Here is a 72089-nt window from a genome sequence, read left to right on the forward strand (position 1 = left end):
TTCTTGTGTTTATTGTCTCAACGAACATCATCAAAAACCACACAGGGTCCATTATCATATAACACATTTTCCAGTCACTCTGCCAAACCCTATTATCGCCAACCATACTTTGTCATTAATCATTCGATTAACATAATGGACTCATTTTCATAGATTTCCCTCATACCCATAAGAAAATCATACTTCCCAACACATAATTTCCCATTCATACTTACCTAACATCGTTATATTCATGGAACACATCGTATACTTTATTACATACATACAGATACTTCATACTCAAGAAGATATACACAACTACATAGATATCAATCATACAAAGAATCATCATAAAATGGCGTGTAGGAGTCAGATCTAAAGGATCACAAGAGACCTACCTTTAACTCTACCCAGAGCTTTTGTTTTGGTCGTCCTTCCTGATCCAGTAGCAACAACTGCTTAAAAGATAATGAAATTTCCATTAAAATCCCCATTTACAGACAGTTTACTAAAGTTCCAACTATATGCGACCCCCATGTAAGGCTTACTTCTCACACCCTACTGTTCTTACATTTTTTAACATCCTTACTCTTCAATAACCATAGCATACAGAGCTATAAGACTTACCAGAAGGTTGAATCATCCACTGATTAAATGAAATCTTAGCTCTAGCTTAGCGAAGAAGAAGAGAATATTTAGGTTAGAAAGACGGACCAGAACGTCGAGTAGAAATAAAAACCATCTGGAATACCTCCTTAACCCTCTCTCTATACACTCTCAGTCTCTATTTTTGTAGATTTTGACAAGTGACGTTTCTTATTGAAATTTTCCCTTGATTTTTCCAACCAAATCTGGAGGAAGGTAAAAGAAATTCTGACGAAGATGTACATTACTCTTTCACCAATCATAAGAAAGGTCAAATCAATCTAATTAACTCCCAACTAATCTTATTACAAAAACCAACTTGATTAGTGCTTATGCAAACCGAGCGTACTATACCTTGGTGGTGACTCACGTATGGCATGGTCTTAAAGACAATTAAGTCTCCTATAGCTTTCTCATACACTTCGTAGGCTCTTTGTGCTCAGCCAAAACTTTGGAGTGTACTCTTCCTTAGGCGTACTCTTTCTTGAGCATATTCATTCTTCACTTGAAGATGCTCTGTAATTAAATCCTTAGATATTGTCAACGGGTGGATACTTTAACGTTAGTTTGCGCCAATATTTTAACTCACCAGCAAGCCAACAAGGTGGCAAATTATGCTACCATAGTGTGCCAAAAAAGTTAACATACATGCCTCACTCGTCTTTTTGGATCCGTCATTTATATAAAGGAGGAGCCGTATGAGGTGAAAATCTCATGTACGGTTTTGGAACAGAGAATTCTTTGTATATATTTATTCATTATGGTAACTTTGTTCAACTATATATATTTAATATACAATCTCATAATTTTAGCTTTCTTTTTCACAAATAACATTGACACACTCCAAGATGACACGCTCGATTGAATAAATCCCCTATCTAATACTTATTACAACCATGCTTTCAATTCTTTCCATTCTATTTATAGCATTCTGTGTGATGCAATCGAGATTGGAGCAGTTTTGGGTGTCGCTTAAAAAATTTTCAATTTTTCTCACTTTGGCGATAAACCTGACATTCCTTTAAGAAATACATCAATGCATTCGTTAATTGTCAAATCTTGTTCCATCTTTGTTCTTGGTATACTGGCATCTAAAATGTAGTCGAATACACTTTACAATCTTTTCTTATTAGTACCCAGGCTAATATTGCTGATATGATATTAAGAAAACAATCAAGTCTTTATGTCTCTACATTAATCAATTCACCATTTTGATGTCTCAACACAATTCATTTCTATCAGCTATAATGTCAGAGGTAGTAGCCTCTTCTCTAGCTCAAATAACATAAGCTACAACTGGTGCACGAGCTTCAAATCTCAACATCGTATCCCTAGCCCTACCTTGACTGGTTCCAACTTTATTAGTAGTTATCAAATTCCTAACTCTCCATGAAGTCAGCATTGGTTTAACAATCTGATCACTAATGACGCCTGATTTCTCGAGTAATCCTACATTAAATGCTTGGTAGGGTCACATCTGAAACAGGCTCCCCATTCTCACTTTCTATTTTCCCTTAAATTATTTTTGTCATAATGTTTACAAACCAATTTACTCATGTTCCGAAAACTACTTGTACTAGGCACTGATGTAGCTTGAGGTCTCGAATAGCTTTTTAATACATATCTTTTTTACCGGATTTCCTGTAGGATAAACGATTAACGCTTGAAATTTCTCGTATGCTTAGATGAGGAATTGGGAAAGATTTGGTCACACTGCGTGTTTTGGTGTCTCAGCTTTTTAACTTAACTCAATATTTTTCATTTCATATCCTTACCATCTCTGAGCTCACTCAGACAGTATAACAAATTCTTTTAGCTCTAATGCCCCCATAAGTATTCAGATGTCTTCGTTCAAGCCTCATTCAACACGACTACACATCTCGATTTCTCAGTGTCATTAATATTAGAGTTACCCACAATTGATATCTTCTTCTTTCCATAACAATATAACATATTTTGACTGTTTTCTAGAAAAACATATCAATTCATCAAGCACTTTTAAAGTGTCTTCTAACCAGTATTCAGTTCTTTCAGTATCATCATCTTTCTTACCTTGAAACTTTTTTGTCCCCCATTTACAAATTTTTCCAATCGAGGTCGATTAACATTAACCAGATTTGGGTTTTAAGCACAATAGGGTGCCATATGAGGCATAATTGGGGATATAGGTTACATTTGGGGTTATAAAACTGAAGGGATAACTCCCAAATGTTAGGTGAACCACAAGTTTAACAATTGGATGAATACATTTCTTACCTTATTCACAATCCCTTGCAGAACGGGCATACTAAGAATAGCTCATTAATTAAAAGTAGTAACATTACCATTAACTTCATTCAATATGACACAATTCAATTCGACCAACAAGATTTATCTATAAATGAAAAACAGAATCTATTCATATCTGAAAGCATCACGCCATCACAGGTTATTGTGGCATGTAATTTAGACTCAACATACACTACGTTTAGTCCTAGAATCGACTAAACATGTAGCTCTGATACCACTAAATGTAACACTCATTATCCAATCTGGTCGTTGGACCCGAGCTACGTAATGTTACAACCATAGTTGAAACAAAACGCATTCAATTTACATCGATTATTTTAAATAAACATGGAATACTTCATAAATACACAATTAAAACTCAAATTGAACAGAAATTATACAATAATAGTCAAATCCATTCATAATCACCAAATACAACATTTCCAAACTTTACATATAAATTATATCCTAAATAAATCCATCAAATAATCATTCGTGTCATAAGCACTCAAGTATTATGATATATAATTATATTTGAGTCTTAATTGAGCTTATGAAAGCTCTTTTGAAAAACCTGAGCATGAATAAGGATTAAATTGTAACATTTTCAAAATTTAAAGATAATCATGTAAAACAGGGGCCACACGGTCGTGTGCTTAGGCAATGTAAATCTCTGAAGTCGTATGGACCAAAATGTAATATTTCAACTGTAATAGCCTAAATTCAAGGTTATCGGAACAGTGGATTCGTAACCACAAATCTGATTAAAGAGAAATTTATTTTAATATTTTTGCATGAATATTGATATGATAAGAAAATCGTATGAAAATATCGATAGAAAAATTTTACCGATTTAGTGGTTAGTTAGAAAAAGAACTTATTGAATAAATTGGGTAAAAACAAGGTATCGAGACCTCGATCTCGTAAAAATAAGTCAAAATATTTTTATAAATATTTATGAAATGTTAGTAATATGTTATTAAAATTTCGTTAGAAAATTTTTACATTTGGGTAGTTAATTAAGTAAAAAGACTAAATTGAAAAGGGTGTAAAAGTTATTAAAAGGATTAAATAGCTCAATTGTTAAATGAGGAGAGACATAAATTGAAAATAAGCCCAAAAGGAGATATTTTGGGCGGCATAAGCTGAGAAAAATCAGGAGAATTGATGAAATAAGGGCAAAATGAGAAAATAACAAAATTTTCTAAAATAAAAATGGAACCAAATTGGAATATCTAGAATTCTCTTCATATTTCTTCATTATCATCAGCCAAAAACATCCTAAGGGTTTATTAAAGCTGGTATTTCATAATTTTTGCACCAAGTGAGTTAATCCTTGCCTTTTTCTTGTAATTTTTTGTGTTTTTAAGACTTTTACAACTAGGTCCTACTATTAAATTCATTAGTTTTTTATTTCATGGATGAAATTGAAAGTCACCATGGTTGAGTGCTGTAAGTTTATGATGAAATAACATGAAATTAAAGCTTTAATTTGTTTATGAGATGATTTTATTAGGTAATTTCAACAGAAATTGATTTTTAGGACCTAATTGTGAAAATGTTTGGAATTAAAGTCTAGTACTGAAATTCTGAGTCCCAAAGGTTATAAAGTAGTTTAAAGTGATAGAATAAAGTGTTAATTGAGAAAAATCAGCTCAATTGAGAGGCTAATTGAGTAAGCACGAAATTATCATTTATTAAAAGCTTAGGGGAAAATGGTAGTAAACATCTTGCACAAAAACAGTTTTGGACAGCAGCAGTAGAGTAACTTTGAAAAATCACCATAAATTGTGGAAATAGAATTAGAAGATGAAAAAAATATGGAAATCAATCTTATTGAGTCTAGTTTCTCATAGAAGAAACAGTGTAAGCAATGGAATTATAAATCATGAGATATAGTAAATTATGTGAGACAAGGTTAGAATGAATTTAGGTTCCCCTGTTCTGACTTTGGAAAATCATCAAAAATTGGATAAAAATAATTAGGGGTTAAAATTTACATGTTTAAATTAGTAATGAGTATATTTTCAATAGAAACAAACAGAAACATCATCCAAATTTTGTACTAAGAGATAATTAATTTTTAGTAAAGAAAGGTTGAAGCTGTCGGACAGTAGAATAGGGGTAAGTTTGAAGATTTTACTGTACTTATTGGCTGAACCAAAAATTCTTAAAAATTTATGGTAGAAATTTATTTGAGTCTAGTTTCAGAAACATTAAGAGGTTTTTAATTTGGAATTCTTTAGCTTGAGATATAAATAATTTAGTGACAACAACTCAAGTAGACAACTTTGAATGAACTATAAATAATAGTGGAATTATAGAGAATGTTACATATGAACATGAAATATATTAAATTGATGACTAAGTTTATTTATTTAGATCCAGAAAATTCAAATACGAAGCTAGATCGAGGAAAAGAAAAAGTTCAGGATTAGTAGATTTTTGTATACGAACAAATATCGAGGTAAGTTCGTGTAACATGAATTATATTCTTAAATGCTTGAAATGTATGTTATTGATGTGAATATGATTTGAATGTTCATTTTATGAAAATTGATAAAACATTGATATTTTTTATAAAAAAGGGAAGAAATCCTGGTTGAATGAAAGGAAAATTCGATGGATCTCTAAAAAGGAATTGAAGGTAAAAAGGATCTAGCCCGGATGGGTGATCCTATCCTGATATAGCCCTCTCGAAGAATTTGTGTAAAATGGATTTAGCCCGAATGGGTAATTTGAATTAGGGTCTAAATTTAGCTTGGACTAGTTATTCAGATCCAAACTCATTAGAGTAATTGTCGTTGCAGGGGATTTAGCCTGGACTGGTAATCCTGACAATACTCTATGAGTTTATATTATAGGGAATTTAGCCTGGACTGGTAATCCCGCTGTAAGGATGAGGGTTGTAGGAGTATGTTCTCTGAAATGGAAATGTGCGTACATAAATATGAATTGACGGATCTCGAATTGTACACAAAAAGTGTACCTCTAAAAATCTATCGAAATTCCGAGAAATTCAACGGGATAACTATGGAAAAATAACAAGGGAATGGAAATCATGGTATTGATGAGCTCATCAATCATGGTATATATTATTGATACATGAAAATTATTGGACTAACTTGAATGTTGAGTTTGTGCATGTTAGGGTAATAATGCATTGAATGGATATATGAATGTTTATTGCATTGTATTGAAAATATTAGGTAACTATAATTCTTGTTACATGAGCTTACTAAGCACAAAGTGCTTACCCTGTTTCCTTTTCCCCTGTTTTGTAGTGTTAAGAGCTCGGAGGTCAAATTCGGTCGAAGACACATCACACTATCAACCTCAAGATTTCGATATATAAAGAAACTTTATTTTGGAAATCAATGGCATGTATAAGCTAATAAAGTAAATGTGAAATGAATGTAAGGTCAGCCATTGGTATAGCTAACAAATCTTGTTTTTGGTATGTAATGAGGTTATCTTATAAATGTGCATGAATCTATCTTAAAAATATGTTGAATTGGATTGGTTGATGTGGATTGGTCTTGGTTTGAAATTGCAGGGAAGTTTAGATATCTATAAAGGGGTTATATTGAGTTAAAAAATTAATTCGTAAACTCTAGTAATGCCTCGTACCCTACTCCAGCAACGAATACGGGTAGAGGTGTTACATTTGTTGGTATCAGAGCTATGATTTAGCCAGTTCTTGGACCGACGTAGCAAATACGGGATTAGCTATACATGTCATTTAAATTATTATTAATAGTGTGATATCTCCTAAACATGTAAATGTGTTTTTCTTATAGTAAATGTCTGCCAACCGAGCTCAATTTGAGGAGGTAGGGAGTCATTCTTCGGCTCCAGAACGGGCATAGAGGGAAGCCAAAGTTACTAGTAGTATAAGGCCTGTATCTGAGGGCCAAGGTAAGGAGGCAAAATGAGCTTTCTTTCAACCATAGTCTTACACATTTCATTTCAGAAAGCACACTCCCACAAACCTCATCCTTACAGTGGGATTACTAGTCCAGGCTAAATCCACTGTAATATAAACTCATAGAGTATTGTCGGGATTACCAGTCCAGGCTAAATCCCCTGCAACAACAATTACTCTAATGAGTTTGGATCTGAATTACCAGTCCAGGCTAAATTCAGATCCTAATTCGGATTACCCGTCCAGGCTAAATCCATTTTCCACATATTCTTCGGGAGGGCTATATCAGAATAGGATCACCCGTCCGGGCTAGATCCTTTTTACCGTCAATTCCTTTTCAGAGATCCATCAAATTTTCCTTTTATTCAACCGGGAATTCTTCCCCTTTTTATCAAATATATCAAGGTTTCATCAATTTCTATACAATGAACATTCAAATCATATTCACCTCAATAACATACATTTCAAGCATTTAAGAATATAATTCAAGTTACACGAACTTACTTGGCAAAATTGCAGAAATATCAAGATTCAGGGGCATTTTGGTAAATTTTTCATTTTCCCCCGATTTTCTCCCAATCTTAATCCAAATTAATAATTTCATTCAATTTATTAATTTAATCAATAAAACAATTCATTTCCTTCATTTTGGTCATTTTTGACATTTTTACAAAATTTCCCCTACAGTTTTTCTTTTGTTCAATTTAGACCCTGAGTCTAAAACATACAAATTATCCATTTTGAATGTAAACCTGTTAAAGGTGGCAACAAACAGCAGTATGTATGTTACCTGGATGGAATGCTTCTCTCAATTTAAACAGCAGTATGTATGTTACCTGGATGGAATGCTTCTCTCAATTTTTCATCCCTTTTGCTTCTGTTCATTTGGGTGCAACTCTTAAGTTCTTGAATTTCAAACTTACTTCATACTTCATCCGGAATTATTACTTTGTTGCTGTAGCTTTAACAAAAGCTTCATATTTCATCCGGATAATTTGGTTCTGTTTTTCTTCCTGTGTAAAAAAAAAAACCCAACAAAACCCTTACTAGCTGAAAACTCATATTTATTTTTCCTTCTCCTCCTCTCCATTCCACATCCTTAATTTATATAACATGCTACAAGTAACATTATCAATAATTTCATTATTTACTTATATGTATATTCAAAACTGTCCATTTGCGTCATAGTCACTAAATTATTTATATCTTGAGCTACAGAACTCTAAATTAAGATCTGCTAATTTTCCATGAAACTAGACTCACATATCTTCTTACCATAAAATTTTTAGAATTTTTGATTTATCCAATAAGTACAGTTTATTCTTTAAAGTCACCCCTGTTCCGCTGTCTGACAGTTCCGACCCTTCTTCACTAAAAATTAATTATCTCCTCGTAAAGGATTCAAATGATGTTCATATTTATTTTTATTGAAAATAGACTCATTCATAATTCTAAGAATATAAATTTAATTCCCTAATTATTTTTATCCAATTTTTGATGATTTTCCAAAGTCAAAATAGGGGAACCCGAAATCATTCTGACCTTGTCTAGCTAAATTTGTTATATCTCACAATTTATAATTTCATTGCTTACACCGTTTCTTCCATGGAAAACTAGACTCAATATAAAATTTAATTTCATATTTTATTCAACTTCTAATTCTATTTCCACAATTTTTTGTGATTTTTCAAATTTAGACCACTGCTGCTGCCAAAAACTGTTTTAATGCAAGATATTAATTACCATGTTTATAACATTCTTATTTTCTTTCTCTACACCATTTCCCTTCACTTTCTCTTATATTCTCTTCACTAACATATCAAGAACGTAGGATCATATGTAAGGAAACTCTACATTAACATCAATCACATGCTTTTTCAATAATATCAAACTTAAAAATATATTGAAATGATGATGTTCTTACCTTATTCTATTGATTTCAATATTCATCTTGATTTTTTCTCTCCTTCAGCTTCCATTTCTTGAATCCAACTTGATATTCTAACTTCCCATTGTCTCCTTAACATTTTTCTCTCTTGATAGCTATGGAAATTCTTTTGATTTTTGGGTGAAAATGGTAAATTTTTGGTAGAATGACCAAATTGTAAAGAAATGAAAACTTCATTTCTTCTTCTTCCTTTTACGTTGGTTTTGCATGGGAAAGATAGATGAGAATTCCTCATCTTTCTTTCTTTTTATACTAATAAAATAATATTAAAATATCTTATTAAAATATTAATAAAATAATATTTATCTAATTAAATAATTATAAAATATCAAAATATCTCTAGCATCATTAGTGCCTTTTAGAATTCTCTCTCTTCTAATTGACCATTTTTCCCTTTTTGATCTTTTAAAATTTCATTCTTGAGTCATCACTTAAGTTGATAAAATTATAATTTAGTCCCTCATAATTCTTCACCTATTCAATATGGTCCTAATTCATCAATTTTCCTTGGTTTCTAGATCATTCCACCCTTAAAATATTTACACTATTAGTCCTTTTACTTTTTCATATTTACACTTTAATCCCTCAAATTTTGAGTATTTATTCGGGCCACAAAACTTTTCTCACTTTTACAATTTAGTCCTTTCTTGAATCAAGATATCATAATTTACTTCTCAATGTTGTCATAACTCAAAATTTCCTTTTGTCACTTTATTTCATTATTTTACTATATCAAAGATAATATCTTACGTAGAAATTTTGGGGTATTACAAATTTTACAATTACAAAAATATACAATATTTTCAAATCAATTCAATTTAGTCATCTATTTCAAGATCAAACATAATCATATCAATTTGATTCAATTCAACTAATAAACCTCATATTACAATTCATTATAGTCAATTTATCAAACAATTTTTATTTCTTTATGATTTAATCCATATATCACCTTTTGTACCAAATTGTAAACAATCAAATTAACATATTTACAATTATAATTTTAAAACATAAAAATCTAACACAAACATACCTATGGACTTACTTGGTCAAAACATAAAATGATCAATTCTTTAAGCATTAATCAACAAATTTGCCTTTTTCCCCCATTAATTTTGATTTGCACCAATTCTGATCTATACAGTTATTTAATTCAATTTATTTAATCCTCTTATTTCATCCAATTATAAACATGTATCAGCTCAATTTCATTATTCAGATGCCTCTAAATTTTTACATTCTATTCAATTTAGTCCCTAAAACTGAAATAGTTATAACTTGAGCCTCGATTTCAAAATCGATCTCAATTTCATCCTTCTACAGCCCACTACTACCCATAATTATATAAATTTCTTACCAATTTTAATATATTTACAATTTAATCCCTATGTTCAAAACTAACAACTTTCATTTTACAAACTAGTCATTTTTCATATTTAGGCTTTAAGGCTCTGTTTGTTTACTTGTATTTGATTTTTTGGAAAATGTTTTCCTCATTTTACGGTGTTTGGAAGCCTGAAAATAATTTACATTTGGAAAATATTTTCCAAGACATGGGTAAAATTAACACTGTTTTAGGGAAAATGTCTTACAGATTTTTTTTCCGTAAGACATTTTCCATTTCCTCTTCATCGGGGTAAAATTCTTCTCCCTTCCTTCCGTTTTTCATCTTTTTCATCTTCTTTCTCTCTTTCTCTCTTTCTGCAAATCTCATTCCTCTTTTTCTCTCTTTCTCAGCCAAAGGCAAATCTCATTTCTCAGGCAAAGGCAAATCTCTCTTTCTAAGGTACGGCATCTTCTTATTCTTTTTTTTCTGGGTTTGGGTAAATTTCGTTATTTTTAATGTGCTATCTTTGAAATTCTTGGGGCTACAGTGGAGAAAGACATGAATGGAGAAAAAGGAAATAAATTATTGTGGATGATAGGAGTCATCTTTTGGCTAAATTGGGAACATCCACCACTGTTGGTGTGCTTTAGAAATATTACTATCCTTAGGCATTAAGCATTTGACTTTTGATCTACACACGATAATATTACTATCATCCTTTTGTGATTCTTTCTGCAGGCTATGTTTTCTTAGTTGATAATGCTATATATATACCCAAGGAAATATCTTTTCTGAACTTTTGGGTCATTTTCATTCGTGATTTTCATGATGAAAAGCATTTAACTTTGTTTCTAATCTCGAAATACATCTCTTTGCCTTTATTTTTACTTTGATCGAGTTCGAAATGATTCGACATTAGCTTTGAATAGAAAGTGCATATCAAAGTAACAGAAATTGAAAATGCACAATTCGGTCTAGAAACACTAATCTAAGCATTTTTAGTCGAGCGAGGATTTCACCTTTTAGTGTATGAATTATGGACCAATGTTATTTATCCATTATTTTAACCCAATAGTTCTGCAGCGGTGAAATTTACTGTTAATTTTCTAGCTGCAGGTTTTTGTCATTGATATTAGCTGCAAAAAACCACATTCTAGATAGGCTTAAAGGTTTTAAATAGAAGATTTAAACAAATTTCTGGTTGTTTCAGGTTGCCAAATTGTTTAGCTTAGAATTTCACTGGTTGTTTAATTGGAAGTTATCGATTGCCTCAAATTTACTGGTTGGACTCTATCGCCATTGTTTTGTCTTGGTTGTAAATTTAAGAAGGTGAATTATTCTAGTGATATAAAAGTTTCTTTATTGCTATATTTGTTCCTGTCAATATTTTCAAGGTTTACAAGATGCTTAATGCGTGTGTAGATCATCTCTCAAGCATTTGGCAAAATGATGTTTTTGAGAAATTTTGAGATGCTTAATGCATAAATTTTGAGAAAGGTGAACATCCCAATTCTAGTGAGAAATAGTCGCTATATCGGTGTTAGGCACTGCAGAAATATTACTATCATTATCTAAGCAAAATGATGTAGAAGAAGATGGACCCAAATTAGCCAAAAGATGACTCTTATTATCTTGACAGACATTGACTTTTGATTAGAATTAGAACAGACGTGACAGTTGAATTATTTGTATAATCACAAAATGTATCCTCATAGTCGGTAATGGAGTGGTCAATTTTCATACAAATTGAGATGTGTTTAATAAATATTAATCTATGAAAGCCGTCTATTTTAGTTGGATGATATCAACATGTATGAAAGCTGTCTATTTTAATTGGATGATATCAACATGTTTGATCCATTTCCTTTTAGTAGGAAAAAGACTTAGCTGTCTATTTTAGTTGGATATCAGCATGTTTGATCCATGCTTTGTAATCTCGTTAAAACCCATGTTGAATAACTTATTTACTTGTTTATTTTCTTTTCAGTCTGTCTTTTCTTTGAAAAATACATTCAAATCTTTTACATTATAAGTCTACAGTTAACCTAAACTATAAGTTCCTTTCAACAGACTTTGCTTCATCTCTCACGTCTAGACTATATATCTAATATCTTCCATTTACATTTTCATGGGGCCGACGTTGAATGACTTTGATAAATTATGAAAATTGTATTTATGTAGGTTGTACACCGAGTGGAAACTGAAGGCACATATCAGATTAGGATTGACTTTTGCTTTTTGTGTAGTTGATTTGGGATTTGCTCCATTTTAATTTCAAGTATACTCGAAAGGTTTTGGAGTGTATGTATTTTCGTCTATCGTCACATTTTATGTGTATTTGTACCAAGTTAAAATCAGATTTATTTTATAATTCATGTAAATTTGATGATTTTGTTTTTCAAAATATGTTTTGTTAAGTGTACCTTGATCATTTGTCCACTATTTAAAATCTGACAATTCTACAGAGGACTCTTATCATGGTTTCTTAAAATATATGCGCTCAGGACTAAAAAGTTAAAATTAAAAAATTTTATCTTTCATTAGTGTTCTTTTTATCATTAAATAGTTTATATTACAATTTTAAAACCAACTTTAAAATGAATGAGTTAAAGTGGGATTGTTAATATTTGGGTGTGACTTTGAATCAACCTATGTTAATTTAATATATACTTTTTTTCCAATAGCATGACTTTTACATAATTTATTATTATTGATTTGTTGAAATTTGACGTAAATGGTTTACATGAATGGAAAAATTATATATTACAATCAGGATTTTAAGATATTAAAGTGCTTTTATACTTAAATAATTGAGATATTTTCGAGTAAAAATGTAAATAGAACATGAGAATTTAAAAAAGAAAAATAGTGAAAATAAGTGGCATGATGATCATTTAGCTGGAACATACGAGAATTTAAGAAATAGTTAACTGGCATGATGATGTTTGAGACCAACAGAACAGAAATGAAGATCAAACTTTTACCCTCTACATGTACCATTATCTATGCAAATGCAAATATTATTTATATGCTCATCTACAAAATATTTTTTAGCTATTCTTCTCACCCTATTATTTGAGTTAGAAGAACTTTTTATTATGTCATATCATCAGGGTAATGACCCATCAATCTATGTGGGTCTATTAATTTCAATGGTTAACTCAGCCAATAATCAGAAATATGTGTAGGATACAAAATTTGTTCTATTGGGTACTACAGTTTGTGATGAATATGTCTTGAATTATGCCCTTTTTTTTGTTATTATTTAAGTTGGGGTTGGTTAGTTAACTCCATTCCCTTTAGTCATGGTAACTTTAGTAATATTTGTGTGGCATTATTTTGTGTAGATGGATCGTAATCAAGATCAAAATGCAATTGTCGGAGTCGTGGCTTCAGTTTTAGCTTTTGGGGCTCTCTGGATTAAAAAATTAAAAACTAGGAAGGAAATTGCTTCTCACCCTCGTATGAATCGAGATTATGAAAGAGAAAATTATATTAATAGTATTTTATATAGTGGTGACCAGCATTGTATTGATATGATAAGGATGAGACCGATAGCCTTTTTTAATTTGTGTGATATTCTTAGTAGGAATAATTTGTTACATCAACTAAATCGACAAATATTAAGGAGCAAGTAGTTATATTTTTACATATAATTGGTCATAATGTAAGGTTTCGAGTGATTGAGTCTAGATATTATAGATCAATTGAGACAATTCACCGTTACTTTAGGGTTGTATTGAGAGCTATTTTGAAATTGTATAAGCTAGTTATTAGATTACCTGATGAGTCAACTCCTAGTGAAATAAAAAACAATCCAAGGTTTTATCCTTATTTTAAAGATTGTTTTGGAGCATTAGATGGAACTCATGTTCGTGTATCCGTTCTACTTAGCAATCAAGGAAGATTTCGTAGCCGTAAAGGGGGGACGACACAAAATGTATTGGCTGCCATTACATTTGATTTGAAATTTTCTTATGTTCTAGCTGGTTGGGAAGGTAGTGCACATGATTCTCGTATTTTAAGTGATGCACTTTCATGCCTAAGAGGATTAAGAGTTCCAGAAGGTAAGAATTATAAAACATTAAATACCAAATAGTTCTAGTAAGCTCATAATTTATTAGTAATAATTATGTTCTGTCTAATTGTAGGTAAATATTATCTTGCTGATGCTAGATATAGCATCCGGAATGGATATATTACCCCATATCGTGGTGTCCGATACCATTTAAAAGAGTTTAGTGATCAGGGGCCTAAAAATGCAAAGGAACTCTTTAATCTTCGTCATTCATCATTGCGAATCACTATTGAACGTGTTTTGGGGATTTTGAAGAAACGGTTTCGTGTATTAGATGCTGAACCATTTTGAATTTTCAAACTCAAGTAGATATAGTTTTGGCTTGTTGTATCATTCATAATCATATAATGGGAGTTGATCCTAGTGATTTACTTAAGCAAGGATTATACGAGGAGCCTGAGTCTGATTTGATAATACCAACTCTTACGGAGCGAGAAGAAAGATAAGAAACAAGAGAATGGTCTGCTAAGAGAGATGAAATTGCAAAAACTATGTGGACTGATTATATGGCTAGAAATATTATGTAGGTTTAGGGCTTAGGGTTATTGTTTTTATGTTAAGTATGTTTTAGTATTAAAATTGTTTTTTTTTTGTTAATGTTGGTTGGATAATGATATTGAAATTTTAGTTTGCTGGATTTTGAAAATATTATGTCTTGAATTTGTTAAATATTGAATTTATTATGTTTTAAGCTTGTTGGATATTGAAATGATTGACAATGACAATTATTAATGTAGGATGGGTAAGGGCAACAAATAAGAGACCTCTAAGCAATTCAGGTGGACAAAACCGATGGAACATCTTTTTCTTGAAATTCTAGTAGAGGAGGCCCAGAAAGAAAATAAGTTATAATGCCCCCGTACCCGAGACCATCGCCGGAGTCGAGTACGAGGTGTTACTAAACTTAATTCATTAATTAAACAGCTTAAACAATTTATTTTAGAATTTCCAGACAAGTTGGCTAACTGCGTCAAAGTCGCTTAAAAATTCATATCTCGAGTTCCAAAACTCAAAATTAAGATCCGTAAATTTTCCCTGAAACTAGACTCATATATCTATCTACTAATTGTTTTATAGAATTTTTGGTCAAGCTAATTAGTACAGTTTATTGATTAAAGTCTCCCCTATTTTAGGGTTCAACTACTCTGACCCCTGTGTATTACGAATTAGATATCTCCCTGTACAGAGTTTCAATGATTATTCTGTTTATTTCTAATAAAAATAGACTCAATAAGGAATCTATACATATAAAACATGACTTCTAATTATTTTTTTAAAATTTATGGTGAATTTTTAAATTAAGAACAGGGGATTCAGAGACCACTCTAACCCTATTCTACCAAAACTTAAATATCTCATAAAATATAACTCATTTACCTATTTTATTCCATCCATATGAAAATAGACTCATCAAGCTTCGATTTCATAACTTATTCATCCTTTAATTCCATTTCTACTATTTTTAGTGATTTTTCAAATTCATGTCACTGCTGCTGTTTGATTCTGTTTTGTGGCCAATTTTACGTTTCCAAGGATTTTCATGGTTTAGTTAAGACATAAAGCATACATGTTATCATATATAAACTTGATTAGCCATTCCAATAGCTAATCATTTACAAACCCTTTTCTTACCAAACCATAACCATATCATATGATCATTTACACAAAGTGAGTATATTGCTATACATGCCACACTCAAAATATACAAGCCATTTTACCAATTTAGGTCTTCGGATAGTGTGAACGAGCCTTCTGTCGAAACCATTTTTAAGTCGAGTTTTAGAAAATGGGAATCGATTTTAAAAAAAAACGAAAACGGGAGTCGCCACCAATCTTTTTAGGTGTGATTGGATCACCTTTAAAACATTTTGTTTTAAAAATCATTAGTTTTGGTCCACGAAATAAAAGAATGGGTTCGAGTTGATTACGTCACGAGGAAGGATTAGCACCCTCGTAACGCCCAAAAATTGGTACCTAATTGATTATCAAGTGTCTTTAATGTCAGAAATTAAAAAAATTTTAAGATGTAATCCTCTTTAAAATACTTTGATTTTGAAAATTTGGGTTCACTCGTATCAAAACATTGACACTAAGTTAACCTTTTGGAAATCCCTATCTCGAAACGACAAATCGCCACATCCAATAAGTTAGGACACAACGCTTTGAAATTCCAAGACAGTTGCTCGTATTTTGAAAATCTTAAAAACTTAGAAGGGTACTTGACTATTCGAACTCAACGAGAAAAGTTGTAACCCAATAAGTTAGGGCACTACTTTTCTCGAAGCTTTCAAATACTAAGCATTGCCTTTTATATTTTTTTGAAAACTTTTGGGGCCTTATTTTTAAAAAAAGATGCATGGGGACTTTTATTGTACTATAAATCATACATAGTAACATATTATTGTAGTAAATAAATAATACGTGCATTTTAACAAAATGATAGTAATAATATGAAGATCGCATTAGATGCATAAAAATTATATATACATGGCAAATATTAACACTATGCATACAAAAATATATATATATATAGCATGTATTGAGAATGAATAAATAAAATATACAAATATACGAGGTAATAATTAAATAATGCATGATATATAAGAAAGCCATGATTTAATAATAGATGACATACAAATAAAAGTATAATATCAATGTACATGTCTACAAAATATAACATATAATAATAATAACATTTAACACATACATGTTACATGCCATATAGAAATCTACCAAGGAACTAATAAAAGAAAATGATTGATTGCTAACAAAATATGCATATAATTAAAATAAGATATTTCATAATAATTTTAAAATAGAATTTAATATACAAGAATATTTATAAAAGAATAATAATTATATGGTAATATATTTGGCTTGAAAGTATGTATGAGAATTCATAATATAAATTTAAAATGAAATGATATATATAACAAATAATTAATTAACTAATAATGAAATTATAATATAAGTTAAAAATATGATTTAATAATAATAATTTACAAATTTTGAATAAAATATATATAATATAAACATAAATAATATAATTGGTAATATGTAATATACATAATATATATATATATAAAATAATATACAAGTAAAACATAATAAATATTATATAATAAAATATATGGGAAATAATATAATAAATATATCATATAATAATGAAAATTTATACGTAAAAATAATATGCGTAAATGAATATATAATATATGTAAAAATATGATAATATATATAAAAATAATAATTATGAGAGAATTAATATACAATAAACAATTATAGTACATATAAAAATAACACTTATAAAATAATTTTATGGAAGTAAAATTAAAATAAATCAAATAAAAAATATATAGAATAATAAAATAAATATAGGACTAAATTTAGAGTCTAGAAAATTGATGGGCGAATCTCGAAATAAATAAAACTGAATCGAGGCCCTAATTAAAATTCGCGCAAAATTAAAGGGACTCACTGGGAAAAATGCCCTATTCTTAAAACGGCGACGTTTTAATTCCGTTCATTCAGAAAGGGCAGTGATCAGATTGAAATCAAAGTAAAATTAACGGGCAACATTAAAAACGCAATAAACTTAATTTAAAAAAGATGAAAAGACAGAAGGACTAGAGGGATAAATATCCCATTTTCTCAAAACACGCGGACCTTCCGGGTCGGATCGGGTCGGATCATGGGCCCTATATAATTTAAAATTTAATTTTAAACATCATTTCTAACATCCCATTTAAAAAAACCCAAAGAAAAAATGCTCTGAAACTCTCTCCATCCTCTGGCCTGAACAACGGTGACGATTGCCGGCCACCACTGCACGCGCCTCACGCACCACCGTACGCGGTGGTCGGAGGTTCAAAATTCCTCTTCTTTTCAAGCGAATCACAGGTAAAATCTTCTACTTTTATTTTGCATATGAAATTCCTAATAAAAGTATACTGTTTTCTTTCGTTTTTTTTTCAGATCTATTTTAATATGTTTTTGCATGTATAAAAAGAAAGAAAATAAATAAAGAACATTTAAATGACAAAATAAATCACCTTGGTTTTAACTCGAAATGCTCTGTTTTTTATTGTTTCTACTGTTTTTGGGTTTCTGTTTTCGTGGTCCCCCTTTACAATATTTTTAATCTGATTTTATAGCTTGAATACATATATAGAAAGTACAACTTTTGATTTCTTTCTTGTTCTGCTTGGTCTTTATTTCCCTTTTTACAGATCTGTGGTGCAATCTCTGGTGACGGAACCGGCGTTGATTCAGGTTTCCTGGAATCACGGCGTAACTCGGGGCTGCTGGAACGGCGTGCGTTGAAAGGGCGAGACGCTTGGAATGGCTCGAAGCTTCCAGAACTCCATTGCGGCTCTAGGGTTTCTTAACCCTATCTGAAACTCATTTGGGCTCCTTGCTGTTTGGGCCTTAGGGTTTAAATGGGTCTATTTTGTAATTGTAATGGGTCAAGGGTGTAAATGGGTTAATGTTTGGGCTACTGCAATCGGGTTAGGGTAACGGGTTAGTTTAGGGTTTATTGGATTTGTGTATTTGGGCCTGGGCATTGTAATCTGGACTGTTAAATAAACATTTATTTATTTTTTAATTTTGGTTTTGATTTTAAAGGCCCGGTCAAATTTGGGCCGTTATACCTTTGATCTATCCCGATTCTCAAGCCGGCTTGTCAAAACTACAATGAATGAAAAGGAGAGAGTAAGCATAAATGCTTAGTAAGTTCACATGCAAATAACAAGTAACATGATCATGCAATCCAACATAAACATCATTAAGACACTCATATCATAAGAATACTTACTATCTTACCACTATTTTGTCTTACCAAGTTCTCAACCAAGGATTAAACTCATACATGTCCATTTTCACTTCTTCAACACATTCATCATCGAATCACTTTCGTTTTAAGTATTCTCCATATTCTCTTAGGATTCTTCTGTTGAACACATCGGAATATAATTTCAGATACGCGGATAGTGTGCACGTAAGTACTATACCCATAACCGAACAAGCTCAATAGCTTTTGAAATCTATGTAGCCAAGCTACCATGTAACCCGTCCATAAACGAACTCGGACTCAACTCAACGAGCTCGGGCGTTCGCATCCATAAGTGAACTCGGACTCAACTCAACGAGCTCAGATGCCTAGTTACATCTCACGAACTCGGACTCAACTCAACGAATTCGGAACTCAACCATCCTAGTGACATGTCACTTGTACCTTAATCTATTCCCAAGGTTCAAACGGGATTCTTTTCAATTACACATTTCGATCGCCTTTTTCGAAATATAGAAATCGATACTTGCTAACATCTCATACTTATCAAGTTGTTCACATAATTTGCATATCACCAAATAATAATTTACAAAACATCATATTTCATGATAATAAGTATCATATCATATAAATAACATTAAATCACTTAAAATAAAAATTATGTTACCTTATTTACACATGAACTTACCCCGATACAAAATATTAGCAATCGAGCCTATTCCTCGTAAACTTTGTTTTTCCCTCGATCACGACTTGAATCTTGTTTCTCTTGATCTATAATACCACATTAATTTATTTAATACATACATTCATCAAAACAGCCCCTAGTACAAACTTTGGCAAAATTACTTTTTTGCCTCTAAACTTTTGCATATTTACACTTTTGCCCCTAGGCTCGGGAATTAAACTTCATCCCTTATTCTTATGTTTTATGACATGCTGATCATTTTTCCCTTCTATAGCAACATCAAATTCACACTCTAACATGTACTTATAAATATTAGGTATTTTTACTAATTAAGCTATTTTACTCGTTTTCACTTAAAACCGAGTAGCACAAGTTGTCTAGCATAATTTAAAACCTCATTTTCTATCATAAAACACCAAAATACACAAATTTTACCTATGGGTATTTTTCCAAATATGAACCCTAGGTTGAATTATTGCTAGCATAAGCTAAATCGAGTTACCGGGATTTCAAAAACATAAAAATCATTAAAAACGAGCATAGAAATCACTTACAATCAAGGCTTAAAAGTGTTGAAACCCTAGCTATGGTGGAGAGCAAAATTTGGCAGCAACTTATGAAGAAGATGATCATTTTTGTGTTATTTTTCCCATTTTATTTTATTTAATATCCAAATGACCAAAATGCCCTTTCTTACTAAACTTTCGAAAATTCCATCCATTTTTAATTTTTGCCCATAAACTTAGAAATTGGTCAAATTTCTATTTAAGACCTCCTCATTAATATTCCAAAGCAATTTCATACTAAAAACTTCTAGAATGCAAGTTTTGCAAATTATTCGATTTAGTCCCTAATTTCAACTTAAACACTTTATGCATAGAATTTCATTACGAAATTTTCACACAATCATGCAATCATATCATAAACCTCAAAATAATTATAAAATAATTATTTCTATCTTGGATTTGTGGTCACGAAACCACTATTCTGATTAGGCCCTAATTCGGGATATTACATAAGTCTTCTAACTCTTTCAAAGCAGTTTTTATTAATCGAGTTGCCGAAGCTATTTCAGAAAGATTTCAAGTCCAATGCGATGCAAAGCATGTGAAAAATCATTTTAGGACTGTAAAAAATCAGTGGCAGATTATATGCACAATTCGAGGTGAAAGTGGCTTTGGATGGGATGATAACATGAAAATGATCACATGTGATAGAGCGACTTATGATGCAGCAGTGATGGTAATATATGTATATATATGTTAAGTATATTTCAATTGCTTTTTTACTTGTTATTCTAATTGTGTATAATATCCAACAGGCACACAAGAAGTATGAACCATTTTTGAATAAAAGCATTGATCATTATGATGAAATGGCTTTAGTTGTTGGCAAAGATATGGCAACAGGGAGTTTTGCCAGAACATTTGCTGACATAGATTTGGATGATGATAACCAAGATTCAGTGCCTATAGACTACGATAATGAATAGATTGAAGAGATAAGAACAAAAGTATGTTCATCTGGCACATCCAAGCGTAAAAGAAAAAATGCTCAAGAAAGTGTCGTTGATAAACAAATTAAATTTGTGGGTGAACAACTTGGAAAAATTGCTAATGCTTTGGAACAATTTACTGCGGATAAGACAGCACATCTTTACGAAGAAGTGATGTCGATGGAGGTAGAAGGATTTGATGATGACTTCCTGTGTTTTGTATTTGATTATTTAGTGAGTCATGAATCCGAGGCCAAAGTTTTTTTAGTTAAAAGTAAGAAGCATAGAAAAATTTGGCTTCAAAAATTTTCTCAAGGTTGAAGATATTGATACTTTTAATGTGGTGAAATATTAGTTATGCACTTGGACAATGTTGTTGTTATTATGTAGTGTACTACTAATTATATATTTGGATAATATTATTAATTTCTAGTATTAATTGTAGTTTGGAAGCTAATTTATAATTATTCAATCTTTGTTCTTTATTTTTTATAACACAATTACAAATAATTTATTTGACTTTGGTTGTTTTCAATTTATGACGGTTAATATTCTAGCTTAATAATTGAGTATTATTATATATTTAATTTGATTTATTTATTTATAAATAAATAATTGCAATATATATAAAAACAGTTTAAAATATAAATTTAGTAATATATATATAAATTTGTTAATATATGTAAAAGCAGATTTTCGAAAATATTTTCGAAAATCTGCCAAATAACAGAATATTTTACTCAGATTCATCCAAACACCAGAAAAGTAAATCATTTCTAAAAAATTAAATTATTTTCTAGAAAGGTAAATCATTTTTCAGAAATCATTTTCCAGAAAATATTTTACTAGCAAACAAACGGAGCCTAAATATAACCATTTAACATCAAAAGCTACAATATTCAACAATTTCAATATTTATAAACTTTAATAGTTTTAAAAATTAACACACGAGTTAACTAATTAAACTCCCAAAATTTAAAAAAAACATAAAAAAGCATAAAAAAAAACTAATTTAAAGCTTGAAAATAAAAAAACACTAATAGAATCCTCCTTTTTAAGTTTCGGCATCCAAGATGAAAAGAGAATTATATTTCTCTCCCTCTCCGCTACTTGTTTTATGTTATATATTATGCTTTATTTTATTTTATTTTAATTATCCACTTCTTTTATAACATATCTATACATATATACATTTCTTACCGTCCACTATTGGTTAAGAAGGCATAATTGCCTTTTTAATCTTCTCTCTTTGTTTCTAATTGAAGCTTCTCTTACAATTGAACTTTTTTAGTTTTAGGATTTAATCCCTGCCTGTTCCTTAATTAATCTTTAATTTGATAAAATTATCTAACCAAAATTCAATTTATCAATACAATAACTTTGTAAATATTTAATAAAAATATTTACAAGCTCGATTTATGAAAATGAGGTCTTGATACCTTATTTCTCAATACCATTGACTTTAGGATCAATATATTTGTACCTTAACTAACTATCTAATTAATAAATTCGTCAAACTAAAGTTTAATATAATATTATAATTGACTCATAAATATTAATTAATAACATTTATGAACTCAGTCATTGGAGAACAAAATTTTGAAACCACTGTTTCCGACACCATTGACCATTGATTTTTAGCTCGTTACATTTGGTCCCTACACCCTGGGTTGGGTACCCATGGTGTAAGTATCTATTCTTAGCTTAAATAGGGCTAGAAATTTGTCCTAGGTTTCCAAGGTCTGGTACATTGTCAAAGGTATCGCACCCAAGCTTGGCAAAATGCTAACCTAGATAGTACAATGACCTAGGTCCAGTACCTAAGGCCTTAGGTAGCGATACCTAAGCCCTTAAGCACTGTTTTGATGAAATTGAGTCCTTCAAGGCTCATATTGGTCCTGGATATATCTGAACACCTACAATTCAATTTTAAATGATTTTAACATGATTATAAATTTAAAAAATTGAGTTTTATTTACTTTTATGATTTTATAAAAAAAAATTTACCTAATTTCTTAAATAAATCCAAGATTATTATCTTGAAAATGTTCCAGTGACATTTCTCATTCATACTGGTCATTGGAATGAATGAAAGATACACTAACCACATTGCTTTGAAACAATAGGTATGTAGTTTAAACATTGTTCTCTTATTCGAATCGAAGACTAACATACCATGATCAGATTTAGTTATTGGCAAACTTATGAGATGAGCTTTTGGGTGTTCTTTTAACCAAGATGCATTGCGGAAACCCCAATTGAGTCTCTCTCAAATGATATTTGAGATGATGAATTATGATTTTCCAATGGTGCATAAAACTCAATGATAATCTCTTATATAAATTACAAAAAGTAATAGATGAGAAAATCATCTTAAGATTATGAGTTTATAACAATATATATTTATATCAGTTTTCCTTTCTAATTTTTGGGAAAACAAGCAACACTTTCTTCAGCTTTGCAGCTTCGATCATTATAACAATGAAGAACTATTTTTCTTTTGTCAAAAGTCAAACCCCATTAAGCAATATAATATGTATGAACTTTGAGATCCCTGGACTACCTAGGATATTCATATCCATCAAATACGCTGGAAGGAGGCTAATCAACCCAACCCTAAAATGCACATCTCCATTTCTAAATTGGGTTGCTATCTAATTTACTGCCTTATTTGCACAACGTTTAATTAAGCTGAATTTTCACTTGTGCTACCTCCTCTACCATTCTATCCAGCTTAAGTAGAATAGGCTTTTATATCCATCTTTGTCTTCCATCACTTTTACTTTTTCTTAGACTACTTGAAAATCCCTTTCCAATATAACTTTCTCAATATTTTTAGAATAGTATTTTTTGAATCTTCAGAGCATACCTAACTAGAAAAAAAATATCTATATAATTATATCAAATCAAGTCTAATTCTAATCAAATCTTCCTCATTTAGAGAAAATTTATGCAAATCCCAATTATTATGCTCAACATGCAAACTAAGGTACTAAACCGTCGGTTGTTGATTCTTAAGTAGCGTTTTGTATGATAGAAAGTATCATTTACTTGAAAAATTTTTAGGACCAATTTAAATAAATTAATTTCAACATTTAGCATGTCAAATTTTATTTACTTTCCTTATAATTTAACTTTTATTTCAGAGTTACTTCCCATGAATATGACAATGTGATTTCGATGATAAAAGATGGAAAATTTACTTTCCCATGTAGATTACAAAATTAAAAAAATATATATTAAGATTTAGAGAATTGGTCTATTAAAAAGGGAGAATTTATTGGCTTTTCCATCCTTCCTACTACTTAATTTTCTCTATTAGTTCAATGGATTTTTTGCAAATTTTTTTTCCTTGATTTTATTTTTTTAGCTACATATTTGATTTAATACTTATATTGTAGGAAATACTTATTATTGTTATTGTTGTTGTAGAATATGGGTAGAATTGTTCCATTTAAGCTGTGAAGGAATTGAGGGTTATGTCGAAATCATTTTTTTGAAAAAGGGGTCGGTCGACTTTGTTTGAAAATGAAAATTAAAACGGGAGTCGCCACCATTCTTTTTTTTGACGAGGTGTGATTGGATCACCTTGCAATTCGATCATTTTAATAAACAATTTAATTTATTAAAACAACAATTTTGGTCTACGAAATTCAGAAAACGAGTTCGGGAGTCGGTTACGTAGAAGGAAGGGTTAGCACCCTCGTAACACCCAAAATTGGTACCTAGTTGATTAGTTTATGTCTTAGTGTCGAAAGTTGAAAAGTTGAAAGGAATTTAAAGTACGATCCCACTTTGTATTAATGCTAATTTTACTTAAAAAAGTGATTGAGTAAACCGAACCATATGTTAAGGACCCTCTTATCTCGAGGTAACAAAATGTCACATCCAATAAGTTAGGACACGACACTTTGAATTCCTGAGAATAAGCTCGTCCTTTAATTTTCAAAACTCATGTATTTTGATTGTAAAAGGATATTCGATTGTTTAGGTAAAACGGGAAAAATCGAAACATAGTAAGTTAGGGCACAATTTTCTCGAATTCCCCAAATACAAAATATTACATTTATTTTCTAAAATTTTCTTATCTCGAGGTAATAAGACGTCACATCCAGTAAATTAGGACACAACACCTCGAATCCTCAAAAATAAGTTTTCCTTTTTATTTAAAACGCTTGTATTTTAAAATTAAAAGGGTATTCAATTATTTAGATCCAACGAGAAAAATCACAACCCAATAAGTTAGGGCACAATTTTCTCGAGTTTCCAAATATAGAATATTACTTTTATTTTTTAAAATATTTCCCCTTTTTACGAAGTTGGGTAGAAATTGATAAAATATTTAAAATAATAAATTTAATTTATTTAAGATCAAAACGGCTACAATGCAAAATGTCATGTTTTTTTTTTTAAATATTGATGCAACATAAATCTAACAATTCACTAAAATGCAAGACATGATAATATTACAATACGACATCGATATGCATGATACAATAAACAATAACAATATTAATAATGAAGGTAATAATAATGCAAATACCAATAACAAAACAAATAGTAATAATAATAATAAAGGTAGAGAAAATACACAATATATAATGTAACACCCCTGTACCCGAGACCGTCACCGGAGTCGAGCACGAGATGTTAACGGACTTAATTCATTAATTAAACAGCTCAAACAATTTATTTTAGAATTTCTAGACAAGCTGGCTAACTGCATCACAGTCGCTAAAAAATTCATATCTCGAGTTATGAAACTCAAAATTCAATTCCGTAAATTTTCCTCGAAACTAGACTCATATATCTACTTCTTAATATTTTTGTATAATTTTTGGTTGGGCCAATTAGTACAGTTTATTAGTTAAAATCTCCCCTATTTCAATGTTTAGCTACTCTGACCCCTGTGTATTATGAATTAGATATCTCCCTGTACAGAGTTTCAATAACTATGCCATTTGTTTCTCATAAAACTAGACTCAATAAGTATTTCATACATGTAATGTAAAACTCCTAATTGTTTTTTTACAATTTATGGTGAATTTTTAAAGTCAGAACAGGGGATTCATAGATCGCTCTGACCCTATTCCACCAAAACTTAAGTATCTCATAAAATATAACTCATTTACCTGTTTCGTTTCTTCCATATGAAAATAGACTCATCAAGCTTCGATTCCATAACTTATTCGTCATTTAATTCCATTTTTACTATTTTTAGTTATTTTTCAAATTCACGTCACTGCTGCTGTCTGATTCTGTTTTGTGGCAAATTTTACTTTTCCAAGGATTTTCATGGTTTAGTTAAGACATAAAGCATACATGTTATCACATATAAACTTGATTAGCCATTCTAATAGCTAATCATTCTCAAACATTTCCATTCCATCCATGGCCATATCGTAAGATTATACACACAAAATGATTGGAATGCTATACATGCCATATTTCCAAAAATTTCAAGTTATTATACCGCGATTGTCCAGTGATAGTGTGTGCGTGCCTCCGACCGTCCCGATCTCCAAATTGACTTGTCAAAACTAAAAAGAATAAAAATGAGAGAGTAAGCATAGATGCTTAGTAAGTCCACATGCAAATAACAAATAACTTAACAAAGCAATTATACCAACCAACATTAGCATAATATCACCAAAACATGTATCACATTTCTATTCATCATTCATCATTCATCATCTTACCATATTATTGTTGTCGTATGAAGTCTCAACCCGAGGGTTAAGTACATACCTGTCCAAAGTGCCCATTCCACAACACTTACCAATACGTCACTTGCATCTTGAGTATTCTTCCATTTCACTAGAATTTTACCCGTTGAACACATCGGAATATAACTCGGATACATGGAAAGTTTGCACATAAGTGCCACATATGTAGCCAAGCTACCATGTAACCCGCCCATAAGCGAACTTGGACTCAACTCAACGAGCTCGGGCATTCGCATCCATAAGTGAACTTGGACTCAACTCAACGAGTTCGGATGTTCGCATCCATAAGTGAACTCGGACTCAACTCAACAAGTTTGGATGCCCAAATATCCGAATCTATTCCTAAGGTTCAACGGGACTTTCCTCGTTCGTACTCCTTTACCATTCTCCTTGGAATACCAATGACGATACATTTTTCACATAATTCATAAAATTTTTGCATGTTGTCCAACAATGACCACAAAGTATAGAATTGCATGATAACAATCATAATATCGTATAAATAGCATTAAATGAGTTAAAATAACTGTTATATTACAATATTTACATATGAACTTACCTCGATACAAAATGAGAATAGTCGAGCCTATTCCTCGTAAACTTTATTTTTCCCCCGATCTCGACTCGAATCTCTTTTCTCTTGATCTATAATACCAAATTAATTTATTTAATACACACATTCATCAAAACATCCCCTAGTACGAACTTTGGAAAAATTACCATTTTGCCCTTAAACTTTCACATATTTACACTTTTGCCCCAAGGCTCGTAAATTAAACCTCATCCTATTTTCTTATGTTTTATGACATGCTGATCATTTTTCCCTTTATAGCAACATCAAATTCACACTCTAACTTGTACTTATGAATATTAGGTATTTTTACCGGTTATGTCATTTTACTCGTTTTTACAAAAAATCACTTAGCAAAAGTTGTTTAACACAATCTCAAACTTCATATTCTACCATAAAACATCAAAATTCATACATATCATCCATGGGTAAAATTTTAAATATAAACCCTAGCTTAAAATATTGGTAGAAATAGATAAACCGAGCTACGAGGATTTCAAAAATGTAAAGAACATTAAAAACGGGCATAGAAATCACTTACAATCAAGGCTTAAAAGTGTTGAAGCCCTAGCTATGGTGGAGAGCAAAATTCAGCAGCAACTTATGGAGAAGATGATAATTTTTGTGTTATTTTTCCCATTTTATTTCATTTAATATCCAAATGACCAAAATGCCCTTCCTTACTAAACTTTCAAAAATTCCATCCATATCAAATTTTTGTCCATAAACTTATAAATTGGTCAAATTTCTATTTAAGACCTCCTAATTAATATTTCAAAGCAATTTCATACTAGAAACTTCTAGAATGCAAGTTTTGCAACTTATTCAATTTAGTCCATAACTTCAAATTAAGCACTTTATGCATAAAATTTCTTCACGAAATTTTCACACAATCATGCAATCATATCATAGACCTCAAAATAATCATAAAATAATTATTTCTATCTCGAATTTTGTGGTCCCGAAACCACTATTCCGATTAGGCCCTAATTTGAGTTATCACATAATGAGAGCTATTTTTGAAATTCAAGAACATAAATAAATAAATAATTTTAAAAAGGATTAAAGAGATAATGAGAAAATATAGATGAGTTTTGTTTTAAAAAAAGATTGACTTTATTTGAATAGACCAAACAAAATATGCAAGACAATTTTAAAATAGATAAATAATAAATAATATGAAAAATTAATGTAAATAATGATGAAACATTTTAAATAAATAAATGGAGTTTAAAATAAGCTATATAAAAATTGATTTAAAATGAGGCAATATATAAATTTAAAATAGGTAATATGTACAAAATTTAAAATAAATGAAGAAAATATTTAAATGAATAATATGTAAAACAGACTAAAATAAATAACAAATAAAAAAAGTATGAAAAGGTTTAAAATGAATAGTGTAACAATTTAAAAAATAAATAATGTACGCAAAAGCTTTTAGGAAAACAGTATATAAAATTTATAATAGTCGACAATTCAAAATGTGTGTAAAAAAAAAATAATAATGATGATGATGATGATGATGATGATGAACTAAGTAGGTTAAGAACTAATTCGAAACCAACACAAAATTTAAGGTAAAAGAAAATAAATAATGAAAAGAGACTGCCAGGGACCGAAATGAAGCGCACCCAAAATAACAAGGACCAAATTGGACAAAACTCCTAGCCCTACCATGCGCTTCAGCCCTACAGATCAAAGGACCGATTTAAAAAACGAGCAATATTTGATGGCCAAATGAAGAGAAAAAGAGAAGATAAAATAGGGCTTGATCGAAGGATGCTAAAAGATGGAGGGACGTCATACACATATATCCCAATAATCGAGGATGCACGGATCCACACCCCACCAAACAGCGCTGTTTTTCATTTGTTTAAAGACAAGACCTTTTTTTTAACTTCACTTCAGCCATTTTTTTAAAAACAAAATCAAAAGCCCCCTTCTTTTTCTTTCTATTTCTCTATTAGGGTTTTAAAACCCTCCTACTACGCCGCCGCACCACCACCGTGTCCGGTGGCATATGAGCGCAAAGATGGGCTTTTAGCTTCCTATTCAAGCCATGCATGAAGGCCAAGCCCTCTTCCCCTCAATAAACCGAAAGAAGAATCCCTCCGTTTCCCTTTTATTTTGGTTCGACTTCGACAGTGGAGAAGAAATCTCCGATGACGAATCCACGGGCAGATTTCAGTGAGGTCTTTACTTTCTTTTTAGTTTTATGCCCCTTTCTTTATTGAAAAATAGATTTGTGATGAAAAAATAAAAAAAGAAAAGAAAAAAAGAAACTAAAAACGAAAAGAGAACGAAGGAAGAAAATCAAAATCCACCTTTTCCAATTTCTGTTCTGCATTTTTTTTATTACTCATTGTGTGTAAAAAAATAATAAAGGGGAGATTTCGGCTTTTAAAGCAGTTTACAAGACAAATCCATCCTATTTTTTTGTTGTTTTCTTCCTTGTCCTTGTTGTCTTTAATTCTTCTGCAGGTGTTAGAGGCATGGGTGAGTGGTGGTTGGCTCGCGAGGAGGCGAAGCGACGTGTGTGGTGACCCTGCTGGTGAGGAGCAGCTGCTGCAATAGGGACTAGCCCTAGGGTTAGTTTGTTGAAAAAGTTTAAGATAATGGGCTAGGATTTGGGTTAGGGTTTGATGTAATGGGTTATTTAGTTTTGGGTTTGGCCTTGCAGCTTGTTTTTGTAAAATGGACTTTATTTATTTTGGGATTTTTTATTTTGGAATTAATTTGGTTTGTTTGGGGTTCTTTTTTTGTTTTATTGGTCCAGGCCAAAATTGGCCATTACAAGTTAGACTGCCTATGATTTTCTGTTTCTATGATTTAATTATTTATAGTTTTGCTTAAAGCAATACTTGGAATCAACTATTTTTATTACATTCATATGAGTTAACCTTTAGTTAAAACAAAACATGATTTCAAATATTTTTTTTATCTATTCCAAAACAAGTTTTATTTATACATGATTTTATATATGCATTATTATATATAGAAAATAGATACAAGACAAGTTTGAAATAATTTTGCTTTGAATTAAAATCATAAATTAAAAATAATTTAAAATTATCAATTAAATTTTATTATTAAATATTTAATCCAAAGAATAAAATATATTATAAAAATTAAATACATGAATATTATCTTTTATTGAACAAAGTAAATTCATAAATTATTATTTCATTTTGTACCTAGTAAACCAAACGTGATAACGTAACTTTCTTAGGGTTTTAATCAATACCTTTCGATGTATATCAAACATTGTAAAGTAACTTTTTCAATAACCACATTATCAAAAATCATAATATTAAAATTTCAACATAACAAAACACCAGACGTATACATAATCTTGTCTAATGTGGATATTCAACAAAGTATCCATTAATTTCTGTTTATAATGCATCAATCAATCTCTACGTGTTTCCTTCTATCATGTTGAATTAGATTATGAATTATAGTGATGGCAGCTTGTGTGTTCCATTTGGTCGATTACAGTTGTTCCAATTGTGCCTCTTATGCTTATTGGTGTGAGGAATTTTGTATTGTATTCATTTTAGAGGTGAAGGTTATGTTTATGATTTTGTTATTTCAGAAAAGACATCTCCTTGCTGTGAGATTGTTTTCTTCTTCACAATTTAAATGGCGTGGATGATATTTTTCACAAAGGTTGATATGTTTCCAAAACGAATTTGTACATACATCACCATTCTTCACCAAATAAATTTCAAACAAGTCCGTTTTAGATGTAAGTGTAACAGGTCTAATGATGAAAAACAACTTCAATAATCAATTAATATTGAAACTAGTTTATTTGAATATCAACTTAACTCACAATAATATATAACATTTGTGGTTAAAGAGTAAAAGTATTTTGAAATTTCTTGTATTAAGAGTAAAAAAATAGGTAACTTTATTCTAAATCAAATAGCAAAATATCATTTTGTTAAAGAAAAACAACTTCAATAATCAATACATAGAATGAGTGGATTTTTTTTTTAAGAATTTGGATTATGTTTGAATATTATATTTATCAATATTGAATTTGAATATAAATTTAACTCGAATAATATATAACATTTCGGCTTAAAAAATCTTAATACGAGAAATGTGAATTTTAATTTATAAAAATTTGGTAAAAGTATTTTGAAGGCTTTATATTAGAGTCGATTGTATTTTTGTTTTCTACTAGAAAAATGGGTAAAATAGTTTTAAATCAAAAAGAAAATTGGTAATTTTGTTAACAATTTTATCCACTTCTATTATTAAAAATCGACCGTTATACATCAACATGAGTTATATGTGGCACACTTAGTGTTACTGTTCAGTTATTTTGTCTATCGTATCAATTTTTAACACTATAAAAAGATAAAAATTTTAGTAGAAAGGACCAAATTATACTTTTATCTAACATAGAAGAATTAATTTATTTATTTTTTAATAAAGAGGATAAAATGTATTTCGAATCGTTATAGTTTTAACTAAAAATTCAAGTTATGAATTTTTTTCCCAAATAAAACAAATTACTGAAAAATGAAAATGTGAATTATGATTCAAAATCATTAATTTATTTGTATACAAGTAACGATGATTAGGATTATCGACAGTGACAAGAGAAGACGTAGATATAGAAACAGGGAAGTGATTGAATTGGGAAATTGATGATATGAAGTCTGAAGCAAATGGGAAAATTTTCAGAGTGGTAAAGGAGCTGAGGTGATAAAACAAAAATATGATAAAAGTGGTAAGGAAGGATTCTGGAGTTGGAAATAGCCAATGGTTGAAGCTGTACTGCACCCAAAATATATAAAAATAATATGAACATTGAGGAAGCAAGTACCAAAGCAATACAACGTGGAAAAGTGCAGAGAGACAAATAAAAGGCATCGATTGCATCACGGAAAGGCAAAGACGTTGCTTGGGGGCAAGCGTGGTCGTTGCCAGACAGTTTGCAGAAATGCGCACCTTAAGCTCTTTTGATCATTCAAATCCATATATTTTCATACACACACTAGTCTCAGGGCTCAGCACGAACAGGACAACAACTCTCCCTGTGGACCATCCCCACAGTTTTTTAACTTTTCACCCCTACCAGCATGTTTAAAAGATCTTTCTTTTTTAACTTGTAATGGAGTGTTTATTAGTTTCTGGAAACCTGTTTTATTAAGAAAAGTTGAGGTTTCGGGGAAGGATTATGGAGGAAGCAAAGGTATGTCGCATCAAGGGGAGTCACTGTACTTTATCTATCTGTTTGCTCATTTGAGGGAGGTAGCTCAAGTGGGTAGATTTTGGAATCTTTTTTAACTCTAAAATTACACTAATCTGATTCCAACACCAGTTATTAGAAGTGGAGGAAAGTAGACCTTACCCCAAATATATTAATTAATTAATTTCTGTTCAATTTAAGTTTTTTTTTAATTCACAAATTATAACTACTTTAATACAACTAATTTTTATTTTTATTTAATTTATCATTTTTTCCACACAAGTTGAATTAGTAAATTTTTGGGTTTTTTAAGTGTAGCGACTATAATACAATTAAGGTCCCAATAATCATAAATATCAAATTATTACATGTAAAATCAATTCATTATATTAAAAATAAATTAAAATAGATAAAATTAAAACTAAAATCAACAAATTAATTAAAGTAAAACCCACCTATAAAAAACATATATACATATTTTAAAAAGAAAAATAGGGCATATACATTAGTCGTAGATTTTTGTTTTAAAACCGGAAGGGCAATAATGAAGAGTAAGTGGGACCCGAATGTGGCAGGGCGTGGGATAGGGATGAACATGACGTTGTCGGTTGTTTTGTACAGAGAAAGACTCCTTTAATCTCGTCAGAATCTCTCTCTTTCTGTTTTTGTTTTTAACACAAACCAAACTCCCTCTTTCTCTCTCTTGTCTCTAAACATTGACTCTTTTAATTTTTTCATTTTTTTTTTATCTTTCCCTCGGCTTCAACATAAGCAACCAAGCTGTCGCTTGTTGGATATGTAGTTGGCTTGTTGGGGGCACAGAAGCAAATCCAGATCTTTAACCCTAAAACTCATACCCCAGATCCATCTCTTTTCTTTCATGGTGTCTTAAAGCCTTAAAAGCTGCTGCCCACTTGCAGTTTCTGCCGTTTGCTGGTCATCTCTTTTTTAGGTCTGTGACTTTTGGTCCCATTTCAACTTTAATGTCTTTTGTTTGTTCTTTTTCAAGATATTGATTTCATCTCTCTCTCTCTCTCTTTCTCTCTCTCTTTCTTCTTTATCTCAGCTTACAGATGTTGTAACGGTTGAAATTAGAGGTATGGGTCGATGGATTTTGGCTGGATAATGCTAAATATCAGGAGGAATATAGGGGAAAAGGAAAACAATAAGATATCTAACCTAGATAAGCTTCTTGCATCATCATCATCATCACCGTCATCTCTTTTGATAACGTTTCAAAGTTTTCCGAGTTAGGTGAATAGTTGAATAGTGAGCTTCATTTTAGGCTCTTTATTTTGTGTTTAGTCGATAATTAGTTGTTAAACTATGGAAGTTAGAGGTGAAGAACATGATATTAAAACGCCAGTGCGAGATGGGAATCATAATGGTGCTGCGGTTCTCACTTGCACTCAAACCCTAGACCAAGTTCATCGTCCCCAAAGGCAACAGTCACTTGGCCATGTTGGAAGATCTCCGAACCCGGATCGAATCGCCGGCGCCAGTGTTGCACCCATTTCAGTCAGTTCTAACACGAAGCCATTGGCGGGTGTCGTTAGGTATCGAGAGTGTCTGAAGAACCACGCTGCCAGCATCGGCGGAAACGTTTACGATGGGTGCGGTGAGTTCATGCCTAGTGGAGAAGAAGGAACACTGGAAGCGTTGAAATGTGCAGCCTGTGACTGCCACCGCAACTTCCACCGCAAAGAGGTTGATGGAGAGACCCAACAATTCGGGGGTAGGAGAAGCTTGATGCTTAACCCTCTTCAGTTGCCTCCACCATTGCCCTCTCCAACCATGCTGCACCACCACCACCATCACCATCAAAAGTACACAAGTCCACCCAGTGCAATGGTTACACCAATGAATGTAGCGTTTGTTGGCGGTGGCACCGAGTCTTCAAGCGAGGATCTTAACATGTATCAGTCTAATCCGGAGGGAATGGCGGCAGCAGCACCCCCTTATGTTTTGTCAAAGAAGAGATTTAGAACGAAATTTACGCAGGAACAGAAGGATAAGATGTTGGAATTAGCGGAGAAATTGGGGTGGAGAATCAATAAACAAGATGAAGATGAAGTCGAAAAGTTTTGCGCTGAGTATGGGGTGAAACGGCAGGTTTTCAAGGTTTGGATGCACAACAACAAGAACGTGAAGAAGCCGCCTCAGGATCAGTAAGATTTCTTCTTCATAACCCCATATATAATATATATATAGAGAGAGAGAGAGAGACGGGGCAACGTACAAGATTAAACCAGACATTTTAGAGTTAAGAAAGGAGCTGGCCTTCATGTTCAAATTATATTTGTATAATTCTTCATTGTAAGCCATGGTTATGTCTTGGCAATTCAGCACCGTTCCAACACCCCCCCCTCCGCGCCTCCCAAAAACAAAGTAGTCTTGTATTAGTAATTAATTGTTCTTGTTTAAATTAATTATAATGGTAGTCTCTTTCTCATCATTTCAATCTATGCGCCCAATCCCATTGTTTCTGATAACACTGTCGAAAAAGGAAATATGACATGGCGCAAATGCTACCGAATGCGAATGCGTGTCATGTTTAATGCTGACTGAAAACTTGTGACTTCATTTCATGCACATTCATACAATCCGTGATTAAAAATGTTTTATTTATTCAAAAATAAATAAAAATTTTCTATAGGTTAAATGAAATAATAAATTGATTGTATTATTAAAATTTTATCCATTTTTGGTTAAAATTGATATTGTATGTAATCATGAGATACATGTAACACATTACATGTCACTATATAATTATTTCAATCAATCACGCCGGCTTTTAATAGAAAAGATTCATTTATTTTTTATCTAACATATACAAAATTAAATTATTTATTTTTAATAAATAAGACAAAATATAATTAGACTTTTAATATATATATTCATGATACATTTACCTACCCTCGGCTAATTTATAAGGTAAAATATATATTTTTCTAATGTTTTATAAGTTTTTCAACCCTTTTCTTAACGGGGGCCATTTAAGTTTTTGGCTTTTGATGTATGATGATTGATATGAACCTTGCAGATTAAACAACAATGTCTCGGCATTTTTATTCGGATTTTGAAACTCTCTCTTGAATCTTTACTCTCAACACAAATTGTATTCCAATATACCTTCTCTTGAATCTAACTTTCAACACAGATTGTATACATACCTCCCCCTTCAAAAGAAAAAGAAAAACTACGGAATTAATTGGACAATAAGCCTCAGTGAGATTGTGACCCAACACATTTGTCCTGCTTGAATTTTGGTGGCATCTTTACACAACAAATGAGCCAATACCCCTTTTAACCGTTTAATATCTCCACCTGGTTTAATTTTATAATCCTCACGTTCATTAGTAAAATTTTGGATTTGAATTTTATGAAGGGAGAAAATATTTTGATGAAAGTTATTCATACTAGGTAAGAGAAGAAGAAAATGGCCGTAGTTACAAGAAAGTTGGTTCACCTATGATAAGTGGAGGTCGAAGTAAGGAAGGAGGAGAATAGGAGGAAAGGAAGTTGTGTTAAGGCTTATTGCTAGGGTTGTTGAAAATGAGGAAGGAGTTTCCTCATTCATCCATCATGCCTTGCAATATTTGTAGGGGAAGAGTCTCTTGTCCAATTATGCGATGTCATCGACAAGCTCAAAGTATGGTAAATGTGTGATTAAACCAAATGAAAGGCCGTTATACATTGGTTGTCATCAAGTGTAACATATTTGACATTCTCTTTACTGATATAGTATGAGGTTATTAGATTTCAATAGTCTTATAGGTCTTCTCTTGATGAGTGCTCACCTAATAATGAATGGTCTAATAGGGGTCTCTTATTAGTGAGTCACTAATAACGGGTGATCTTATGAGTGGTGTGAAGCATGTAAGTGGTTGGTCATTATGACAGTCGAGTGGTAGGAGCTGAAGGGCTATCCGTGGGTGTTTCTCATGTTGTTACGAAGCCACACAATGTTACTAAAAATAGACCAAACTAGTCTGTCTGATTGAGAACCGATTGGTATACTAGTCTAAAGTAAAGAGAAGAACTAGTTAGCCTGCAAATCGATATAAACCGCGATTGAACTGTGAATCGATAAACTGGTTCAACTGGTTTTTTTTATTTTGTTTTATATTTTTTGGACAAATCCAAGTAAAAAAGAAGAAGAAGAAAACGTTTCGGAAGACCAGATCCTTCAAGTAACGTAAATCTGCACGGCCTCTATTTTTTTGTTGCTTTCTTCTTCATAGCTTAATGTTTGGGAATCCTCAATCCTTTGCACATGAAATAGTTTTCTCAAGGTTTGAGTGAAAAGGGAAAAGAAGACATGACAATTGACAAAAGAGAAAGAATGAAAGATGAAAAAGGAAGGTGGCGGCAAAGGGAAATGAGAAGATGAAGTAGCAGAAAATAGTAAAAGCTATTTACGGTTTCTTTTCTGTGGATTATGGGCTTTATCTTATTAGTTGGGCTGATCTCTAAATTTAAAAGGCCCACTCATTTAAAGTTTTTGAAAGTATTTTTTTAATAATTATTGTTTTAAATTATTGAATTGGTTTTGGTTGGATAGGGATTGAAACAACCGAACTAATTAAATTAAGAATTGATAGCCTGATCAATTAGGATGTACAATGGGGCAGAGAATACACAAAGTATAAAATATAAAATAAAGAAAAAGAAGATACAAGATTTTAATTTATCAAATATATTTTATATAATTTTAATTATAAAATATATTTAAATCACAAATATAGTTTGTTAATATTTAAAAAAAGAAAGACTTTTTAATGTAAATTTATTTTGCTATCTAAATTTGGCTTTATCTGTCCATAAAGAATTTTAGTATGAAAATATTAAAAAAATAGTTAGGCCAATTTTCTCATAATGAAATAAAATTTTGAAATTTTAAACATTATTAGTAAAAATTAAAGTTTTGTTGTTAAAAAAATCCATAGTATTAAATAAAATAAAATTATTTTATATTGCAAAATAAAAACATAAAGTTACATATAATGAAAAACATTATTAATTCAAATGTAATAGAAATATTAAGTTAATAAAGTAATGTGATGTAACCTTCAACTTTGGAAGGTCAAGCATAAGTCATTGTGGTTTATAAGGATTAAAATAAATTTGTTCATAGGGCAATAGAGCAATTTGACAGAATTTAGGGAAGGTGAGGGCCGTCAGTCCCCTATAGATTTGCTACTGGACTCAGCTCTACAGTCAAATAATAAAATTTGGATGTCCCTTCCCACCATTCCCATGCATGCAAAGGTCAATTTCAACTTTCATCTCCAAATTTTGTATATATCCTTGGGTTTTTTAAGAGAGCAAGTTCACCAATGAAATGAAAAGATAATAATATTTGCATTCTTATTATTATAACATTTTATTAACAATGGGTTCAAACCACATGAAAGGTTTGATCCAAAAAAAAAAAAAAGTAGTGATAGTGATAGTGATAGTGCTTTTCCCATCAATCTCTATATTATAGGATGAGAACCATGCTTTGATATCCCATATTAAACCAAGCTTGTGGCTACAGGTGCAGCTCAAACCTTGACTTCGGGTGTTTCCGCTGATGAGCTTGCTGGTGTTGGTGCTGGTTCCGATGCTGGTGAGGATGATGGTGAAGAAGCGAACATGCCCCCAATACCGCTGCACATCACAAATAAATTTCAACATAAAAGGCTTATGTAGGTAATTACTAAAATTTAAAATAATGTTGGTTTTCATGGTTTCCTTTTTCACCTGATCTTGTCCTTGGCCCAGTCGGTCCATGATTCATTGGAACTATCGTGTCCCTCATGACCTGGTGCCTCAGCTTTTGCAGCGTTTGATTCTGTTGATGCTGTAGGTGACGTTGCGGCGGTGTCACCAACGACGGAATGGATTGAAACAACCACGATCATTGAGATCAAAACAATAACCAAAGCAATCTTTGCCATTTTTGTTTTTTGAGTTTATGTAAAAAAAATAAAATGAAAGTAAAAGAGAAAGGAATGAATTTATTTGTGAATATGAAAATATTTAGTAAAATGTGATGGATGAATTTGAGATTGAAATCATGAAACATTTATAGGGTTTAAGAGGAGATATGTACGACGAATCCATAGGCATAGGTGATTGGTTGAGTGCCTAATGACCCAACACGAGTTTAACTGTGAGATAATTTCGGAAAAATCAATTCAAACTTGCATTTATATCGGTCTGGTTTGCTTATGAATTTGGTATAAATATCATAAAAAATTCGATTTTTCATATCAAATCATTTTACTAACATGCTACTTCCGCTCCCATAAAATGTAAGTTATTTTAATGTTCGCTCATGTATCAAAATTACCAAAATTAAATTTAATAAAAACTATCAATTAAACTAGAAATTATGTGTCTAAAATATATCTGGGTGTTTCAATAAATAATAAAACATAAGCTTAAAACTAATAATAATTACATATATACAATATATAAAATATTAAAATAAAAATTAGTTTAAATTGTGAGTAAAAAATTTAAATAGATAAATACATCATTTTAAAAATATTAAATTCACTCCAATTATTTATCATGATATTGTCATTTTTTAATTTGTATTCAGTTGATTTGGAATACCAATTCAGTCAACCACATTATCAATATATACAAACAATGTGTGTGAAACAATTTGTAATAAAATTGAAATGTATAAAAATATCAAATTTTGATAGAAGTGGTAAAAAAGGTAAAAGTATAGCAAAACCCCCTGTACTATACCGTACATTGGATTTTAGCCCATCTAATGAAAAAAATGAACAAATTAGCCTATGTACATTAGATGAGTGAGCAAAATAGCTCCTCCGTTAAAATTGCAACGTTAAACGTTTGTTTTGATATTTATATATAAGGAATAATAACAAATTTAGCCCCCAATATTTATACATTTATTCAATTTGATCCATACTTTTTATTGGAAGAAAATTAGAAAATTTTCAAACTAATAAGGCTAAAGGGTTAAAAGGCCTTAGTAACAAATTAACATTAAAACCAATTAAACCCTTTTAAATTTTTAAAATTATTTAAAAAATCATAAAAATTATAGACTAAATTTATAAAAGAAAGTTATAAAATTTTATTAGAATATAACAACACTGACCAAATAAAATATTAGAGTCAAAAATTTTAAATCTTATAACCATTACATTTTAATGGGTCGGTATTGATATTTTTAATAAGAATTTTATAATTTTAATAATTTTAAATTTTAAAAGGACTTAATTTATTTTTTAATTTGTTAGTAAGGTCTTTTGACCCTTTAGCCTTATTATTTTCAGAATTTTCTAATTTATTTCTAATAAAAGAGTAGGGTCAAATTGAATAAATGTGTAAATGTTAAGGCTAAATTTATTATTATACTTTATATATAAATACCAAATTTTAACAGAGGGACTGTTTTGCTCACTCATCTAACATACAATGACCAATTTGCCCATTTTTCAATAGAGGAGTTAAAATGCAATCCAAGGTATAGTATAGGGGTTTTATGGTACTTTTATCAATAAAAAATATTTATAAATGCTGGTAGCATGGTTCTGAATCTCAACATTTACAATTTTTATTGGTTTATTAATATAACTTAAAATATGTAAAATTATTTTATTGATTTCTTTAAATGAGATGGTGTTGAGTTTACTTTTACCACTAACTCAATCACACTTAAATAATAGTATAAATGTTATATATAAGTATTATATCAAAAATAATATATATTATCTATTAAACATAAGGGTAAATTATATTGTTAATTATCTAATTATTAGTAATTTTTGTTTTGATCATCTAATTCTAAAAAAAAAATACAAAATAGGCACTAGCATTATTGTTTTATAATGTTTTGACTCAATGATGGATTGATGACATGAAATATTTGTTAAAACCAAAAAACTCTAGTATAACTTAGAATCGTAAATCAGGATATGTTATGTCAGATCACTAAGAACAAAATTAGATGCAGAAGCATACTTAAATCAATCAACATCTTAAAATTTTCAAGTATTATGGTTTTGATCTTCCAAATTGACACACAAATGTCTTAGAGAATGTGACTTTTTTTTTTATGAAGATGGGGTGTCTAAAAAATTGTGTATGTGTAATTTAAAGATTATGTATATAACTTTTGCACATTAACCTTAATTTCTGATTAGCCTATCATCAATTAGAAATTAGTTATTAGAGTATCTACACATATTTGACTCATACTTTATTTAATAACTGAAGCCCAATAAGTCTTAGCTAAATTAGATCACTTTTAATTTAGGCTAACCTTTTACAATAGTAAATAATAACATGCAATTATTCTTATTATATATTTGATGTCCATATGATCCAACGATCTCTCACTTGGACCACATACATATACTAATTACATTATACTTACATGTTATGAGCTCAAAACCTTACTATCATATCAAAAGGCATTCTGAGCAATCTTGTCAATTAATTATGTTAATATAGAACCAAAATGACTTTTTTTTTACATATATCTTAACTAAATCCATCACTAATCACATATATTAACATAACCGAATGACATAGATGAAGTATGGATATGTAGCATGGAAATTACATACAATGTGATCTAAACATGTCTATTTCCAACTAGTCCTCCTTAAACCTTAGTAAGATTAAGCTTTACCAAAATCAAATTGTGAATAAACCAATTAAACCTTATTTTTACAGAAAATAACCTTAAAATACATATAAATTGAAATAAATGAAAATGTGCCTATAACATAAAAACATTTAAAATTACAAACTTCCAACTAAAATTGAATATACTGAAATGATGTTACATCCATATGAGCAATGTGCCCATAAAAACCTTGGTTGGTAGTCTCTTAGTAAATGAATCCACAATTATTAAGTTTGTCTCAATATTCTTTATAAGCAGTTGACCACTTTGGACGCTTACTTTAATAACTAGGAATTTAAAGTCTATGTGCATTGGCTTTGATGTCCTCCTATTGTAATTGGAATAAAGAATTGTCATTTATTGTCACAATTTGCAGCTTAATGATAAAATTTTGCATCCATGTCCATCCAAGTCGAAGTTTGATACATGAGCATGTAATATTTTGTTTTCTAAATATAATATATGAATCGTTTCACTACTTTCCAATGATCCATACACCAATGATCCATACCTGAATTGCTCAAATATTTGCACAATATCCCAACAATGTATGCAATATATGAACGCATACAAACCTAAACATACATTAGACTCCCCCCAATACTACAATGTAGGGATTTTGTTTGCATTTTTGTAAACTTAAAATCATTCTTGGGGCATTGATTAAGAGTACGCTTACTCCTATTGAACTTGTGATATATACAATCATTAACCAAAGTCATTTTGAAATCAAATGTGATAATCACTTTGTGAATGTTGTAATACCACAAACAAGAATCATGCTTAAGCCCATAAATGAACTTCTTAATTTTCAAACCATCAACTTTGCATCACCAGATGCAAAAGCTTTCTTGTTATTGTACCAAATAAATCATCTTAACAATGTTACCATTGAGAACCCATTGACTTAACATCCATCTGATGCAACTCAAGGTCAATATATTCCGCTAAAGCCGTTATAATCCTTTCTCTACTGAACCTTCTTAATGACATTAGTTCTTGAGGTCATAGAGTTTTAATTAGAAAATAACTTTAGGACTTAAATTGCAATTAACCAAAGGTTCAAATTAGCAGTTAGACAATATTTAACTGAGACTTAGTGGACATTATGATGTTATAAAATTAAATAAGTGAAATTAAGATTAATTATAAGTAAAACATAATTAACTTAATTAATCAAACATTAAACCAAGTATAAAAGTGTAAATTCGGTGGAAAGAAAGAGAAAATCAATCACCTTTCTTCTTCCCCTAAACTAAACACCATTTTTGAACCAAAGGAACCTTTCAATTTTGAAGCATTCAACCATAAATTGAAGCTCATTTAGGTCCCTTTCTTGTAATTTTTGTAGATTTGAGGTCATGGGCGCTAGATTTAGCTGGCCCATGTACTAATTTGTAAATATGTTAAAGTTTTGAAAGATTCCATTGTTGATAATTGAATATTTACGTGTGGTGTTGATAGAAATTAAACTTAGATTAAGAAAATGATTAAATTGTAAAGCTTAATTATTAGTTTCGTACACTATAGACCAAATTGAATAAAATATAAAATTGACATGAGATTTATGTAGGAATAAGAAATAGGAGGTCCCTAATGAGTAATTATGCAATTGGATTTCAATCCGAAGCTTTGGATTGAAAGTTATGTTTGTTTCAGGTTTAGGGTCTAAATTGAATACATTGTAAAGTATGCATGATTTTGTGACTGGTTTTGATTTGAATTGAATTTTAAAATATTATATGTTTTATGATTTTGTTTACCTAACGTTGACACAAAACCATCGAGAGAGAAAGGAAAATCGAAAGTCGACGATGAATAGCTCAAAATTTTGATTTGCAATTCTTTGATTCGGGAACCATTTATTTTCTGCATGTTCATGTCATTTTTCCTTATATGGATATTGAGATGAGTTATTGATGATTATTTGAGCTGAATTGATGTGATTAAGATTGATAATAGAGACAGTGACTAATTTGAATAGAATAAAAGTTTCACGATTTGATTGATAATTGAAAATTGGTATATGCCTATGAATATCCTTTGTGCATTTAGAGAGATTGAATGCTTATCTAACCACATCACATCAATAGACAAGAGGACATTCCCTATAAATATAATAAGGAACGATGAAGAATGGATCAATCTTTTTGCACCCTAAAGTTATTCTGAGCAACTTTCTTCTTGGTCACCTGTCCTCGTATCCTTATTTTGGCTCTCAACCTCTTTAAATGAACTAGCCTCCACTGCACCACCTTGACCTCCTCTTTATCTTCCTTCATTGTTGTATGTTGTATCAATAAACTTTTATATAGAAGTTTAAGTTATTAAAATTATATTGGTAAATACATAAATTTTTAGCCAAATATCCAAAATGGATAATAACAAATAGGGCATGTTTGGATGGGAGATTTAAAATTTGAATATAACACATTGACAATTTGGATATGACATGTTAAAAAAACATGCAATTTGGATACTAATAAATTTAACTGTCAACATTTACATGTTTATTGAATTTGACCTTAGTTACAAATTTAAAAATCAACTAAGCCCTCTTAAAATTTAAAATTATTAAAAAATCATAAAAGAACTATAATTTTTTTTAAAAGAAGTTATAATTTTTATTAGAAAATAATAATTTCGATCCAATAAAAGAGTAGGGTCAAATTTTTAATAATCTTATAGCATTAGATTTTAATGGGTCGGTATAGTTAATTTTTAATAAAAATTTATATTTTTAAAATTTTATAAATTTTTTTATAAATTTTGTTTATGATTTTTAATATTTTTAAATTTTAAAATGCTTAATTAATTTTTTTAAAATTTATTACTAAGAGATTTTTGACTCTTTAGTCTTATTAGTTAAAATATTTCTAATTTACTTCCAATAAACAGTAGGGGTCAAATTGAATAAATGTATAAATATTGATGACTAAATTTGTTATTATACCTTATATATGATACCAAATTTTAACAAAGTGTTGTTTTGCTCGCTCATCTAACATATAGAAACTAATTTGCCCTTTTTCAATAGAAAACTAAAATACAATTCATAATATAATTCATAGTGTTCTGTGATAGTTTTACGTTATATATATCCATTCAAATTCTAATATTACAAGAAATTTTCCATTCTAAACCAACACATCCAAAAATATAATAAAATCATGTTAGACATTTTAAATTTTAAATTTTAAAACATTTCAATTAAGTTCTTAAAGTATTAGTATCATATTAATTAGATCCTTTTGTCAAATTAGTTATTAGCTAGAGCTTTAAATGTTAACTTTATAAATTTTATTACCTTTGTTTTTTTTAAACATATTATCCCCAAATTGTCTATGTGTAAATATATACATATTTATAATTTGATTAATATGTTTTAAATATTTATAGACTAAATTTGACATGTCATTTTTAAGTCTAAATTGATGGTTAGACTAACTAAAAAATGCTTTAAAAGCTCAATTAAAACATTTTAAAATTTAGAGGTGAATTTAGAATAAGGTTACAGACATTTGATGCAATTACATGCATAATATTATATATGATATGAAAAAGAATCCTAAGGTAAAGGGGACGTAGCTCAGATGGTAGAGCGCTGGTTTAGCATGCGAGAGGTACGGGGATCGATGCCCAGCATCTCCATCTCTGTTCATCTGGAATGAAAACAAAAGTTTCTCTCGCCGTCCCACGTTTCCCTTTCTCTTAAACGCCAATTAGCTTCCATATACCATTCCTTTTACCTCTTGTAGTCAATTCCAAACCCGGATTTTCAATTAAATTGCTTCACTTGATTGTCTGCTGCTTTTCTACTACGATAAAAAAAATTGAGTTTTTATTCTTTAAATCTCGTGCAATCGCGATTAGGATATAAGAAACGAAATCAAATTTATAATTCAATCAACATTTTTTATTTTCTCTTAATGTTGAAAACGAAAATTAATATTGTTACGTTAATATATATATATTTTAATCGACATGATTTATTGTTGAAACAATGTTATCTAAATCAGTTACGTTTCAATTTTCTATCTTGATTATTACTTTTATTTTTGTGGGTAATCATTCTGATTTTGTGCTCATCGTATTATTCTTAACTCCATAATCTTTAGCCAGTAATTTAAGTATTATTTCTAGTTTTTTTAAAGAAAATTTCTCTTCATTAATTGTATTTCTATGGAAACAAACAAGGTAAATAGAATATTGATTCAATAGATAAAACACAATATTTAGTATCACACTAATTTTTATTTAAAATTGGAACTTACAAGTTTGATACACTTGTTTATTATTCAACTAAATGGAACATACACTCTTAAGAGACAGAGAGCCAAATTTTTTATGGAGAATCGAGATCTCGATTCTCCATTTCTTTACAATTATGTTTCTTTTTAGTTTGTACAGGTTCTCTAAACAGTGTAGCTTAAACTTTTGTTTCATTGGAGCTTTATATTCTTCATAAATCTGTGGAGGATTTAAAATAAAAACACAAGAGTAATGTTAGAATAATTAAAATATTTAATTATTTTACATTTTAGAAGAGAAGCATATGCAAATGGTTATCTATGTTAGTTTATCTGGATAATTATTTATTTTTAAGACTAAGAGTAATTCTAGGGAATATTAATGAAGGGTTTCAGAGGAATATGAAAATTTTGGTTACAAACTGGCATAGGTCAGACGTATGAAAAAGACAAGCACCGACGAACTTATTTATTTTATGATATTGGGTTCCAAGCTCTTTGAATTTCTAGGACCATCTGCATATGATCTAAAACAAAAGAGGATTAGATTTCATGTGGTCTTTCTATGGTATGTTGAAATATAGTATTATAGAAAACAACATCAACCAAAAAAAGAAAAAAATGTGGGGAGATGGGGATTTAGTGTTTGATGTGAGCTCGAGCTACCAGAAAAGGAAAGGTGGTGCGTCCATCATGCATGGCATGTTAGAGAAAACATGGATGATTACAACTGCTTTAAAAGAGTTTTTCTTTTTATATTATAATGTGATTTTTGAACATCAAACCAAGAATCCTAGCTTGGGAAAGAACACCGGACAACATTCTTAAATGATTTCGGTTTAGCCGAAAGGGAAGAGAGAGTGGCATGCTAAGTTAGTTTCCTATCATATGCTGTGATTTGGAGCTTGAGGGCACGTCCATGTTTCATATGTTAGGGTTGGCCTCTAGAAACTATGGTTTTTTTCCTGCCCATAAATACAATATCCGTAATCTTAATTTCTTTAGTATTTGAATAAATGATCAGGTTTTTCAATTCTTGTTGGCATTATGAAGACATTGGTTTCATGCCTTTCCTCTGTCATAAGTTGACAGCATTTTACATTGCACAGGTCAAGTAGAAAAGACTCAAAGGAGGTAAGAATAAGTAATAAAAGTTTGGAAATGGGATATAATAGTAATCTCCTACCTTAGCTCACCAGCAATTCATCTTCTGTAACTCCCAGCAGTGCTTTTGTAATTGGGTATAGGTATTTTACCAGATTCAATATACATGAGATCTTCCACTAGGACCTCATAGTGCTTTCTTACTTCCTCGGCCGATTTCTCGCCCACAGCAGCCGCCACTTTTTGCCACCGGTCAGGGGTGTCCTTGTCATATACTGCTAGTGCCTTCTCAAATAGCTTGTTTTGGTGAGGCGTCCAGTAGGAGTTGGATGCACGTGAAGAAGTGAAAAAGTTCGATGCCATTAACTATATGACTTTGGGGATGAATGAAAATAAGGACGGATATGATAAAGGTATTGGATGAGTTGTTTTAGCCGAAACAAAAGTTTGGTGAAAGAGGATTGTATGTATTTTAAGATGAGACCTTGCAGGGAGAGTTAATTAACCAAAGGAAGGGAAAGAACAGATTGTGTTGGCTTAGTCAAGAGAGAAGAAGACTGAAGTCAAGGGAGGGTGTGGGTAAGAAATTGCAAGGCCAGCTACTTATAAAGAGCAAAGATGGTGTGGTTAGGAGTAATGGCAGCTCGGTGTTGTTTAAAAAATTGTCACTTGTTTTTGTTTTTTAAATATTTTATTATATTTTTATAGTACACTTGTGAAAGTTTTATTTTATTTATAAAATTTAAAAATTTAAATATTTAAATATTTAGATTATAATAATGTCTGTAATTTAGAAAAAATCAGGTAATGATACAAGTAAAGCTATTAAAATCTAATTCAATAAATTCGGATTATCATTTGAATGAATTTTTAGTTTTGTTAATTAAGGTATAGGTGAAGTTTTGGTATTTGGCGAATATATATATTTATCCCTGGGGGCTACAACGGGATATGATTGGGTGGCTTAAGCAAGAGCTTTGATGTAAAAGAACTGACCCTATAATTTTCTTGTCTTTTATAATATCATCAACACCAAGTTGATTTTGCTTGAGAATTTCTCAGATGCTGGAGATTAGATCCTAAAACAGAGTCTTCCCATTAGCATTGATGCTCCAATAATTTGATCCTCGAAACCCCACCAAATATACAGTAAGATATTCCAATTATATATAAATAAATATATAAATAAAGAGAAGAGATTTACTTACCTCGGTGTTAACTTTAAGTGATTTTATATTTTCTTAGATTTTTATATGTAGATCATGTATGTCAAGTTTAACATAAATTAAAATTTTTAACTATTTATTTTATGTAAAAAATATTTCAATTGTAAATATATAGACTATATTTTTATCAATATGATATATATTAGATCAATTTAAAATTTACATGCATAACAAGTGTAAATAGATTAATAAATTCAACGGTTAGATTATTAAAATATTAGTAGTATAAAAATTACAAAATAATATAAAACCACTTAAATTTTAGACTATTGAACCAATAAATAAATATTTATATAAGAAGTATATTTTTAGGATTTGTTTTTGATAGATTAATCGCGTTTAAATTTATGCATAGTTAATAAATTTAATAATTATAGATGGAGATGGTTTTTTCAGAAGAAGTCTTCAAAATATCGCTTGTTGGGAGTTACAAACTCCTCAACGTGTCGGTATTGTTTCCAGTGGGGGCTCTGTCTATCAACTTTGTGAAAGCTTGAGTGCTTGAAGAAGTGGTGGATTCAATAGAGTGGAAGTGCCTATTTGAATGTCAGAGATGAAATACCATGTGTCTACGCATGGTTACCAATTAAGGAAATCTCAACATTTGCTTTTAGTGAGGTTGGAACCCATGTCTTATAGCATATAAGCTATGTAAGGCATATCAATAAATCATGCAGACGAGGAGCCTTGTGGAATGACAAGTGGCTCAGGAAAACTGACATAACTCATGAATCCCAACACACTTATAAGTAAACCCACCCACATGACTCGACTTTTAAGTGTTGGCAGAAGGGCACATGGCCAAGAACACACACATGCACACACTCACACACGCACACACACACACACACACACACACACACACACACACACACATAGACACACATACAAACTATATTTAAATGTTTGGCTGAGTAAGTGTTTGTTAGGAAATGTGCTCATATTGTAGTAAACATGTAACTGTTTTCTATGTATTTGAATGATAGATAAATAAATAAAGTTATTTCACATTTCACTATTATATCTTTTATGTTTTGTATACATAGTGAAATTGTAACAAGCAAATATTAGCTCATAGATTGTCTAAACTCAAACTGATGATAAGTGACACTGTAAGAACGTTTACATTGTGAGAAAGATAACTTACTTTAGTAGATAATCTAAACGAGTCTGTAATCCTATAAAAGAATTAGGGTGAGCATTTGATTCAAATGCATAGAAGGATTATTTTGTTGCCTACAATTCCAATTAGGGAGATGACTAGTCTTAGCTATCAGAGCAGTTGACTCCATGGGTAGAAACATAAATGTACTCATTGAAAGAATGATGCATTGGACTGGACCCAAGTTGAATGAATTTTAAATCCATTTTGTGAATTAATTCACTTGTGACATTCATGGTGTGACTTACCTATATCCTTAGTTAGTCACTGACCATGCATATGTAACTCATGTGCCTTGATATAAGTGGAGGCTTATGCTCTAAAGATGATCGAGTTGATAGCTAGTATGTTGGGTACATGACTTGTGCATGACATGGCTTTACTAGAAACAATGGAATTCATAGCTCGATTAAAGAGTTACCAATATATTGTGTGGATTGATAAATATGAAACATGGCCACGGGTTGCTTATTCTTGAACGAACAAGTTATCATAGTCATTAGTTGACAGTGATCATATTTATCATTAAGAAGACAAAATGATGACAATGAGATAAAATAGGATTGTATTGAATGAGTAGATTTAACTCAAAGGAATCAAGGATATCATATGAGGGTAACACACACATGGTGAGGTCATTGGACAAAGCAATTAGAAATTGCTTTCGTAAAGTGTTTACAATATGGAGTTTTCAATCATGATAATTTTTGTGGATTGACTCCATGATTAAGTAAATTGTGAATTATTGGAAAAATCTTTTGGACTTAATTGAAATTACTCGAGCCAAATTGTATATGTTAGATTGGTCCCTCCACTAACTTAACAAAAGCTTGATCAGACTGCATTGAATCAAAAGAAAATTTTGTGACTTTGAAAATAATTTAATTGAGTTGATTTATTCGATGTGAAATTAAATTAGGCGATTGTAAGAATTCATTCAACTAAAGAATTTGATTAAAGAATTTGAAAAATATTAGTGTTTTGTGGGAAAATTAATTTTGATAAAGTAAAATTAAATTATTCAAATTAATTAAAATAAATATGATATTTTTGGAAATTAATTTTCAAGTCAGACAATTGGCCCAGTGGGTAATTGAACTTAAAAATTTGACCCAAGAACCAAAAACTGAGATCGAGACCAAAAGTTGGTTAAATCGAGCCCAATGTATGAAATGGACTGATCGGTTGGGCCGTCACTGGCCCAGATTGAACCGGAAGCAATCGAGCTGGCCAAACTCATTTGGGAAAAATGACGATGGTTTGGGGTGTAGGGGAAGTTACACCAGCGATAACACAGTTGGGCATTATGGCTACAACGACGGCGATTTGGCGGTTGGCAAGTGGTCGACGCTGGTGGGTGTAGAGCAATGGAAAAATTAGACTTTTATTGGGACTCTACTGACCTGCTGTCAATTGTAGTGGTAGTTTAAGTACATTTCGACACTTAATGAACTTATTTTCTAGGCATTTTAATATTAATTATTGTATTTTTAGTATAGTAGGTTAGGAACTAAATATTAATAAAATAAGCGCTTTTACACGTTTTCTAATGTGTCAATGACCCGTTAGGTTGATTCGGGCCTCGGGAAGTTCTAATAGGTTAATTAAATGTGCAGAAAGTCATTTCAGGCCCAAGATTGGAAGGAACGAAGGTTGTGTAGTGACACAAGTATCTAATGGCACAACACGATGTCAAGAAGCATCTTAGGCTAAACTAACACGCGACATCTCGACGTGAGGACCTTCCAAGTCCCAACGAGGCAGCGTCTCAATGAGCTCTTCCTTAGTGTGTTGATGATGGCTTGAGCGTGGAAAGCAAGTTGGCAGCCTTATTTTATAAGCAGTTAAAGATACAATTTGATATTGAGCATTTATTAGTATCGGGGGCATATCGGATATAAAGTGCACATATTTTAGCCTATAAATAAGAGCTTCTTGTACATATTTAGACACGAAAGTGCAGTTTATCTTATTCAATTTTTCTTTGTATTTTCTTTTCATATTCTTATAGTCGAAACTTTTCTATTTCGATGTAAAGACAATTGGAAGATGAGATTGCTTTGACACTATGCTTTAATATATTCATGAGCTTTCTCCTTTCTCTTATTCTTTTATTTAAATTTCTGATTCTCTAATCAATTAGAATTCGTATGAATAATTGAATAAATTATTGTGCTTATTTTATATCTCGTATGACTCGATTAATAAACTAATTTATTTGTTAAGTGATTATTTATCTGAAATTGGTTGTTTATTCAAGGGTACTTAGTATATTAGGGAGTGATGCCCTAGGAGAGAGGAAGACAACTTACCAAGCTTGAAAAGGTATGAAATCAAGTCCCGTTTTTAATGATTTTTATATTTTTGAAACCGAGATAGTCTAATATCTCTATTTAGGGGATTAATTTGAAAAGTTATCAAGGTATGAAATTTGGGTCATGGATGAATATGCTAAAAATTAGAAATTTATGGTAGAAAATGAAAGTTTGTTCATAGATAAAAAACTTGTAACACCCTGAACCTGTATTTGTCACCGAAACAGGGTTTTGGAGTATTACCAGAACATTCAGAACATTTTTTAATTAATTTACGAAAATTACTATTCATTTACTGAGATCATCCATAACGTCCCTTGATCAGGCCCTTGAGGCCCAATACAAGCATTAGAATCAAATCAGGCCTTAATCAGGATCTCTAAGAATTTTTCGCGGAATTACAAAATTTTTCCAAGGTACAAGGTTCACATGCCAGTGTGGTCCAAGGGACACGCTCGTGTGACCCTGGGATACACCCATGTTGGAGGCCGTGTTCGACCCCGTGTAACTCTCTGACTTGCACACACGGCCATGCCACATGCTCGTGTGCTAGGCCGTGTGGTTAATTAATTCAATTTGAATTAGGTGTAGGTTTCACATAGCCAAGACACACGCCCGTGTAGCACACACGGCTGAGACACACGCCCTTGTCTCTGCTCGTGTGCCCAATTCTAAGCATTTTATTTCTTAAAATTAAGGTGCATGAGACACACGGCCTAATCACATGCCTATGTTACCAGGTCGTGTGTCACACACGGTCTAGACACACGCTTGTGTGGGAAAAATGAAGCCATTTCTAGCTTCATTTCTCACCCAAAATCTCCCAAAAACCTGCACATGAAACACTCAATCGATTCTAACCATTTCAAGCATTGAATTTGGCAATTTCATCATTCATCAAGGCATACCATTTCATGCATACATGGTTACAAACTCACCTTAGCTTAACTTAGGTATTAACAACATTTGATCACATGTACTCAACTTAACACATGCGTATATATATATATATATATATATATATATATATATATATCATAATAGCATACTTAGAAATATCAAAATGAACCATTACTAGCCATTACAATGGCTAAGTTACAAAATAACAATCTAAGCCTCTATTGGCCAAGTTGACCTATACGTGCCATTATACCAAAATGATTTTACTAAGTATACCCAAAATGCTAGTTGATAGTGTGACGATGCTCCAACGATCTTCCAACCTTTACAAGCTTTCGAACACTATAAGACAAGGGAAAAAATAAAAGAAGTAAGCATTACAGCTTACTAAGTTCGTATAATGAAAATTAAACTTACCAATCTTGATTATTAAATCTAAACATAAAATATCAAGTTTCCATCCTTTTGGCTAAATTTGCCTAAGCACCTACATTCAATCAAACATGTTAGTCACCAAAATCTTCATATAAATCAAGTAACATAGATGAGCTCATCAAGTAATATTTTATCAAATAGTGATGACAAGATTAGTCAGTGAAATAATGTTTGAATTGTATTGATAGCTGAGTGCAGCGATTATAGTTGAAATAAATTGCGATGATTTCTTCTGGGTATTCTACGTGTTTATCTATCCTCAGAGGTATGTGAAGCTGTATATTTTCAGATGAAATTCTTATCATATGAGAATGTTATCTGAATATATTGATATATGAAAGCGTTGTTGGGCTGTTCGGGTTATGATTGACATTATTTTATCTTTCTCTGGTATTCTATTACATTGTGTCGATAGAAGGTCGACGGAAAAATTTGTATGATGATAGTATTCTGTTTCTACTAGTTATTGTTCTATTGAATATACATAACGATTATATTGCTTCTGTTACCATTGATTCCAGTGCATATGAGTAATGCTTTACTTTTTGGATTTCCTCTGAGGCATCATTGAGATATCTATCATCTGATATGGGTGCTTTCTCAAAAAAGTTCAGTATAGTAATATATTTGGGATTACAGTATCTCGGCTTTCTTATGATTCTATATGGTTATCTGTGAAATATATTTATTGAATGGATATAATTAAATTTACTTCGATTATAATTTCTGGTTTGATCATAGTAGCATTTTTATACAAATCCCGAATTCATAGAGGTTGTGATTCTGCACTGGTTTTTGTTGGAACTATATTTGATTTTCACTTTTGTTTCAAACTGCATTATTGACAGTAGAGATCTACTCATTTTTTTTTAATTTGATTGAGTTATTCACTTGAAAGGTAATTGAATTTTGTGTATTTGAGTTTATCTGTAGGTTCGGAAAATAAATCTTGTACGCTCACGGTTGAACAAACGGGTAGTCTGAATGAAGAATTCATATTCTAGAAGACATGATACAGAATTATAACTATCAAATCAAATCTAATTCAAAAATGAAATTGTAAATTAAAGTTATTCTGATGGAGAAAGTTATTACATTTGTGAATTTTGAATGGTTTGATACTTGTTAATAAAGTTATTAACTGTGGAAGGATTATGGATTAGGAATTTTTTTATCATCTAGGGAAAGTGATTGTAGTCATAGATACCAGGAGTAGAAAATATTTGTTTGCTTTACGGGTATTGAGTATGCAGTTACTTTATCGGAAGGTGGTTTAATATTAGCTAAGTTAAAAACCTAAATCGATGTTTATTCATCAAGTCTGTGGGACTTGGAAATAAGGCAGTGAATTGCAATCTAAGAGTACAATGGGAAACGTCTTCTGATTTAGAGTTTCAAATTAGAACCGATGATTACTTGTTGTTCCGAGACAGAGTTTGAGTACGGAGAAATCCAAAGATTTTACAACAATTGTTACACATTAGGTAATCCATCTAGTTTATCAGATTCAACACGAAGTAATTCACCATTTTGACATTTCAATACAATATATTTTTGCTTACAATTCACCACTGCATCATATCGGGTTAACCAATCCATTCCCAAAATCACATCAAATTCATCAAATGGCAATAACATCAAGTCAGCCGAAAAATAATAACCTTTTACCATCACGAACAGTTCTTACAAACTTTATCACCATAACAAACTGGCCTAGGGGGTTTGAAACTTTAACCACAAATTCAGTGAATTCAACAGGTAAATTTTTAACAGACACTAGGTTCGTGCATATATATGAATGTGTGGAACCAGGATCAATCAATGTAGTAATATCAGTGTCAAGTAGAGAAAATATACTAGTAATGACGTCTGGTGCAGAAGCATCTTATCTAGCACGAATAGCATATGTCCTCGCAGGTGCTCATGCCTTAGATCTAACTGCCGTATTTGTGACAGCCCAAAATTGACCCTAGTCGGAAAGTGGTTTCGGGACCGCTAAACCGAGTCACCGAAATGTTGGAACATAATATTTATTGTCTAGAATATGTGAATATGAATGTGTGAAAATTTCATGTTTGGATTTTTCTTAATTGTAGATGAATTTTTGTGATTAGGACTTATGTGAGAAAACTTAGAAATGTGCTAGGCAAATGTAAGTGGCCTATTAGTGCATGTAATCAAAGGGGTGGACTTGCATGTCAAATTCCCCTTTGATATTAGCTAATGGCCGGCCATGACAAGAGTGATGGGCAAGGGAAACATGTTTCCAACATGTTACGCTAGTGATGTATGTAGGAAACAATAAAATAGAAAGCTAGTAGTAAAGAAATAAAACAAAAAAAAAGAAGAGAATGGTGAATGTCCCTCCATTGCCGTGAGTTGAGGAAGAAGAAAGAAAAATCCTTGTTGTTCATCCATTCTCATTTTTGTTACAATTACCATGACTTGAGAAGAAGAAGGAGTGTTCATGTTTTCTTTCTTTTGCAATTGTTGTAACTAGAAGAAGAAGAGGAAGCAATAATAGAGAAATACAATGGAGCAAATCAAATAGGTGATTTCCATCTTGGAGGAATTTTCGTCGAGTTCTTTGCAAATATTTTATATTTCTTCCTAAGCTGTTTGGTTTTAAGTGTTGCGATGCTTGAGATTGTTGTTGCATGCGACATGCATGTAAGATTTTGATAGTTTTGTTTGGTGAGTGTGGATTAATTTGCTCCTAGAAACCGTGGCTAAATGGTGAAGTAAATGGTGTGGTATGGCTGCTCAAATATGTGTTGACGTGTGCAATTGTGACTATCTTATTATGCTGCCTTAATTTGCTTTTACATGCTGTCCAATATTGTAAATTTTATGACAAATTCGGTTAAGTTTAATGCATGTCTCATTTGAAAATTCAATGCTGTCCAAAGCTGGACATTTTCATGTTGTTCGGTGAGTCTTTCAAAGGTAACTTTGCTAAATTCTCACATTTAATTTATGGGTACATATACAAGTAATGTTCGCTATATGGAATGTAAGTATAGGTGTGATCGGTCATGGAAATTTGATATGAAGTTTTGTTAGGTGAGTGGTGAATGGCGAATGAATTATATACATTGTGAGGATGAAATTTGTGTATGTGTGCATTCGGACTTTAAGGGTAATGAGATGAAGTTAAGGTGCGAATTTTAGTTCGGGTGATAGAGATAATTCGTTGAGTTGATTCATGATGTTGTACATTAGAATAAAAAATTTACTACTAAATGTATTTATTCTAGATCAAGACATCAAAGGGGGAAAATCAAACAAAGGCAAAGCAAAGATAATCGAGTAGCCGATTGGAAATCGTTTCATCCAATATAAGGTAAGTCATTAAGCATATATTTGGTGTTGATTTAAATGATCATAATATATATATGCAAATGTGTTTAAATGAGTTGATGTGTAAATGGAAATGTATGTGTATGGAATGATGCCATTGTTGAATGTATAAAGGCAGCAAAATGCATAAGGTATTGGTCTCGGCACTAAGTGTGCGGGTATAAATGGACACGGTGACAAGATTGGCACTAAGTGTGCGGGTTTAAAATTGTACAGCACTAAGTGTAAGAGTTTGATTATATAGCACTAAGTGTGCGAGCTGAATGTATATAGCACTAAGTGTGCGGATTCACTATATGCTCTTGTATTACAATTGGAACTGAGTGTGTGACATTATCGAGTTAATCCCGGACAGCGGATCGGGTAAGTACCTTGAGCTCATGACGAATAGGCAATATGTTCATGCTCGGGGTTGAGCTTGGTAAGCTTTAAATCTATGTGATGATTGCAATTGTATGATTGTGGTGAAAATGAGTTGGTGTGTGAAAATGCCTCAAATATCTTATTGTATAGAATTTGAAATGTGGATGTATGACTTGGTATGAGATTGAACCGAAAGGTCCGAGGAATTATGGTATAGTTTCGATATGGATGGGGTACCTAGCTTCGTTTATTGTTTCATGTTGTGATAACTTTATTAATGGGTGGTTGTCGAATGCTTATGACTTACTGAGTTATAAACTCACTCGGTGTTTTCTTGTCACCCATTTTAGGTCTCTTGGACTCGTATCGTTTGCGTGCTCGGAACCGTCGTTGAAGTCATCACACCGGCTGGAAATCTTTGGTATTGTCGTCGTAGTTGAACTAGGAGAATGTTTGGCATGTATAGGCTATTTTGTTTTGTTGAATTGTGGGTTGTAAACTTTAAGCCATGCGAAAATGGCCTATGTGGTCGGTTGAGTGTGATTCTAAAACCTATAGTCACGAGCCTTAGAAACCTTAATTTTGATAAGGTGGCCATAGTTTGTATTATGTATGATGTAATAGTTGGCCATGGAAGAATTATGAAATAGTCATTGTTTGCTTTAGTAACAGATGCTGCCAGCAGCAGTGAGGTGAGATGGAAAAATCACTAAAAATAGTAGAAGTAGAATTAAATAGTGAATAAACTATGAAATTGAACCTTGATGAATCTATTTTCATATGGATGAAACGAAATGACCATATGAGCAGTATACAGAGGATATTAAAGTTCTCGTGAGACAGGGCCAGAATGGTTTCTGGATCCCCTGTCTCGAATTTGAAAATTTACCATAAATTATCCAAAAGGAATTAGAAGTCTTGCCTTATATTTTCAGATTCCCTTTTGAGTCTAGTTTCATTAGAAACAAACGCCATGAGCATTGAAGCTCTGTACGAGAAGATATCCAGGTTGTAATGCGCGAAGGTCAGTGTAGTCGACCCCTGTAACATGGGTGACTTTAACTAATAAACTGTACTAATTGGCTTGACAAAAAATTCTAGAATTAAATGTGTAGATGGAATTATGAGTCTAGTTTCAGGGAAAATTTACGGAACTGGTTTTCGAGTTCTGGAACTCGAGATATGATTTTTAAGGTGACAGGGATGCAGTTTGCCAGCTAGGCTGGAAATGTGAAAAATAGTCCATGTGACACATGAGAGTTGGTCTTAGAACCCCTCGTGTCCGACTCCCATGACGGTATCGGGATGGGGTGTTACATTTTATTGGTATCGAGCTATGGTTTAGTCGGTTCTAGGACTACCATAGCGCGTGTGAGTCTAGCTATACATGCCAAATTGTTAGTGCTTGAATAATGTGATGACTTGACGGTTGAAATTTTTGTTTTGATTAGCAATGGAACCCGGATAGAGACCCTTGGCGGATGACGTTGAAAGTGTAGCGGCTGCTCCCGCGCAAGGGACACCGCCTGTTGAGCCTCAGTCATCCGCGAATAATCAAAATGAAGGGGCGAAACAAGCCTTCTTCACCATGATGAATGAGTGGGTCGCGCAATATGCCCGAACCAACCCGGCTGTCCAACCATTCCCGAATTTAAATACTCCACCCCAAGAGCCCGTAATGCCTTCAGTTACTGATTCTGTGAGGCTGAGTAAACCACCTGTAGACCTGATTAGGAAGCGCGGGGCTGAGGAGTTCAAGGCCATAGTTACTGATGATGCCGAAAAGGCCGAGTTCTGGCTCGATAACACCATTCGAGTGTTAGATGAACTGTCATGCACACCCGATGAATGTCTTAAGTGTGCTATATCCTTGTTGCGAGACTCAGCTTACTATTGGTGGAGGACTTTAATTTCCATAGTCCCAAACGAACGAGTTACTTGGGATTTCTTTCAATCAGAATTTCGAAAGAAATACATTAGTCAACGGTTCATCGATCAGAAGCGTAAGGAATTCTTGGAACTCAAGCAAGGCCGTATGACAGTATCTAAATATGAACATGAGTTCGTAAGACTCAGTCAGTATGCCCGGGAGTGTGTGGCTGATGAGGTTGCTATGTGCAAAAGATTTGAAGAAGGATTGAATGAAGAGTTAAAGTTACTAGTGGGAATTTTGGAGATAAAGGAGTTCGTGACACTAGTCGAACGAGCCTGCAAGGCGGAAGAACTTGGAAAGGAAAAGAAGAAGGCTGAATTTGGAGCAAGAGATTACCGTAAAAGATCAACGAGTAAAGCTCCGTTCTCGTCTGTAAAGAGGTTCAGGGAGGACACCAGTAAGTCGAGGGCGACTGCGGGAATTTCCATTAGAGCCCGACCATCGACGGACTCCCGAGCTACTTCGGTAGCTAGTGTGGGCAATAATCGTCAAGAGAGACCTGAATGCCCCCAATGTGGAAGATGACACCTAGGTGAATGTTGGGGTAAGTCTGTTACCGGGCCTGTTACGGATGTGGTTCGAAGGACCACTTCATTAGAGATTGCACGGAGCTAGATGAGAAGAATAAGATGCAAGGTGCAAGATCTAGTGGGGCGACGGCTAGAGGTAGACCCCCGAGGATTTCAGGAGGTAGGGGTGGTAATCAGAGAGGAGCCACTGATACGGCTGTTCGGTCCGAGACCCGTGCTCCTTGTAACACCCCGAACCCGAGACCATCGCCGGTGTCGGACACGAGGGGTTAACAAGCCAAATCCACATATTTCACCCACCAATTTGACATTTCCAGACAGGCTGGAAATCTGCGTCACTGTCACCTTAAAAATCATATCTCGAGTTTCAAAATTGGGAAACTGATTCTGTAAATTTTCCCTGAATTTATACTCATATATCCATCCATGGATTTAATTCTAAAATTTTTGGTCAGGCCAATTGGTACAGTTTATTAGTTAAAGTCACCCATGTTACAGGGATCGACTGCTCTGACCTACGCGCGTTACAACTTGAATATCTCTCTGTACAGGGCTTTAATACTGGTGCCGTTTGTTTCTAATGAAACTAGACTCAAAATGGAATCTGTACATATAAGGAATGACTCCTAATTATTTCTGGATAATTTATAATAAATTTTTAAAGTTGCGACAGGGGACCCAGAAACCGTTCTGGCCCTATCTCACAATAGCTTTAATATCTCTTAACATGTAACTCCTATGACCGTTTCGTTTATTCCACATGAAATTAGACTCATTAAGGTTCATTTAAATAATTTATTCATTATTTAATACCATTCCTACAAATTTTGGTGATTTTTCAAAACCATACCACTGCTGCTGCCAGCATCTGTTTTCAAAGTAACCATTACCTATTTCATGATTTCCACGATTCAAATGGCCCTTTTGCACCATAGCACAAAGTGTGATTATGATTAACCATTCCAATGGCTAATCCTTTCAGACAATTTCATACCCCATAATGATTATCATACAAACTATTATAGAATCATACTAAAACGATATAAGCCATTTTCGCATGGCTATCCAAGCTTACACAAAACCGAAAGGTACATGACCTTCAACATTAGGGTAGTCCTATACATGCCATTTCAAAGTTCAACCAAAATTATACCAAAATGGAGGCTTTGATAGTGTAGATGAGTTCGACTTTAATGATCCCGAATCCGATCGCTAACGAGCAAAATCTATAAAACAGAGAGCCAAAACAACGGGGTAAGCATTTTTATGCTTAGTAAGTCTCAAGCAATAAAATCAGCTTTAACTAAGGCATTACATTCACATAGCCAAATGAATCATTTCATTAATACACATTCACATAATCATACTTGCTTCACACTTCATCATTGTATACTTTCACAAGATATCAACCAATTCAATAGCTGAAAATTCGTTAGTCGATTGAACGAATGTTACTCAAACATATCGACTTTTCCAATGCACATATAAACATACCTTTTCCTTTGGGCTTTTCGAGCGTACTAATTAAATTTATTACAGCAACCAACGCTCACCTTCAGCCCAAGCTTCTTCGGAATACAACCGGATATAACCACATGCACGAATGCCCTCGGTCTTAGCCCGGATAGAACGACTTGCACGAATGCCTTCGGTCTTAGCCGGATGTAGTCACTAGCACAATTGCCTTCGGTCTTAACCGGATATAATTTCCAGCATAAATGTCTTCGGGACTTAGCCCGGATATCATTCAATTGCTCATGCACACATATACATCAATAATCATTTCACATTCATATTTCATTTTCGTTACTAAGGCTCAAACACAAACATATCACTAGCATAATCGCCTTGGGACTTAGCCCGGTATCATTCAAATACTCATACACACATAAATCAATAATCATTACACATCCATATTTCATTTCACATAATTCAAGTAGGGTCATTTCTTGAGGACTTACCTCGGATGTTTGTCGAACGGCTTCAACGGCTATTCGATCACTTTTTCCTTCCCTTTATCGGATTTAGCTCCCTTTGCTCTTGAGCTTAACGAATGCAAGTAGAAGTATTCAATATTTTTCTCAATAATGTTTACTTGTTAATCACATTCAGCATCTCATATCAACTCATTTTATTATAAACTATCAATCGACTTTTAAACCAAAACGCCATTATAAGGCCGATTGTTCTTGGTCATACATACGAAATCAAAAATAAATTCCAAGGTTTTCACATTATAAGGTACTAAGTCGAATACACTTGCTAGGTTCACATACATTCTTGATCAATTTCTTCTTTAAACAAACACATTTAAGCATTCCTTTCGTATTATCAACTCCAACCACATTCATTACTCAAGTATAGTAATTTCACATTCGGCAATAGTATTACATACAATAGCCGATTCTTCTTACTTTGTATTTGTGCATCTATTTGATCATTAGTTTAGTTCAAACACCCATACACCAAGATTCATCAAGTTTAGCATGAAACACAAACCTTAATCCTCAATGACCACTATGGCTGAAAATCCTAGTCAACCCAAAATCACAATTTCTAGCATGGGTTACCTAGAGAACTTGGTAACTAGCTCAATTTCATCTAACGTTTCAAGAATTCACATGAATTTCTCACTTTATTTATAGCTTAGAAACAGAATGGTTGCTCCCTTAGAATCGGCCAAGAAGAAACAAGAAACAAAAACTTGTTTCTTTCACCCATCCACCATTTCTCCTTAAAACACAAGACAACAATCATTTTCCTCCATTTCTTCCATGGCCGATTACCCACTATCACCACACAATCAAGATCTTGACAAGGCTAAGTAGAAAACTTAGTAACTAGCTTGATGTATGCTAATATTTCAAGAACTAACATGAAATCACTTACCTTGTTCCAAGCTTAAGGGTGACCGATTGGCTATCTCCCCTTCTTCCTTTGAGGTTCGGCCAAGCTAAGGAGGATGAACACTTTTCTTCCTTTCTTTTTTTTTTCTTTCTTCGTTTTGTTTCTCTCATGTACGGCAAAGGGGGGGGGGGAAGCATCCACACTCATTTTTTTTTTCATTCCTTTACCCATGCTCTTATTTTATTATTTCTAACATCCACCACTAGCAAAACATGTTTAAGACATGTTTTCTTTTGCCCATCTTCATTACCATGGCCGGGCACTTCCTTTTCTTTGGGTAAATTGACATGCAAAACCATTCTTTTGCATGCATATACTATTAGACCATTGAAAGATTAGCCTATCACCTTTCAACAATGTTTCATATAAGTTCATTTTAATAAATTCACATAGAAATGATCAAATTAATGCATGAAACTTTCACACATGCATTTACTAACATCATAAACATAGAATATATCTTTTAATTACTTATAAGACTCGTTTAGTGGTCCCAACACCACTTTCCGACTAAGGTCAAATTAGGGATGTCACAACTCTCCCCCACTTAAGAAATTTTCGTCCCTGAAAATCTTACCGGTAAATAGGCTCGGGTATCGCTCTTTCATAGAGTCCTTAAGCTCCCAAGTGGCTTCTTCAATTCCGTGTTTATGCCACAACACCTTCACTAACGGGATTTTCTTATTGCGCAACTCTTTTGCTTCACGCATCATAATGCGAACTGGTTCCTCTTCATAGCTCAAATTAGGTGAATCTCAATCTCGGACGGAGCGATCACGTGCGATGGATCGCACCTATATCGTCAAGCATCGAGACATGAAAACGTTGTGGATCCTTTCAAGCTCGGGGTAAAATTAATCGATATGCGATCGCCCAACTCGTTCGGATACTTCATATGGCCCGATGAACCTCGGACTCAATTTGCCTTTACGACCAAATCTAAGCACCTTCTTCCAAGGTGAAACTTTGAGAAAGACCTTGTCTCCAACCCGATATTCGATATCTTTTCTTTTCAAATCTGATAGGACTTTTGGCGATCCGGCGACTTTCAAACTATCACGAATTACTCGAACTTTTGCTCGGCATCCTTAACCAAATCAACCTCAAGATTTTTCCTTCACTAAGTTCACCCGAATAATGGGGTACGGCATTTACGATCGTATAAAGCCTCGTAGGGTGCCATCTTAATACTTGATTGATAGTCTGTTGTTGTAAGCGAATTCAATCAACGGCAAATACCGCTCCCATGAACCACTTGAACTCGAGGATGCAACATCTCAACATATCCTCAAGTATCTCAGTATTATCCGCTCGGATTGACCATCGGTTTGGGGGTGAAAGGCGGTCTTGAAATGCAACTTGGTACCCAAAGCTTCTTGCAACTTTTTCCAAATCGCGAGGTAAATCCGGATCTCTATCCGACACGATGGAAATAGGCACCCGTGCAATCTCACAATATGAGAAGCGTCATTCGGCTAGTTTGTCCATTGGAAAGTCCGTACGTCGGGGACAAAGTGAGCCGACTTAGTCAATCTATCTACAACGACCCAAATCGCGTCCTTCTTACTCACATCGACAATGGCGGTCCGGATACAAAGTCCAATGTGACTCGATCCCATTTCCACTCGGGTATCGTGATCGGTCAAGCAACTCAAGGCACTTGATGTTCCGCTTTCACTTGTTGACATATTAAACATCTCAAACAAAGTCGAGATGTCTCGTTTCATACCACGCCACCAAAACCGACGTTTCAAATCGTTGTACATCTTCGTACTCCGGGTGGATTGCCATTCGGCTACAATGGGCTTCGTTCAGAATTATCGAGATAAGTTCAATTCTTTGGAACACACAGACGATTTTGAACCTCAAACAATCGTCATCGCCGATTTGAAACTCCGAGTCCTTGTTCGAACACACTCACCCGTTTTGCGTAACAACTCGTCGTCGACTTTCTCGAGCTTCACGAATTTGATGTATCAATAATGGTTTGGCTTTCAATTCAGCTACTAACTCACCGTCGGATCGAATGCATAAGTGCACATTCATTGCTCGTAAAGCGAATAATGATTTACGACTTAAGGCATCCGCAACCACATTTGCCTTTCCCGGGTGATAGTCAATGACCAAATTCATAATCTTTTAACAAATCGAGCCAACGTCTTTGTCGCAGATTTAAGTCTCTTTGGGTCATCAAATATTTGAGACTTTTGTGATCCGAGTACACATGGCACCTCTCACCAAATAAGTAATGTCGCCAAATCTTTAAGGCGAATACGATGGCGACCAATTCGAGATCATGGGTCGGATAATTTTTCTCATGTGGCTTTAATTGCCTCGACGATAGGCCACAACTCGACCTTCTTGCATCAATACACAACCTAACCCAAGTAGGGAGGCGTCACTATAGATGACAAACTCTTTGCGGATTCGGTTGCACTAGAATTGGGGCTTCACCAAATAAGTTTTCAGCTTGATCGAAACTTTTCGACATTTCTTCGTCCATTCGAACTTAATATCCTTTTGGAGTAGCCGTCATCGGCGTGGCTATCGTTGAGAAACCTTTACAAATCGTCGGTAATAACCTAAGAAGCCCCAAAAAGCTCGAACCTCATTAATATTTCTGAGGCTTCCAATTAAGTATGGCTGAAATTTTATTCTGTCGACTCGAATACCGATGCAGATACCACATGACCCAAGAAGCTAACCTCTCTTAACCGTAACTCACACTTGCTGAACTTAGCATATAATTGCTTATCCCGTAAAATTTGCAAAGACTAACCTCGTGTGTTCAAATGTTCGGTCTCATTTCTTGAATAGACCAAGATGTCATCAATGAACACGACTACGAACCGATCCAAATATGGTCTCAAGATCCGATTCATTAAATCCATAAATACCGCAGGGCATTAGTAAGCCCAAACGGCATCACTAGGAACTCATAGTGACCATATCTCGCTCAAGGCGCTTGGGTACGTGCGAATCTCGAATTCAGAATTGATAATAGCCCGATCTCAAATCTATTTTCGAGAACACTGAGGCTCCCTTCAGTTGATCGAACAAGTCATCGATACGTGGTAACGAATATTTGTTCTTTATCATCGCTTTATTAAGCTGACGATAGTCGATGCATAGCCTCATGGTTCCATCCTTCTTTTTCACAAACAACACTGGCGCACCCCAAGGCGAAAAACTCGGGCGAGCAAAACCTCTATCCACCAATTCTTGCAACTGAGCTTTCAACTCCTTTAATTCCGTGGGTGCCATACAATACGAAGCTATCGAAATTGGAGTGGTACCAGGTACCAATTCGATGCCAAATTCTATTTCCCAAACAGGTGGTAAACCCGGTAACTCTTCAGGGAAAACATCCGGGTATTCACAAACCACTGGCACTGATTTGGGTTTCTTTTCTGATTCCTTGTCCTCGAGCACTTACGCAAGGTACGCTTCGCACCCTTTTCTTACATATTTCCGGGCCAACATTGCTGATATTACAGCTGGCAACCCTTTTAAGTCCGTAGACTCAACCCGAATTATCTCGTTATTCGCGCACCTCAAATCGATAGTCTTGCTTTTGCAATTTACAACCGCATCGTGCATGGTCAACCAATCCAAACCAAGAATAACGTCGAATTCATCGAACGGCAAAAGCATCAAGTCCGCCGGAAAACAAGAACCTCGGAACACTAGGGGACTTTTCTTGCACACTTTGTTGACAAGCACGTAATGACCCAAGGGGTTTGACACCCGAATTACAAACTCAGTAGACTCAATAGGCAAAGTCTTACTGGATGCTAAGGTTTCACATATATAAGAATGAGTAGAACCAGGGTCAATCAAAGCAATCACATTAGTATTGAAAAGAGTGAAAGTACCGGTAATGACATCTGGAGAGGCAGCATCCTCACGTGCGCGTATGGCATAAGTCCTAGCAGGAGCCCGAGCCTCGGATCTGATGGTAGCATCTCTAGATCCTCTCTGACCGCCACTAACATTGCCCATATTTCTAGGTGGCCTACCTCGAGCAGTGGTAGCACCCGGGTTTCCATTCTGACTTACATTTTGTTCAAGCAACCTCGGGCAATCCTTCATAAGGTGGTCGGCCGATCCACACTTATAGCAGGAGCGATCACGGAACCAATAGCTCCCCGAATGCCATTTGCCACAATGCAGACATTCCGCCCTCTCTCGGCGATCATTTCCACCACTGGCGATCGAAGTGACTCGTGTGGTCACAGGGGGTCGATCGCGTCCTCGTCTAGAAAAGCCCGAAGTGCCTCTAGACCGGCTCACATCATCTCGAAATCTCTTCGATGCCTGTTGAAGAGACTTTCCCGAGGACCTTTTTCGGAATTCTCCAGTTCCCACATCAACTTTTTGTTTCTCCTTTCTAAGCTCTTCGGCTTTACAAGCTCGCTCAACAAGTACTACGAACTCTCGTATTTCGAGAATGCCAACGAACATCCTTATATCATCATTCAGCCCATCCTCGAAGCGTTTACACATAATAGCTTCGGACGAAATGCATTCTCGCTGCATCGGCTAAGCCTCACAAATTTTCGTTCGTAGTCGGTGGCGACATAGAACCTTGCTTAAGATCAAGAAATTCCCTTCGCTTTTGGTCGATGAATCTCGATCGATATACTTTTTTCTAACTCGGTTTGAAAGAATTCCCAAGTCACTTGCTCTCTAGGCACCACAAAAGTCGAGTACTCCACCAATAATAGGCGGAATCGCGTAGCAAGGAGATGGTACACTTTAAGCACTCATCGGTGTACAAGATAGCTCATCGAGCACCGGATAGTGTTATCCAACCAAAATTCAGCTTGCTCGGCATCGTTGCTATCCGTAGCCTTGAATTCAAGGCCCCATGTTTACTTAATTCTGTCGATTGGGGCTTACTTGACCTTATTTGGTCGGGCTACGGAGGTATTGTAGGTACGGGGTTGCATTAGTCGGGAATGGAGGTTGTGGAACAGTAGTGTTAGTTCGAATGTATTGGTTGAACCAATCATTCATCACACTATAAAAGGCTTGCCTAGCCTCATCATTCGGATTGTGGCCATAGGTTGAGAGTCCGCCGGCGCTGTCCCTTGCGCGGAGCAGCGCCACACTCTCCACATCATCAGCTATTGCTCGGTTGGGATCGGGATCCATTGCTATAAACAAACACAAAGTCAAATTGTCGAAATCACCACACTATCAATTCATCATTTAATGGCATGTATAGCTAGACCCCAAACATATCACGGTAGTCCTAGAATCGACTAAACCGTGGCTCGATACCAATTAAATTGTAACACCCGAACCCGAGACCATCGCCGTGTGTCGGACACGAGGGTTAACAAGCCAAATCCACATATTTCACCCACCAATTTGACATTTCCAGACAGGCTGGAAATCTGCGTCACTGTCACCTTAAAAATCATATCTGAGTTTCAAAATTGGGAAACTGATTCCGTAAATTTTCCCTGAAGTTAGACTCATATATACATCCATGGATTTAATTCTAAAATTTTTGGTCGGGCCAATTGGTACAGTTTATTAGTTAAAGTCACCCATGTTACAGGGATCGACTGCTCTGACCTTCGCGCGTTACAACTTGAATATCTCTCTGTACAGGGCTTTAATACTGGTGCCGTTTGTTTCTAATGAAACTAGACTCAAAATGGAATCTGTACATATAAGGAATGACTCCTAATTATTTCTGGATAATTTATAATAAATTTTTAAAGTTGCGACAGGGGACCCAGAAACCGTTCTGGCCCTATCTCACAATAGCTTTAATATCTCTTAACATGTAACTCCTATGACCGTTTCGTTTATTCCACATGAAAGTAGACTCATTAAGGTTCATTTAAATAATTTATTCATTATTTAATACCATTCCTACAAATTTTGGTGATTTTTCAAAACCATACCACTGCTGCTGCCAGCATCTGTTTTCAAAGTAACCATTACCTATTTCATGATTTCCACGATTCAAATGGCCCTTTTGCACCATAGCACAAAGTGTGATTATGATTAACCATTCCAATGGCTAATCCTTTCAGACAATTTCATACCCCATAATGATTATCATACAAACTATTATAGAATCATACTAAAACGATATAAGCCATTTTCGCATGGCTATCCAAGCTTACACAAAACCGAAAGGTACATGACCTTCAACATTAGGGTAGTCCTATACATGCCATTTCAAAGTTCAACCAAAATTATACCAAAATGGAGGCTTTGATAGTGTAGATGAGTTCGACTTTAATGATCCCGAATCCGATCGCTAACGAGCAAAATCTATAAAACAGAGAGCCAAAACAACGGGGTAAGCATTTTTATGCTTAGTAAGTCTCAAGCAATAAAATCAGCTTTAACTAAGGCATTACATTCACATAGCCAAATGAATCATTTCATTAATACACATTCACATAATCATACTTGCTTCACACTTCATCATTGTATACTTTCACAAGATATCAACCAATTCAATAGCTGAAAATTCGTTAGTCGATTGAACGAATGTTACTCAAACATATCGACTTTTCCAATGCACATATAAACATACCTTTTCCTTTGGGCTTTTCGAGCGTACTAATTAAATTTATTACAGCAACCAACGCTCACCTTCAGCCCAAGCTTCTTCGGAATACAACCGGATATAACCACATGCACGAATGCCCTCGGGTCTTAGCCCGGATAGAACGACTTGCACGAATGCCTTCGGGTCTTAGCCCGGATGTAGTCACTAGCACAATTGCCTTCGGGTCTTAACCCGGATATAATTTCCAGCATAAATGTCTTCGGGACTTAGCCCGGATATCATTCAATTGCTCATGCACACATATACATCAATAATCATTTCACATTCATATTTCATTTTCGTTACTAAGGCTCAAACACAAACATATCACTAGCATAATCGCCGGACTTAGCCCGTATCATTCAAATACTCATACACACATAAATCAATAATCATTACACATCCATATTTCATTTCACATAATTCAAGTAGGGTCATTTCTTGAGGACTTACCTCGGATGCTGTCGAACGGCTTCAACGGCTATTCGATCACTTTTTCCTTCCCTTTATCGGATTTAGCTCCCCTTTGCTCTTGAGCTTAACGAATGCAAGTAGAAGTATTCAATATTTTTCTCAATAATGTTTACTTGTTAATCACATTCAGCATCTCATATCAACTCATTTTATTATAAACTATCAATCGACTTTTAAACCAAAACGCCATTATAAGGCCGATTGTTCTTGGTCATACATACACGAAATCAAAAATAAATTCCAAGGTTTTCACATTATAAGGTACTAAGCCGAATACACTTGCTAGGTTCACATACATTCTTCATCAATTTCTTCTTTAAACAAACACATTTAAGCATTCCTTTCAGATTATCAACTCCAACCACATTCATTACTCAAGTATAGTAATTTCACATTCGGCAATAGTATTACATACAATAGCCGATTCTTCTTACTTTGTATTTGTGCATCTATTTGATCATTAGTTTAGTTCAAACACCCATACACCAAGATTCATCAAGTTTAGCATGAAACACAAACCTTAATCCTCAATGACCACTATGGTCGAAAATCCTAGTCAACCCAAAATCACAATTTCTAGCATGGGTTACCTAGAGAACTTGGTAACTAGTTCAATTTCATCTAACGTTTCAAGAATTCACATGAATTTCTCACTTTATTTATAGCTTAGAAACAGAATGGTTGCTCCCTTAGAATCGGCCAAGAAGAAACAAGAAACAAAACTTGTTTCTTTCACCCATCCACCATTTCTCCTTAAAACACAAGACAACAATCATTTTCCTCCATTTTTCCATGGCCGATTACCCACTATCACCACACAATCAAGATCTTGACAAGGCTAAGTAGAAAACTTAGTAACTAGCTTGATGTATGCTAATATTTCAAGAACTAACATGAAATCACTTACCTTGTTCCAAGCTTAAGGGTGACCGATTGGCTATCTCCCCTTCTTCCTTTGAGGTTTGGCCAAGCTAAGGAGGATGAACACTTTTCTTCCTTTCTTTTTTTTTTTTTCTTTCTTTGTTTTTGTTTCTCTCATGTACGGCAAAGGGGGAAAGCATCCACACTCATTTTTTTTCATTCCTTTACCCATGCTCTTATTTTATTATTTCTAACATCCACCACTAGCAAAACATGTTTAAGACATGTTTTCTTTTGCCCATCTTCATTACCATGGCCGGCCACTTCTTTTTCTTTGGGTAAATTGACATGCAAAACCATTCTTTTGCATGCATATACTATTAGACCATTGAAAGATTAGCCTATCACCTTTCAACAATGTTTCATATAAGTCCATTTTAATAAATTCACATAGAAATGATCAAATTAATGCATGAAACTTTCACACATGCATTTACTAACATCATAAACATAGAATATATCTTTTAATTACTTATAAGACTCGTTTAGTGGTCCCAACACCACTTTCCGACTAAGGTCAAATTAGGGATGTCACAACTCTCCCCCACTTAAGAAATTTTCGTCCCCGAAAATCTTACCGGTAAATAGGCTCAGGTATCGCTCTTTCATAGAGTCCTTAAGCTCCCAAGTGGCTTCTTCAATTCCGTGTTTATGCCACAACACCTTCACTAACGGGATTTTCTTATTGCGCAACTCTTTTGCTTCACGCATCATAATGCGAACTGGTTCCTCTTCATAGCTCAAATTAGGCTGAATCTCAATCTCGGACGGAGCGATCACGTGCGATGGATCAGACCTATATCGTCGAAGCATCGAGACATGAAGAACGTTGTGGATCCTTTCAAGCTCAGGGGGTAAAATTAATCAATATGCGACTGGCCCAACTCGTTCGGATACTTCATATGGCCCGATGAACCTCGGACTCAATTTGCCTTTACGACCAAATCTAAGTACCTTCTTCCAAGGTGAAACTTTGAGAAAGACCTTGTCTCCAACCTGATATTCGATATCTTTTCTTTTCAAATCTGCATAGGACTTTTGGCGATCCGAAGCAGCTTTCAAACTATCACGAATTACTCGAACTTTTTGCTCGGCATCCTTAACCAAATCAACCCCGAAGATTTTTCCTTCACTAAGTTCAGTCCAGAATAATGGGGTACGGCATTTACGACCGTATAAAGCCTCGTAGGGTGCCATCTTAATACTTGATTGAAAGCTGTTGTTGTAAGCGAATTCAATCAACGGCAAATACCGTTCCCATGAACCACTGAACTCGAGGATGCAACATCTCAACATATCCTCAAGTATCAGATTATCCGCTTCGGATTGACCATCGGTTTGGGGGTGAAAGGCGGTGCTGAAATGCAACTTGGTACCCAAAGCTTCTTGCAACTTTTTCCAAAATCGCGAGGTAAATCTCGGATCTCTATCCGACACGATGGAAATAGGCACCCCGTGCAATCTCACAATATGAGAAACGTACAGTTCGGCTAGTTTGTCCATTGGAAAGTCCGTACGTACGGGGACAAAGTGAGCCGACTTAGTCAATCTATCTACAACGACCCAAATCGCGTCCTTCTTACTCACTGACAATGGCAGTCCGGATACAAAGTCCAATGTGACTCGATCCCATTTCCACTCGGGTATCGTGATCGGCTGAAGCAATCCTGAAGGCACTTGATGTTCCGCTTTCACTTGTTGACATATTAAACATCTCAAACAAAGTCGAGATGTCTCGTTTCATACCACGCCACCAAAACCGACGTTTCAAATCGTTGTACATCTTCGTACTCCCGGTGGATTGCCATTCGGCTACAATGGGCTTCGTTCGAATTATCGAGATAAGTTCAATTCTTTGGAACACACGACGATTTTGAACCTCAAACAATCGTCATCATCGATTTGAAACTCCGAGTCCTTGTTCGAACACACTCAAATTTCATTTTGCGCCCAACTCGTCGTCGACTTTCTCGAGCTTCACGAATTTGATGTATCAATAATGGTTTGGCTTTCAATTCAGCTACTAACTCACCGTCGGATCGAATGCACAAGTGCACATTCATTGCTCGTAAAGCGAATAATGATTTACGACTTAAGGCATCCGCAACCACATTTGCCTTTCCCGGGTGATAGTCAATGACCAGCTCATAATCTTTTAACAGCTCGAGCCAACGTCTTTGTCGCAGATTTAAGTCTCTTTGGGTCATCAAATATTTGAGACTTTTGTGATCCGAGTACACATGGCACCTCTCACCAAATAAGTAATGTCGCCAAATCTTTAAGGCGAATACGATGGCAGCCAATTCGAGATCATGG

The 72089-nt window shown here is 33.2% G+C and overlaps 3 protein-coding genes and 3 long non-coding RNA genes across 7 annotated transcripts; 3 read left to right on the top strand and 3 right to left on the bottom strand.

Moving 5' to 3' along the window:
* Positions 1 to 17894: 17894 nt before the first annotated feature.
* On the top strand, positions 17895 to 18773 carry LOC128293906 (uncharacterized). The gene is made up of 2 exons (XR_008284032.1): positions 17895 to 18067; positions 18397 to 18773. It is a non-coding gene; the product is annotated as an uncharacterized LOC128293906 (long non-coding RNA).
* A 7694-nt stretch (positions 18774 to 26467) lies between these two features.
* Positions 26468 to 28054, bottom strand: LOC128283918 (uncharacterized). The gene is made up of 3 exons (XR_008274266.1): positions 27981 to 28054; positions 27428 to 27513; positions 26468 to 26682 (listed from the first exon to the last, which is right to left on the bottom strand). It is a non-coding gene; the product is annotated as an uncharacterized LOC128283918 (long non-coding RNA).
* Positions 28055 to 29013: 959 nt separating this feature from the next.
* On the top strand, positions 29014 to 30313 carry LOC108480748 (uncharacterized). The gene is made up of 2 exons (XR_001870679.2): positions 29014 to 29634; positions 29924 to 30313. It is a non-coding gene; the product is annotated as an uncharacterized LOC108480748 (long non-coding RNA).
* Positions 30314 to 33195: 2882 nt separating this feature from the next.
* On the top strand, positions 33196 to 35103 carry LOC108480527 (zinc-finger homeodomain protein 5-like). Its single transcript, XM_017783558.2, has 2 exons — positions 33196 to 33600; positions 33715 to 35103. The coding sequence occupies exon 2, from the start codon at positions 33975 to 33977 to the stop codon at positions 34818 to 34820; it is 846 nt and encodes a 281-aa protein (XP_017639047.1). The 5' UTR covers positions 33196 to 33600; positions 33715 to 33974; the 3' UTR covers positions 34821 to 35103.
* Positions 35104 to 37988: 2885 nt separating this feature from the next.
* LOC108482840 (uncharacterized) lies at positions 37989 to 38709 on the bottom strand. The gene is made up of 2 exons (XM_017785925.2): positions 38397 to 38709; positions 37989 to 38303 (listed from the first exon to the last, which is right to left on the bottom strand). Exons 1-2 carry the CDS (start codon positions 38591 to 38593, stop codon positions 38198 to 38200), a joined length of 303 nt encoding a protein of 100 aa, XP_017641414.1. The 5' UTR covers positions 38594 to 38709; the 3' UTR covers positions 37989 to 38197.
* Positions 38710 to 45547: 6838 nt separating this feature from the next.
* LOC108481850 (protein RADIALIS-like 5) lies at positions 45548 to 47267 on the bottom strand. Of its 2 annotated transcripts, none has more exons than XM_017784924.2 (2): positions 46750 to 47267; positions 45548 to 45783 (listed from the first exon to the last, which is right to left on the bottom strand). In XM_017784924.2, exon 1 carries the CDS (start codon positions 47028 to 47030, stop codon positions 46767 to 46769), a length of 264 nt encoding a protein of 87 aa, XP_017640413.1. In that variant the 5' UTR covers positions 47031 to 47267; the 3' UTR covers positions 45548 to 45783; positions 46750 to 46766. The 2 variants fall into 2 exon arrangements, with proteins under 2 accessions (XP_017640413.1, XP_052877329.1); XM_053021369.1 differs by lacking the exon at positions 45548 to 45783 and adding an exon at positions 45905 to 46090.
* Positions 47268 to 72089: the final 24822 nt, after the last annotated feature.

The sequence above is a fragment of the Gossypium arboreum genome, chromosome 1 (genome assembly GCF_025698485.1).
Source record: "Gossypium arboreum isolate Shixiya-1 chromosome 1, ASM2569848v2, whole genome shotgun sequence".
Classification (NCBI taxonomy): Eukaryota; Viridiplantae; Streptophyta; class Magnoliopsida; order Malvales; family Malvaceae; genus Gossypium; species Gossypium arboreum.

Excerpts from the sequence above, each read along its gene's own strand:
- LOC108482840 (XM_017785925.2), bottom strand. The coding sequence starts at position 38,593 with ATGGCAAAGATTGCTTTGGTTATTGTTTTGATCTCAATGATCGTGGTT. Across the intron at positions 38,304-38,396 it reads TGGGCCAAGGACAAGATCAG|CGGTATTGGGGGCATGTTCG; the intron begins GTGAAAAAGGAA and ends TGTGATGTGCAG.
- LOC108480527 (XM_017783558.2), top strand. The coding sequence starts at position 33,975 with ATGGAAGTTAGAGGTGAAGAACATGATATTAAAACGCCAGTGCGAGAT.
- LOC108481850 (XM_017784924.2), bottom strand. The coding sequence starts at position 47,030 with ATGGCATCGAACTTTTTCACTTCTTCACGTGCATCCAACTCCTACTGG.